Source organism: Rattus norvegicus, chromosome 15 (genome assembly GCF_021556685.1).
Source record: "Rattus norvegicus strain SHRSP/BbbUtx chromosome 15, alternate assembly SHRSP_T2T, whole genome shotgun sequence".
Lineage (NCBI taxonomy): Eukaryota > Metazoa > Chordata > Mammalia > Rodentia > Muridae > Rattus > Rattus norvegicus.
Window position 1 is genome coordinate 7,996,176 of NC_141548.1, and position 72,089 is coordinate 8,068,264.

General features: G+C 42.4%; 2 protein-coding genes across 5 annotated transcripts; both read left to right on the forward strand.

Moving 5' to 3' along the window:
* Positions 1-2,884: 2,884 nt before the first annotated feature.
* LOC148000801 (disks large homolog 5-like) lies at positions 2,885-6,671 on the forward strand. 3 transcript variants are annotated; one of them, XM_087586752.1, is made up of 4 exons: positions 2,885-3,303; positions 4,054-4,213; positions 5,592-5,723; positions 6,166-6,671. In XM_087586752.1, the coding sequence occupies exons 1-4, from the start codon at positions 3,213-3,215 to the stop codon at positions 6,365-6,367; spliced, it is 585 nt and encodes a 194-aa protein (XP_087442878.1). In that variant the 5' UTR covers positions 2,885-3,212; the 3' UTR covers positions 6,368-6,671. The 3 variants fall into 3 exon arrangements, with proteins under 3 accessions (XP_087442878.1, XP_087442880.1, XP_087442879.1); XM_087586754.1 differs by lacking the exon at positions 2,885-3,303 and adding an exon at positions 3,605-3,809; XM_087586753.1 differs by lacking the exon at positions 2,885-3,303 and adding an exon at positions 3,632-3,809 and having other exon boundaries at positions 3,936-4,213.
* Positions 6,672-33,721: 27,050 nt separating this feature from the next.
* On the forward strand, positions 33,722-49,430 carry LOC134482254 (uncharacterized). 2 transcript variants are annotated; one of them, XM_087586770.1, is made up of 6 exons: positions 33,722-33,800; positions 44,787-44,985; positions 46,243-46,335; positions 47,086-47,245; positions 48,630-48,761; positions 49,204-49,430. In XM_087586770.1, exons 5-6 carry the CDS (start codon positions 48,649-48,651, stop codon positions 49,403-49,405), a joined length of 315 nt encoding a protein of 104 aa, XP_087442896.1. In that variant the 5' UTR covers positions 33,722-33,800; positions 44,787-44,985; positions 46,243-46,335; positions 47,086-47,245; positions 48,630-48,648; the 3' UTR covers positions 49,406-49,430. The 2 variants fall into 2 exon arrangements, with proteins under 2 accessions (XP_087442896.1, XP_087442895.1); XM_087586769.1 differs by lacking the exons at positions 33,722-33,800; positions 44,787-44,985 and having other exon boundaries at positions 46,178-46,335.
* The last annotated feature ends 22,659 nt before the right edge of the window (positions 49,431-72,089 follow it).

Sequence of the window (72,089 nt, forward strand, 5' to 3'; positions counted from 1 at the left end):
TCTTTGAGAAAGGTCAGTGAGTTGTTGGGGGAAGTCTCTGTGTGGCATAGGGCCTGGTATGGGTGAAAGAATGGCTGCTTCCCTGAGGGCAAAGGATAGACCTTCTAGGGCTCTGACCTCCTACTTTATATTTTCACCTGGTGGCTTATTATTCATATTTTCTTAATGGGATACGACTATGGTCTTGGTGAGCATCTTGTTTCTCTGATTCTTAATCAGTGCTTTGTTGTCACAACTTTTTGAGCTTACTCCAGCCCCTGGGACTTATTCATACCTCCAAATTTCTCTGACATTTGGGATTCCTAATATTAGTGGCAAACTGAGTGACAAAAGCAATGAATTAGCCTGGTGCCCAGTGCATATGGATCTGTGGGTGTATAGATATCATAAGCCTCTAGGATACACTTTAGGAAAGCAGCAGTGTGCTCTTAGGTCTCCTGTGTGACCTCACTTAGCTTTGCCAATTTGTGGGCTTCTATTCTGCTGCTCTCAGAAATGGAAACTCCTGGAATAGATGTATAGTGTCCCATTACCATTGTCATTGTTAGAATATTAGTGGGGGTAAGTTTGTTGAAATATACTCTCAAGAACATTATCCAAATCAGTGCTTCTTGTGTGCTGTCTATATGAAGTACCAAGTTCACAGACAGATCTGCATGAACTTCCCAAAGCCAGCAAATTGGAGCATGAAGAAAGCCCAAGGCGTCCATTACCAGCATCCTCAGCACCTGCCCCAGGATGGGTAAATTGGCTTTGGTGGAAGAAGGGATCTACTGTGATAGCTGGCCCTCATACACCCAGAGAAGAATATACTAGGAGATTTGTGGAAGGATTGTGGGAGAGAGTAACCGGGTGTCGGGGGGCAGTGTGCAGCATGCAATGTGAATAAGTAAAATATGTATAAATAAAAAATAAAATAAAGTTCTTTAACAAAATGGGACACAGTGTAATGTTGTAGTAACTCTACTATGTTTACACTAGCGAACATTTTAACAACTAGAGTGACTAGACATGATAAAGTAGGATGCCTTTGTCACTTACAAATACTATTTACACAGCAAAGATAAATGCATGACTTGCAGCCCAAAGATCGATTGTTTCCAGCACATCTATGTGACTCTCCTTCCCTTTATCAGGACTCTGGAGGCCTCTGTTCATCCAGGTCTCACGGATCATCCAAAAGGCAGTCCCTTACCAGCTCTGGTCAAGTGCCCTTGTGCTCTTGGCAGACCTCTGCTCAGGCTGCAGAGGCACTGAAGGGCAGCCTTTTCCATGCGTGGGAAGCCATTATTTCAGCCTTTCCAGACTCTCTGCTACTCAACTGGAGACTTCTGCAGAGGCCTGTCAATCTCAAAACCAGAAGCTTGGGTAATCCAAAACCCTAGGATGCCATCCTGCACTCATGATGTGTTGATTACCTGAGACCATACACGTTAACTCTCTTCTTCATGCCTGTTTTCCTTCTTTGAAAGTAAATAATGTGATCATGTGTGGTGTGGGTGGTATGAGCAAAATCTTTACCATGAAGAATAGGGCCATGAAGAGTGTGGACTTAACATTCTAGGTACAGAGCAAATAGAGGGAATTACCAAAGAAAACAACAGGAATTCTAACAACAATTGCAAAAAATGAAGAGAAAAAAGAAAAAAAAACTTTATGGGTGCTGGGATTAAAGGATGTATCAACTCTGACCAGCATTGTAGGTATTTCCAATAAAATATTAAAAAACAAACAACCCAATTATTCTTTTAGCAATTGCAGCAGAGAAGACTGTGAGAGAACATGTGCTGCTACGACCATGCTATGATTCTGTAGCAACAACTTCCTTGGTGATAGGAGCCTGTATGCAGCAGGCCCCTTGGTGGGCCTGTCATCTCAAAAAAAGATGCTTCAGTCATCCAAAAGATTGGACTCCAGTATACTTCAGGCCAGGAAAGAAGCCAGCTACCATGGGTGAAAGAACAAAGGAAAAATTACATTGGAAAAATACGTGCCTTATTTGGAAGAAATGACCCTAAACTTCTGAGGCGTCCATCATCTCCACTCCTCTGTTTTGAGCTTTGTATAGCGATGTTGTCCAACTCCAGGTGGGAGTCAGAGGCAGAGCCCTTCCCAGAAAAGACAGACGTGATTTTCACTCTTACATCTGTGAGGTTAGGAGGCGTCATAGCACAGACTGAGCACACATAGGATAAGAACACAGAAGCCACACATGACAATGCCAAATGGACTTTCCCCTGAACTTATGGACCCACTAAAATTGAGGTTTAACCTGACCTCAGGCCATTCGACTCCCTGCCTGTCCTGCTGATTCTTATGTTTGCTAGGAGTAAAGTATCAAGTGGCAACCCCCGATATCCTCGTGCCTGGACTTGGAAATTAAGGAAGACAGATATTGGAGAAGTGATGGCTGTCGGGCTACAATGTAGGATCACGCAGTCCAGGTTGACCTTTACTCACTGATGACCAATTTAATTGTCTGAGTGTATTTGAGAAAGGAATGATGTCCTACTTAATATGTAAAAGAAGGGACATAAATTTATGATTTTATATTTGCCCTGTAGTTGATCCCCTATATTCCGAAGAAAAGGGAGTTTTTATTGCAAAAAGTAGGATTATTAACATTGACTTTGTGAACTACATGGACGTGTATGTGGAAATAGTCCTGGCTATTAAGGAATGCACAGTAAGCAAATATTATTCAGGTTTTATAAAATTAAAATTATAGGAGAAATATATTGGCCTCTAGGAACCAGGAAAACTTTGGGAATTAGACTGTATGTATGTGCATCGTCTCAGGTGTAGATTTATTATTGATAGAAATCGTCCTCATTTATGGTCCCTAGAGATTTAGATACTAACAAAAATATCTTATGCAATTCAGGGTTGTAACCAACTCTCCCCATCAAAAGCATTGATGACATCCGATGAAGCAGAGAGAAATATCTAACTCTGGAGGAGAAGTTGCCAAAGGATATTCCCTGGGTCACAGGAGAGGCTGCAGAAAAGGGCCCCATAGAAATTGGTTGCTTTTGGGAGAGCTGGGTAGCATGGAGGCCATAGAACTTCCCAGTGACATCATCAGTAACGTCTTCCTTGGACAATCTCTTGTATCTAAGAGAGCACTAGAATCTTCTGTGACGTCACCAGTGTTGTGGTGACACCAACTGCCTGTGGAATTACTTCAGTGCCTTTTGGGTTCACAAACAGGCATGTTTCACCAGCTGCTCAAGCTAGTTCAGAAGGAGAGGGGAGAACAAGGAGAGACCAGACTGAGGCAGAAGAAAGCTGGCCTTCTGTCTTGTAAGTACGGAAGAATGAAATCATTCTGGGGAAGGCACAGTGAGTACTGGGTAGAGTTGGGGAACTTCCTCCAGGAGGTAGGTTTGAGCTGAGCCTTTCAGGAGTCGGCCTTACAAGCAGGAGCCTTGGAATTTGTCAATGGCAGATCAAGAGTCAAGAGTCCTGATGATTAATTTGACAGAGAGCCAGGAATTGGCAGGCCTGCAGTTTCTTTTCTATGAGCTTTTTAATTTCTACTGCCAAGGAATGGCAGGAGGAAGCCCTATGAGGATAACAATGTGCCCATTCATGGTTGGGAGTTGAAGCACTTCATCCTCTAGATTCCTGTAGGTTACTAAGTCTGTGGTGACAACAACAAGGAAGGATGAACCCCCTAGTCATGAATTGAGGTCGCAGATACTTTAAGCTTGAACACACGATTAGGGTTTGATGGTGCTGTGAACTCCAGGATTTACCTGCTCCACGTCTGATATCTGCTGACAATGTCCCAAATCTTTATGTCTGAGGTAGATTCTATCTTTCAGTATGAGGGATCATGTAATAGTGAGTGAGGCTTATGTATGGCAATGGAGGTTGGGAAGAGGGAAATAGCTTAAGAGTCCACATTAAAGATAGCTTTTCTTCTCTTTCAGGGATTCAACAAGTCTCCAGCCTTTCCTCTCCCTCAACCTCCATTTTGAGACTCAGAATGGTCTTTTCTACCCATGGGCTATCCAATATGTACATTCACTTGTGTTTATCTATCTACAGGGTTTATTCAGAAGGCATCATCAGAAAATTTCATCAGTAACCATGAAAAGCGTATAAAGAAATTGGAGGAACTAAAACTTGAAATCCAGAAGTGTAAATTCGAGCGGGATGAACTTTCTCGAATCCTGGACCTTTATGTCAATGATGGTTTGAACTACAGGTAGTCATTATGCCCTGTAACCTATTGACTGTCTTGTGCTCTCTCTGTTAAGCCAAGAGACATCAAGAAAGTGTTTCATCTCTCATCCTGGACTTTAAGGAGCCTTGGCGGGTGCTGGCCTGTGAGATAAGCTAGGTGCTGTGTGTTTAGGGTCAACCTCTCTTGTACTTGACCCTGAGCTCCTTTGAGTTGGATTGGATTTTTTTCAACAGCTGGAAGGACCTGGTCACACTTGCTGCATCTAAGTGTGTGAATGAAATGCCTGAATGTCCACACTCTTACTCTGATTTTGGTTGTTATACACTGATTCTATGGCACCACTATGATAAAGTTGGCATTCTAATTATGTTTGTATATGGGTTGGTATGTATGGATGGATGTGAAAGTATTTGTGTGTGTTTTGCTCAGGATCAGGGAGTCTGGGACCTTTGATTGGGTCTGAGGATTTGTTTGATGAACAGTTTGCAGGTCATGATAGTGATGAGTCCGTGGAGGCCGTCATTGATCAACAGAGCACTTTGCTCCTTCTGTTTACCGTGCTGGCACATAGGACTCTCATGAGGGGAGGAGGTGTTATGAATCCTCTTCCTTGTAAAAAGTAGTTACGGCCTCTGGGAGTCATGTAACAAGGATTGAGAATCCCTGCTTTCAAAACAAGAGAAATGTCATCACATCTTTCTGTTGGACCCAAGGCTATGGCACAGACTGGAGGAATCATCTAATACTTCTTACACAACTATTCAATTCCTTCATGCTTACCTGGCCAGATCTTGAAGGTCAGCTCCCTCCATTTGGTCCCCTGGCTCTGCCGTCCAATGCCCAGGATAATTAGTTTAACCAGCACCATTGGAAGAAGCAAGTTTGTGTTATATAAATGGGCGTAGGTAGTCCAGAGAACACTCTGATTTCACTTATTTATTTATTTATTTATTTATTTATTTATTTATTTATTTATTTATTTTCCTGCTTTGAACTTTCTTTTCTTTTTTTAACTATCCAAGGATGTTTTATTGTGACCTAGAAAAGGTCACTGTGGCAATAAATTCTTGGCACTTGATATTCCCAAACATGCAGCTCTCAGGCTTTCCCCCTCCTATACAGAGGGTTTTTATAGGACCATACCTCACCAGCCTTTTAAGGAGCCCTTATTTCAAAACAAATGTGAGCTGATTTGAAGTGAAATATTTTCTATGGGAGAGTGATGGTTTGAGTCTCACTGTTGTGTTTTTGCTGTGGTCTTTGAGTTTTCCACTTTCTTCCCTAGCCCCCATTCCTTGAATTTGAATTTTTTATTGGCTATTTTTTATTTACACTTCATCTAATTCTGAAATCATGAGTTCAGACAGTTATTTGTTCCTTGGGTCATGTTCTAACACAGGCTGAGTGTTGAATTGCCAATGCTTAAATCCCAACATGAGATGAGAACGATGGATATGCACAAGATGACCAACTGGATAAGTGATGCCATGGAGAAGTACAAGGAGCTCACACAAGAGAACAATTCCTACCGGTGAGTCACTGACAGAAAGGAGACCCCAGCACTAGGCGGGGAATACTTCTGTCCAGCTATGACTTTGAAAAAAGATCTGTGGTCCATGAGAAACACATGGGAAGATTGTATAGCTGCTGGGTCTTCTATCAGCCCTCAGAGGGGATTGGCCCTCTACCTGCCAATGGTTGTAGAATACCATGAACACAGAAGCACCCATATGCACCATTTCCTCTTCTTTGATGTGCACATACCCTCTAGTGTCAGGATTTTCTGAAGTACTTTGATTCCCATGGAGTGCAGACTCGGGATTTGACCTTCCTCTAATTGGTGCTAACACGCAAACTGTGGCTCTAGTCTGGAGATGCCTGGGGATGGGGCCCTTGAAGGGATGATTGTACTTGCAGGAGTGGCAGGCAAATAGAAACTGCCTGGGATTTACCATTATTTGTTTTTGATTCAGCATCAGAAACTTCCACCTCCTGAATGAATGCAATGAATTGAAGAAGAATGTAAGGATTCTGATGAATGAGAACAGAAAACTGCTGGTGGAGCAGACTGAACTGCAAGCATCCTGTGAGGAGGGAAAGAGGTTCTGTGAGGAGGCCAGCAAGACCATCTACACCGCAGATATTGGATCCTTGTGTCCTGTTACTTTTGAGTAAATCGAATGTATCCTTGTGAATCAAACAGTGATCTCGAACTCGTCACTCTTAAGAACCTTCTTTATTGAAGTGTGATGTAACCATCTGAAATCCCACAGCTCTCAGGCAGAGATGGATCTCTGCATTCTCACAGGGATTGGGCATCATAATTACTTCCCAGTCAGACTGAGATACAAAGAAAATTGTACTTTCAGTGTAGATTGTGTGTCCAACTCTGAATACCAACTTCATGATGAAAAAATTATCAATGCTGTATCCTTATCAAATATTTAGCCAACGCTAAAATATACTCTTTTGTGGATGAGAGTGTTGAACATATTAATGGAATATTCATCAGGCTTTCTGTAGTATCTCCCAGGAAGTAAAACAATATTATAGGGAGTATAGAAGGAGTCATGCAACAGAATTGCTTGCTTTTGGTTTCCTTCAAACATGATATCAATTGTAACTGCACAGAAGAGATAATAAATTGCAAGACCTTTCAGGGGATAGGGTTTTCATGGTTGGTTGTTTTCTTGTTCTTGATTAGGATGATGACATTTGTTCTTGACAATGTACTATGTTCCATTTGGGATTTCAAGTCAAGCAGACCACATAGTTTACAATTCAGTTTCTAGATTTCTTTAAAAGCTGGACAAAATATCCAGGCAAAGGTGCCCTATGAGTTTTCTCCTTTGTTTTTCCCTCCTTTGGGTGCTTTTGTTTTTGTTTGTTGTTGTCGTTGATTTATTTTACATTTATGAGTGTTTTGCCTTCTGTAAGTCTGTGCGTGCTATTCCCCAAAGGCCAGAAGAGGTCACTGTGTTTCACCTGGAACTTAAGTGACAGAGGATTGTTAGGTGCCCTGCAGGTCTTTTGAGAAACAAATTCTCAAATGATGAGCCATCTCTCCAGCCCCTACCATGGACGTTTGTCCTTCATCGTGTTCCTTACTAGTTGCAATGGATCATACCTGAACAAAGGGTTTCTTGAGATATGTAGGGACACATTTATGGGGTAAGCTTGCTAATTATCTAAACTTCCAGGCATCTATGTGAAGTTTTAAGTTAGGGTTTCACTGCCGAGAACAGATACCATGACTAAGACAAATGTTATAAAGGACAGCATTTAATTGGAGCTGGCTTAAAGGTTCAGATTTTCAGTTCTTTATCATCAAGATGCCTGGCAGCATCTAAGCAGATATGGTGCCGTAGGAGCTGAGAGTTCTACATCTTCATGTGATGTTTCCTAGCAGAATACTCAGTTTCAGGCAGCTAGGATGAGGGTCTTAAAGCCCAGACCCACAGCGAAACACCTGACCCAACAAGCAAATACCTACTCCAAAGGAGCCGTACCTCATAATAGTACCACTCCCTGGGCCAAGCATATACAAACCTTCTCATTCCACTCTGAGGCTTCCAGAGGCTTCATCAAACCTATGAGACTATGGGGGCCACATCTAAACATAGCACAATGCAAAATCCATTAGGTCAACTTCCAGAATCCCCATAGTTCATAGCAGTCTTAAAAATGTTCAGTGTAAAGTTGAACGTCTCATCTGAGATCGATCCAAGCACTTAGCTGTAACACCCACGCTAGACAGGAACCCAGCTGGGTAAACTTTAAACTCTGCATCTCCATGTCTGATGTCAACGTGGTCTTCATATCTCCAACTCCCTTTTGATCTTTGTTGATTGCAAGAAAAGTTTCCTGCTGTGCTGGTTGCACTCCGTGTTAGCAGCTTTCCTCAGTAGAGAGTCCATGGCTCTGGCGTCTCAAACATCCTTATGTCTCCAAGGCGACTTCAATGTTCCAGCTTCTTCCTTCAATATCTGGGACCCACACATGATCTGGGCTCCTCCGAAGAGTTGGGGTCACATCTCCAGCTCTGCCCTCTGTAGCACTCTAACCTCAGGTTGATCCATACCACTGATGCTTCTGTTCTTGGTGATCATCCAGTGGCACTGGAATTTCCAATGTACTGGGGTCTTTCACTGCAACTAAGCTTCACCAGAGCCTTCCATCGGCTCTTTTCATGGTGCCCAGTCCCAGATTCTTTGCATGACCTCTTAAGTCCTGGGCCATCAAGAAAAATGGAGTCATCACCTTCACTAATGGCCTCCCATGGCATCTCACAGTGTCAAGCCTCACCTCCTCTTCATGACCCTTTCGTGTCTTCAAAACCAGTACCAACTGGGTGACTGTTAGACTTTACCAAGGAGAGCTGTAGCACCAGGTTCAGCCTTGGCTCTTTCTATAACACAGCTTCTTTGTGCTCTCAAAAAGCACTCCCCGTAAGATTTTACCACTTTGATGCTGGTCTCATTTTAATCAGCACTAATTTCTTAGCTCCAGTGAACCAGCACCAATTGTCCAGTAGTCCCTTCTATTCTGTACACTAAAGTCAGGGCTTTGTGGGTAAAGCTGCTGACTTCTGCTGCTCAGAGGTGCTGGAATTGCTCACCTTGTTCTATTCCATTATCACTAGCTTCCTGTTTTCCACTCCTTGCCTGCCTCAGCTTGCCTGTCCTGGATCTTCCTGTGTAGATTGACCTTGAACTCAGATCTTCATGCCTGTCTCAACGCCCTGGCAGTCCCCTACATTGGGTAAATGATCCTTCAGAGGACGGTGAAGTTAGAGTTTTACTGCTGTGAACATATAGCATGACCAGTGAAAGCCTTATAAAGGACAACATTTAATTGTAGCTGGCTTACAGGTTAAGATGTTTAGTCCAATATCTTTAAGGTGGGGGCGTGTCACCCTCTAAGCAAGTATGGTCCAGTAGGACTTGTGAGTTCTATATCTTCATCAGAAGGCTGCTAGCAGAATACTAACATTCAGGCCTTTCTCTAACCGCAGATATCTTAATCAAGCAACTGGCTTTTGAAAATGCTAATACAGTAGAGAAATGCTGTCTCAAAAACCAACCAACCAACCAACCAACCAATCAACCAACCAACCAACCAGACAAAGACATATTAAAAACAGCAACAACAAATGAAAGAAAGAAAACACCAATGCATACTCTTAAGTGACCTTATCACCAAGTTATTTCAGAATTGTAAATAAAAATGCCTATAGTCAAAAGCTGTGCAGAATTAAGACAGGTGTTCCCTGGTGATCCCAGATTTGGGGTGGGAGGAGACCATTACAGACAGGGGTAGAAACAAGAATGTAAACAGAGGAGAAGTCACAATGAGGTAAGAATCTTTAAATAATGGCCATGTGAGTGGGCTAATTGGAGTGAAAAGCAACCTAGACAAAACACATGGCAAATTATACAATGGAATTATTGGAGAAATATGCATAATAGTATAGAGGATAGCTATCTGCCCAGTTCTTGTGCTAATTAAGGATTATCATAAACCTTTTATCCAGAAACTAAATGGACAAAGGATGGGCAGAAATCGATGGTTGGGATCAAATACTTTCCACCACACAAAACCAGATCCAGCACCTAGAATTACAATCTTCCCAAGCCCAGATACCTACAGACCAGCATAGAAACACAACCAGTAACAGCCATGACATCAAAATCTTTATTAGAACCATCAACACTATCACAGAAGGCCCTGAATATGTCAACATGACCGAAGAACAGGAATAAAAAAGACTGTAAAACTGCATTTGCAAATATGAAAGAGGTCTTTAAAGAGAAAAATAAAGAAATGTGTGAAAACACTAACTGTGGAAGGAAATGAATGAAGGAACCCTAAACAGAGAGATGTGGATGAGTAAAATGTAGGAACTCAAATAGTCTCTCAGAGGCAGACCTTAATAACAGACTCCAACAGCTGGAATAGAGAACCTCAGGCATTGAAGAGATGATAGAAGGAATGGATACGTAGATAGAGGGAATCTTAAATCCAAAGGGAGGAAAAGAGTGGAGGGGGGAAAGGAATAAAGGAAAAGTAAAGGAAGAAAGGAAGGAAGGAAGTCAATCCTGGAAGAAAACATCCAAGAAATAGGATTTATCTGCAAAATAACAAATATAATAATAGAATGATGAAGAGAATAAAGTATATAGGACGGATGAAAATACACTCGGGGCAAAGGCAAATAAAACAAAAACAAAACAAAAAAAAAACCATTCTCAACAAAATCATAGAAGAAAATGTCCTTAGCTTAAATGAGAGACTTATCAAAGTAAAAGGAGCACACAGTATGAAATAGACTGTCCAAAAGAATTTCCCCTGGGCATATATTACCTAAGACAGTAAACATGGAGAACAAATAAGTGTAATAAAAGCTGTAAGGGAAAAAGGACTGTTCACATACACAGTCAGTCCTCCTATGAGAATCACACATTACTTCTCGCTAGAGACTCTAAAAGCCAGAAGAGCCTGGATAGATGCACCGAAGACTAAGAGAGCAGACTAATAAAGTTGGATTTTAGTTGACCCAAGTGCCTCTCTTCTTTTATCACATAGGATATTATTAGATACTTCCTAAAATTGCCTTCAGAGCTTCTTTGAGGAAGCCTGAGGAGCTTAAGACCTCTGATAAAGTATTCTGTACAAAAGGACCTGCTTGCTTTTTCCTTATTTCTACTGCAGGATGGAGGCAAAGTTTTTTGCAAACTACTTTTAATAAGTAGCCCACATCATAGTTAATGGAAGAGAAAAGTTATTAGGATGTGGGGAAACGAGCTTGTTTTCCTTTGGCAGCAGTTCAGTACACAGCAAGCAGCAAACATGACTCAGGAGGTGATTTCTCAGGGGAGGAAAGCAGGAGTGTGGTGGAAACATTGTGGCAGCGGCTGTGCAGACTCAGGAGCTCCTGCTCAAGCTGCAACAAAGCACCCTGTGCTCTGAAGCACAGCAGCTTAGCCAGTTAGCTGGAGACCTGGCTCTCCCACTGCCCGCCTTACCTGGAATCCGCACAGGATACAAGAGGACAAACAACTGTGCGCAAGCCGAGCAGGCAGCGCAAAAGCACCTGTGAAGGACCTGCAGACACCGCCTTAGTCAGCTTCATCAGAGCAGAGAGTCTAAAGTCTTTTCCTCCTTCAAGCATGGCACCCCAGCCCATTTTCTTTCATTCCCTGTCTTAATTTTGATGGCTTCTACTTCCCTTCATAAGTTTGTCATTTAGTTTCTTTTCTCTCTTTTTTGTTTCTTTGTTACTTTCTTTCTTTCAACTAATATAAAGGACCAGCAATTTGATATTTCTAACCTAATATTTGTTGTGGTTTATGCCATGCATACTTGCAAATTAAAATTCTTTTTTCTTAAATTTGCCTCACATTAATCGGACTCATTAGCTTTGCTCAATCTCGGTTCTTGGGTTTTCTGAGGTGAGTGAATGTTGGGGTGACCTCATTCCCAACTCCTGATCCTTGTGCCTCTAAAGTCAAATGCTTATGAATTTTCAAAGTTTTCTTTGCCAGTGGATATGTGTGTGTGTGTGTGTCTGTCTGTGTGTGTGTGTCTAATTTTCATATATGCATATACCATATATTGTGCCTATCTCTGCCTCTCAATGCCATTGTCCTTCCTTTCCTCACCTCTTCTATCATTTCTTTTTATCCCTCTGGACAGTTTCTCATTGTTCACATCAGTTTAAAATGTAGGAACACACACACACCGTTTGAAACCAAATTAAAATGAAAAAATAAAAACATGCAGTCTTTTTGATCAGTACTCCTTAGCAATAGCTTTTCTTTGATTTTTTTATACATTTGATATATAATAGTTAATGGGCAATCAGCTTGAAAATTTTCCTTAATGATTATATCCTTGGAATTTTCATAAATGTTTCATAAATGTTATACTATCTGCAGATAAAAATGTCAACCTTTAATTGCTACTAGTGACAGGCCTTAAATTATCACCTTCCTCCATTCTGACCACCGCAGTCTGCTGTCTATAAGGGTGATCACCACTTAGTTCTCAATAAAAGGGGAACAGAAGAGTCGTGTTGTTCTGACCCCTTCTGGCCAATGGCCCTTATGTGTTTGTCCTGAAGACATGAGGATATGGATTGCTAGGTATGGGGTGCCACCTTGTGGAAGTGAGAATTTAGTGCACCTGAGGGATGTCTTCTCCCACAGTTGCCTTGGCTGGAGGATTCCTGAATCATCCCAGTCACAAGCACTCCTCTCTCAAAAGAAACCCAACCTCAGCTTTAAAGGAAACGGACACTTAATTTCCAGTGAGATTTGTGCACATCCCTCATTCTGGCATAAGTCCAAAGGACTTTCAGAAAAATGAAAGGGCACTTAGCGCCATTAGAAAATTCATGCCAGAGTCTTCTGTCTAGTCCAATGGAACAATGCCTCGAAATGGCCAGCTACAAGTTGTTAATCTATACGCCATGCTGTGAACCATCTAAGGTGATAGCATATTCATAATGCCCTAGTAGGCACTTAATTGCTTTTTTGTGGATTTAGGACACAAAGAAGAAAGTGCCTTTCATGGTGGTGGTCCACTGTTAGTTCAAGAGTTCAAGCAGGAGGGCAGAGGCAGGGAGGAGAACATCCTTGTTTACATAGATAGTTCCATGCTAAATACAAACAAAAAGATCTTCGATTACAAAATACAAAACTCAAAATGAACATGTCATTGCAGATGTGTGTCCCTATTGAGCGCATAGGTTAAGATCAAACTTTATCATGCCAAGAGAACATTCATGAGAAAATTACTGGAGACACCAGGCAGATTAGAATAGAAGTAATGGTGCCGGAGAGGTGGTTCCACAGTTAATACTGGCTACTGTTCCAGAGGTCGGAGTTCAATTCCCAGTAACCACACAGTGGCTCACAACCATCTATAGTGAGATTTGGCGCCCTCTTCTGGCCTGCAAGCATGCATGCAGGCAGAATGCTGTATACGTCATAAATCTTAAACAAACTAAAATAAAAGTAAATAGGTTTGGAAAGCTCTGTGTGTTTTAATGTAAAAAGTGCAACTACATCTACTGCTATCCTGCATAGATATCTAGTGGCCTGCGGCGTCCTTCTATTTCTGATCCTTTACTCACCTCTTCAATATCTAAGACCAGTGTCACTTATGAAATACTTCATCTAAGTTATAATGCACCATTGTCATTCAAGCCTGGAAATATTAACCCTTTGAAGGAATGTATAAAGAGTTTTAGTATGTTGCCACGGGATCTGTCAGGGGTTGGAGAGATGGTTCAGGGATTAAGAGTACCAACTGCTCTCTCAGAGATTCTGAGTTCAAATCTCAACAACCACATGGCTACCTACAGCCATCTGCAATGGGACCTGACGCCCTCTTCTGGTGTGTTTGAAGATATCTACAATGTACTCACACAAGTAAAAATTAAATATAAAAAAAAAAAGGAAAAACGGGACCTCTCAGTACAATCTGACAGAACTGAACATAATGGACTTGCTGGGTGAAACAGGGTGGCCTTGATCCTACAGGAATCTACCCACTTCTTTATTCCAAGTATTGAAATTGGCACTTTGAGTCACTATGCCCAGTTGTGAAGAGTCCTTTCAAGGTCATGGTGAGCAACTTTGCTTATCCTTTCCCATCAGCCACTTCTTTCTATGTAAATGAGACCATGTCTGTAGTGTCTGGTTTCAGGTGAATTCTGATTGACTGTGTGATTCTGACATTTTTGTGGCTCCAGTTGACTAAAGAGGAACCCATCCATGGTTTTCTAGGTCTCTGAGTGTTTTACCTCTTTTAAAAATATTAATCAATCATGTTTATTTAAAGTATTAACATCAGAAATTTTTAATGGGAATTAAAAATAATCATTAAACAACCAAATCGATTTTCCTATTCTAGCCATATAAGCCAGCTGGACTTTGTAAGAAAAATGATCTAAAGCATCACTGTCAAGGACTACAGAAAACTGCCACCCACAGGTAAACTGCCACAGTAAAGTGACTACGGCATGGCTCTGTCACTCATACCAGACAACCAGAATAAATACCTTATGAAAAGAATTAAAATCTATCCAAACCACTTAAAATACTTAAATGCAGAAACCTTAAGTTTCCTTCAGTTGGGCCAGAAACCACCACAGACGCTCTGGTCAGGGTTCCAGGGAGAACGAGTGGAAAGTTTAAGCTTAGGCCAACCAACACAGCCCTCGATTTTTCAAAGAAATCATTTACTCGGGTATACTGTAAATAAGGACTGTGGCAACACAGGAAACAAAGGCAGTTGGCAAGTGAAACTTCTAGAAGCTCATGAAAACAATACCATCCAAACTGCAGATGGAAAAGGAGAGACAGGTAGTGCCATGTTCTCTGCAGTCGTTCGGTCGTGCAGGGTGTCAAACAATCGCTGCTTCCCACACCAGGATGTTAGCCCACAGGAGGGGCTGGCGGGACCTGTCCACTGTGAGGACTGGAGGGCTTTCCAGGAAGGCTGAAGCCTCTCAGGTTAGGAGGCCTCAGTAGAAAGAGGAGCACAGCGATCACCATCCAGGCCATCAAGATCACAGTGATGCTGATGCCACTGTCACCGGAGGGCCCTGGCAATTCCCGAAGGCATTCTGTGTTGGTACAATAGGCCCGGGACTGCCGGAGCAGATTGATGAGTCTTCTCATGGCGCGTTCATGAGAGCAAATACATTCACAGGGATCCTTCAACCATGGTTGGTTACCAGCTTGATTTTACTCAACTCTTTAAGGCCGCCCAAACAAGTGGTGGGTGGGGAGGGAGGTGGCCTGGAGTATTCTGGATGCAACTGTTGCTACTGCTGCTGCTGGCCGCCACCCTCCTCCCCTCCGAATTAGATAGACCATGTCACTCTTAGCCGCTAGACCCGGATCTGCGTTTTGCCTTTTGTATGGGTGGGTGGATCACGAGGTTGTCAAGTGTGGGCAGAATCTGGGAGACAGCTTTGCCTATCGAGGTTGGTGTTAGTCTTTGTATGGTTACCAGGGACCAATTCCAGATCCTCTGGAAGAACAGTAAGTGATTTCAACTGCTGTGATATCTTCCCTGCCCCTTCCTCTATACCTTGATCTTTCTTTTTTTTTTTCTTTTCCGGAGCTGGGACCCGAATCCAGGGCCTTGCGGTTTCTAGGCAAGCGTCTACAACTAAGCTAAATCCCCAACCCCATACTTTGATCTTTCTGTAGTCTCTCTGACTCCATCTGCCATAATGAAGACTTCATCTCATAAAACACTGTGGACAATAGCTACTGTGAAAAATACCATAAGTTGACAGAGCCTCCATTTTCACATAAATATATAAACACATAAATACCTAAAGAAACACAGAGACACACATAAACACACGCACAGAACACACAAAGACACACAGAGACACACACAGCCCAAGTCATCATATTCTTTAGTAATTCTGTCCAGAGCCAAGTGGTTATAGGGATAGAAGAAAGTACAATTCCCAGCAATTTCAACTGAATATCATGTAATGCATATTTATGAAATGCATACTTCACAGTATTTTAGGATTCGAGTACATTATACTATCTATCCTTTATTTTCAAAAGTATCGAAAGTTATGAAGAGAATTCCAGCCTAGTTTCAGACTTGTGTCCATCAGAATCAGAACAGTTTGCTGTTTGAAACTTTCTTTTATTACAACTGTATCCTAATGTCACATAGGAAAACCGGCTTCAGCCAGAAATGCCTTTAGCTACCACATGCATCTGAATCTCACCCTGGGAAAACCATGAGAATCCATGAGAGAATGTGTGTGGCTCTTTGATGTCCAGCTTTCCTGTAGGTCTCTTCTGGCTTGCACGGATACCACTCCTTGATTCCTCCCTCTAAATGGCCGTGCAACCTTCTTGCCTTGCTCTGCTGCTGGTCACTGACAACTTGAGGAAGGTAAAAATTGCCTAGTGTGTTAGTGAAGCAGGCCTTTGAATGTCGCTCTGAGGGGTTTTGGGGAGAGAATCGACGTAAAGCTCACTCTGAATGGTGGTAACACCATAACACTCAGGCCAGGTGCCTGCACTGAATGGCACAGAGAGGAAGCTAAGAGCTAGAATTTCCCTATTTCTGCTCCCTGCTCCACCCACATGGAAAGAGTCTCATTCACATCCTGCCAGCCAGTCCACTTCTACCAAATGCACCTCTCACGGCTACACTCACCCCTTATAGGATGGAGTCTGTGCTTCCCGACTCTGAGCCAATGGAACCCTCCTTTCTTAAAATGCTTCTGTGACAGAATGGGAAACACGACCAGTGCAGTCACTGCTTCCTTCTGCCTTTTGCAGTCTCCTCCCGCCTGGTTCCCTCACAGCCTTCGCAGTCCAATGTGTCTATAAGAAAACAGGGTAAAGATGTCACCTTAATTCTCCTTTGACTTGTCTCTGGGAAGAGCCTTTTGCTACATCAGCCCAGATAGAAGAGTGAACGAGGAAAAAGAAAAGAGAAGACAGTAGATGGCCTAGGCAAGGGATAACTGAAGTTCTCCTTGTAACACAAGCTACTTCCCAAGATATTACCACTAATCCAGTTTCTGTGTCAATATGACCCCCAAAACCTAACCACCTATCATTAGAGCACATTTGCTGACAAAATTTTGTTGCAGTTAAATTTCTATTATATGTCTTTCCAAACACATCTAAAAGTGGAGTGGGCTTTTCCAGCTTGATTCATGACCTCCTCTCTCCCACACAGCACCCATACTCAAATCACCTGTGACATCTTGTTTCCTAAACACAGGTATGGCTGTCACTTTTACTTTTCTCCATGGGATAGTTTAGGTAGAGTGACCTGACCACACCTGCCCATCAATGATTGGCCTTCTAGCTTTAATGACTTCGAAAAATTTATGTTTGTTGATAATGGAAATCCTCCCACAGTATAAAGTCATTTGCTCCTGCTCTCAAACAGAGGAAAAGAAAGAGAGAGAAGGTCTGCCTGCTAGGCATAGTCAAGGTAGGGCAAGGCCTGTTGGCAGATTTTTCAGCCTGCTGAGGTATGAAACCTTAAGAGAAGGTGTACTTGAGGCTTAAATTTCTATTGACCTTGGTGGTTAAAAACAGAGTAGTTTGGGGGATGGGAACGAATGCATTGTTTATTTTAACAATTTGTTTCTGTCAGCTTGTGGTTATGCTTCCCACAATGCTATAGTAAAATAGGGCTTTGAGAAATGTGCTTGTTGTTTCCTTGTACCCACCAGCAGCCCCTTCATAGCTGTCTCTTTCCTCTTCTTTTGGCCTTTCCTCATCTGCCCCTCAGAGAACCTTTCCACTTCCTACCAGTCAGTCCACCAAAGTAGGGCCATGCCGTTTCAGGAAACTGGAATTTCTGAAAAGCCCATTGAATATGGAAAGCAATATACCCCATGATATGTCCTGCAGCTCAGAGTAAGATGTTGCAAAAAGAGGATAACTGACTGATCTCCCAATTTGTGCTTTCAAAAAGAACAAATACTTCAAAACCATAGTTTCTTCCGCCTCTCCATTACAGAATCTGATTTCAGCCCTGCACACTGTGCTCTCCTGGATCCATGGATGCTAAGCTGCAGGTTCTGGAGATGCCAACCCCTCAGATGAATTCAATGTCTGCTCAACTCAGTCCATTCATTCACAATTCCTGGAGTCTTTGCGTCCACCGACCCAGACGCCCATCGCCGGTCGAGAGTATTCCACGCAGCGGATCGAGTTCCAGCAAGCAGAAGGATCTTCAGTCACAGAGCACATTGCAGAACTTACCTGACAGGCTGGACAGAACTAAGAGGTTAGTGAGAAACAAGTTTGTGAAAAGGATCCTATGTCGCCATCTTCTGGGCAAATACAGAATTACATCCTATTACCTTACTTTGGAGTCTGAGGCTTCCTTCTAGCCTCGCATGTGCCTCTGTTCAAGACATAGATGCAGATATTCACAGCCAACCATTGGACTAAGCCTGGGGACCACAATGAAAGAGTTAGGGAAAAGCCTGAAGGAGATGAAGGGGATTGGAACCCAATATGAAGAACAACAATATCAATTAACTGGAGCCTTCAGAGTTCCTCGGGACTAAACTACCAACTAAAGAGGATATATGGTCCCGGCTATGGCTCCTGATACATATAGTGTAGAGCATGTGTAGCAACAACTGGCTCATCTGACATCTCTGGGATGGGAGGCAAATGGCCCTGTAGAAACTTGATGTCCCAGAGAAGGGGGATGCTAGAGGGGTGAAGTGGAAGTGGGTGGGTAGATGGAGGAGTGCCCTCTTAGAAACAAAGAGGATTGGGAGGGTATGGGGGTTCAAAGTGGAGAGACCAATGATGGGGATGACATTTGAAATGTAAACAAATAAAATGACTAGTGTATAATAGATGGTAACAGACGTCTCCATAAGGACTAGATATTCATTATCTGTAACAGGTTCATTGAAAGTCAAAATCCATAACTGTTGTGACTTACTTATTATTGAAATTTCACATAGATGAACACAATCAACATTTTAACTTCTCTCCTTGCACCCATAATAAATCATTAGTTACCTTTATAAAACAATTTAAAAAGCAATTAGGGTTTCTACTCTCTTAGGCTTCGATACAGCGCCTCATTTTACTGTCCCTCTCTATGTTCCCTCCATTGCTGCCCTCTCCCTGTCTCTCCACATTTCACATTCCTATCCCTGACAGTGTCCCTCAGCCATCCATGAGTGAACTTGTACTTCCCTAAATGAGGACAGTCTGGCCCACGTCCCTAGACCCTCACACTAAACTGATCATACAGTCACACAGATTGAAGAATCAACAGCTAACACCCACACCCACATTTCAGTGAATATGTATCCCATTTGTCTCTTTCAGTCTGGATTGCCTCATCCAGAATGACTTTTACTAGATCCATTCATTGTCCTGCATAGTGCATGCTTCCTTTTTGCCTTTTGTAATTGTTAAGCAGCAATGCAGTCTGTAAATGCACCACGTTTTCTTTATGCATTCATCCGTTAAGGGACAACTTAAATATTTCCAAATTCTAAGCATTATAAATGAGCTTCACTGAACATGGTTGAGCAAGGGTCTGTATTCTAGGATGAATCAACATCTGGACATGAGACCTGGAGTTGTATCTTAAGGTACAACAATTTTCACCTTCCTGAAGAACCATCATACTGATCTCCGAAGTTGCTATAGAAGTTTGCCTTTCCACCAGGAGAGTATGAATGTTCCCCTTGCTCCATAACCCAGTCAGCTTGAGTTGTCACACGTGTTATTAACCTTAGTCATACTGACAAGTGTGAAAAGTGATCTCAGAGTAATTTTGATTTGCATTTGCGTGATGTGGAAGGATGATGAATATTTCTTATGAATTTCTGTCATTTGAGTTTCTTTTATTATGAATGTTATGCTTAGATATGTAGCACTTTTTAATTATTTTTCTTCATATACAGTGTTTTAGTTTTTCCAATATATATTTATATTAGCCTGTTGGGCCCTACCTTGGAGTGTTTCCCTTCCCCCTCGCTGTGCCTTTCAGCCTACTATGGCCAGAAGTTGTTTACACCCTTGGCAGCTTCTCTAGGTCCCTGATTTGGGGCCAGGACCTTCCATGGCACCCATTCCTCTTGCTGAGCCTTTCAGCTTCTTATTGTTAAGAAGTTGTTTACGCCCCTGTGTTGGGGCCGGGACTTGCCACGATGCAGATTTTTCCTGTTTTCCTATTTTCCTGGTTGGGGTTTTCACCTGCTTTATTGTTTTTCCACGGCTTTTGCCTCTGGTATATAAGGAGATCTCAGTAAAGCGTGGACAGCCTTCTTTTAACACGAATGACCCGAGTGTGTGTTTCTTCTTAACTCTTATAGGCCTATGCCCGGTTCTGAGTGTCCTGATGACACAGGCATCATCAAATGGAGGTCCCACCAAGATTGGAAAAGAGAGGACAACCTGACGAGATGGTCCCAGGAAGCCGGCCAGTGAAGGAGGGACGTATTAGGGAAAATGGGCCAGGAAAGGTCCCAGTAAGCAGGATACAGAAGCACCATGGGCATTGAAAGCACTTGCAAAGAAAAATAAAGATTTGGGGTACTGGTGAGTAAACCTTGTAAAAAGGGACAAGGTAATAATGGTCAAATGTTTTTGTGTGTGTGTTCTTTTAGAGTTATGCTAAAATCTAGAGAAGCAAAGTTAATTCTCATAGATGCTTTTAGTCTTTGGACCCTGATTAGAGACAGTTTACACCCTAGACAAGAGAGAAAATGGTTTGAGAAAAACATTCCTCCCAGACTCTCCACAGATGCTTTGGCAAAAGAAGGAAAGTGAGATTAGGCTTTTTAAGAGCTCTCCTAGGGACATCCTGCCTCCTTGCTGGCTCCTATTGGAGAAGTGCTTATTTCTGGTTCTATGTCCTTTAGGTAGGGTATCTGAGTCCTTTTGGTGGGACACCATCTAGCTCCTTCCCTCTATGTCTATTGTCTGTCCTTGTTGCACCAAGCTGTCCATGGATGTCAATGTATGTCTGGGTTGTGCTTCTTGTTGCTTGAATGTTTTGTGTTTCATGTTTAAAAGAAAAAATGGTGAAAACTTTAAATGCTGGTTGATTCCCCCTTGATTTAGTTTTAAGTCCTTTCAAGAAAGGAACAAATAAATAAAACAGTTTCAATTGACCTTTGGAGCCCAGCATCCTAGATAACTAGTTATCTCTGGTGTTAACTGTCATGTGTGTCTCTGACTGAATCCTGCCTCAATGGAGGAATGTAGCTAGGAGCCTAGGTCTGTCCACTGGGGAAGCTCCCCAGGGGGCTGGCTCAATGTCTATACTAGCTGGCCTTAAAGGTGCCAGCAGCTTCAAAGCTTCTATGGTAATGGAGCTGTTAGCTGTTTCTCTTAGAGAAATCTTTGACTGTGATATTTGGAATCAACAGGTAACAAGGTGCTTCTTTTAAAATGACAGCTAAAGAAGTAAAAATGGTGTTTGATCTAAGTACTAAAGATATGTGTAGTCACTTCATTTTTTTCTGTTTGGTTTTAAATGTATAATAAGCTTTACATGTCTTGGCTATAGGTGACTGGCTTTTAAGTAATTGGGTATGGTTGAAAATTTGTAATATTTGTAATAGAATGTTGGCTTAAAAAAGGAGTCATTCGAGAAAACACGTGGCATGTGCCAACCCAGGGAAACAGGTCTAGATTGGGATAATATTTTAATATAACTCTTATCATGGAAACCGGACTTGTAAAATAATTTAGGGCAATGTCTCTTTGGTGAGGTATTAGAGCCTGCAATATCGATCCTTCATATGCAAGGCTTGGCCGTCATACTTTATAGCATGAGGAATGGACTTGGTGTTTTGGAGAGACTGGATTTTGGAGGATAGTTTGGTGGAGGGTGAGTTTTGCTTTCCAAAGATATGGCTGTGCTCTGATGTTACAAGGGAAACTTAAAGATTGTGGCTAATGATTGCCAGTGTTACATTGACTACAGTTTACAGTCTGATCACAGACAGACCTCGGGATTCTAACTCACACATATTTGTGCTTAAGAAAAAATCAAACAGGTGGAGATTGTCACAAGGGTTGATGAGGCTATGGAACTTATAAGAGCATGACAGCCTGCTTCCTCCAACTGCTATTTCAAGAAATACATATAGAATTATTATAGATTTAAAAGATTGGTCTTTTTTTTCTTTTCTTTTCTTTTCTTTTTTTTTTTTTTTTGGTGCTGGGGACCGACCCGGGGCCTTGCTGCTCTACCACTGAGCTAAATTCCCAACCCCTAAGAGATTGTTTTTATACTGTTTCTTGCACTCTTGGGTTGTTGTGAAATATTTCATTTCTTGTGTTTCCTTGGGTTTTGTTTGACTTGACCATACATTTGTATGCCTTTTTGAAAGAAAAATGTACTAATTTTTATTTATTTTGGTGAATTGTTCTTTGGATGACTTTTGTCTGTGGTTCCTCTGAATGCAGTTCCAACGGTGGCCAGAGAGACACCAGATACTGAGTTATAAATGATGGTTAAGCACCCTGTAGGTCCTCAGAGTGAAGCCAGCAGGTTGCCCAGGTTGAACTCCAATTCTAGCTCCCAGTGCACCATGATGTGCTACAGCTTCTCTGCTTCCTCTTGCTCTTCCTTGGCCAGCAGCACCTCTGCATTCTGCCCCTCCATGGCTCTCGCTTGGGTCTCAGTTCCTCCCTCACTTTTGGGGATTTTAACTTTAAGAATGGACAGAAAGTTTACAATTTGATGTTTGCTCTATACCTGAGAAGCTTTTTTGCCAGGAAAAGGGAGTTTCCATTGCACAAAATGGGATGGTAAGACAGAGATTTCAGGAAAAAACATGGGTGAATATATTGAAACCATGACCCCTCTCAAGGCACACTCCATGAAACAACATACTCCAACTTGCATACATTTAAAGGTGAAGGAAAAAAATATTCGCCTCTGGGGAACAGTAACAACTGTAGAAATTGGACTATATGTCACATGCATGGACACTGGGTTTATACATTTCAGGAAGAAGAATATCCCTCATCCACGGTCTTTAGACCTTCGGCTGTTAACAAAGATGTTCTATCCATTTCAAGGTCTGATACAACTCTCCCTCTCCTCAGCAACTGAGTTGTAATGAAGGAGTGAGAACTCTGAAGCTCTGGAAGGAGAGTGAGCGAATGGGTGTTCCCTGGCTCAAAAGTGAGTCTCTGGAAAAGCCATTGCAGGAACTGGTCAGTCTGGGTGGAGGTAGTTAGCAAGTAAGCTATGGCATTTCCCAGTGACATCGCCGGTAGTGTCTTCCCTGGAAATTCTCTTGTATCCAAGAGACACTAGAATGTTCTGTGATGTCAGCAGTGTTGTGGTGACACCAACTGCCTGAGTGATTTCCCTTCATTTCCTAATGGGTTCCCGAGGAGGCATGTTCTCCAGGATCCTCAGTCTCTTTCGGAGGGACAATCATATCCATGCAGGCACCAGACCAAGGCAGAGGGAGGCCAGCCTTCTATCATGTTGGAGATGACGACGAATGGAAAGGTCCTTGAGGAGGTCAAGTGAGTACTGGGCAGGGCAAGGGGAGCTCCCTGGAGGAGGTTGGCTTGTGTTGGTCCTTCCAGGAGTAGGACATATGATTTAGAGCCTCAGTCTTCCTAATGGCTGACCCAGACACAATAATTTCTGATCATTAGTTTGACAGAAAAACAAGAACTGTTATATGTCAAGGGGCTTTCCTTGGATCTCTTTAGTGTCCTGGGCAGTGTCAAAGAATACCAGGATGAGCCTTTTAAGAATAACAAAGTGTCTCTTCCAGGATCGGCTGTTGAAACACTTCATTCTCAGCAGTGTCCTGTAGATTACTTGGGTAATTGATGCCAAGAGGGATACTCTCCTGGTCATATACCAAGGTCTCAGTTACTTTGTCCTTGAACACACATGATTAGGGATTCAAGACGTTAAGCAGTTTGAACTCAAGGACTTACCTGCCTCACATCAGACATTAGCTGAGAAGGTCCTCCAATTCTTCTTGTTTAGGCCAGCTTTAGAATTTCAGTGACAGAGGAATGGATTTAGGAGGTGTGGTCTATATCTATGGTGGCATATGTCATCATATGGCTATGATGGTGGGAACAGGGAACTAGCTGAGTTCAGCTTAAAGATAGCTTTCTTGCTCTGTCAGGGATTCACTGTATCTGTAGAACTGTTCATCCTCAGACTTCTGTTTAGAGTAAGCATAGTTTTCCTTGACACTGTGTCCACATATATGCCTGTTTACTGGTGTTTATCTACCTACAGAGTTTGATCAGAAGGCATCGTCCCAACCCTCCACGACACCTGTTGAAGAGGAGAGAATGAAGCGTTTGGAGAACATCAAAATTGCTCTCCAGAAGATGCAGAAGGAGAGAGATGAACTCAGGAGTATCCTGGCCGATTACCCGGGAAAGAATTTAAATGACAGGTAGTCACAATGCAAGTTCTGTTAAATCCACATTTCCTCACATCACAGTAGGCTACAACTCCAGGGTGTCCTCATGGTCAAAATCACTTTCCTGATTGCATCAGAATGTGAAGTTCAGATGGGAATGGGATGGTGGCACAGGCTATTTTAATTCCTACAAACGGAAATCATAGCCTGTGGCCTGATTGAATCACAGTCTGGGAGTGAGGGTAGTAGTGTGTGAGCTCTCATTGTGTGGTTTAAGGAGACTGGACAGGTGTTGGCTTGTGGGAATTTCTAGGTGCTCTGATTATGACCAATCATTGTTGTAATTGACGTGGAGGTGCTTTGGGTTCAATAGGTCCTGTGAAGAGCTGGAGGGACCCAATCCCACTTGCTGCCTCACAGTGTGTGACTGGACTGACAACAGGGGATCATTGGTTTTCTCTGATTTTATTCATTGTATTTGGAGATAATGCCACATCCTTATATTTAATTGGCATTCTAATTGTATTTGAGAGAGAGAGAGAGAGAGAGAGAGAGAGAGAGAGTGTGTTTTGTGTGAGTTTGTGTGTGTGTATGCATGTGTGAGTGTGTTTGTGTGTATCACTTAAGATCTGGGTATTCTATGTACTGATTTGGCCTGAGAATTATCCTGTGTCAATTTCCATGGCATGATAATGATGAGGGTGAGAGCCTCACTGTGAGCAGTAGAACATTTCACATCTGCTCAGGTGGACGCACATGGGAATCTCCTGGTGCGTGTTATGAATTCTTTTCCCTGTAAATACTGTTCATGTTCCTTTGGGTTTTCATGTAGCAATAGATTCTATGATTGAGAATTGTTACCTAAGAACAGGAGAATAGTCTTCATGGGCTTACGTTGGAGCCTGGATTGTGACACAGGGTCCTCGAATGTTCTTGGCAAGCTAGTCTATTCCTTCAAACCCCCTCAGGGAGCTCAAGGAAATCAGCTCCCTCCTTCTGTTTCCTGGCACTGCTGTCTCCGTGTTCACAATAATAAACTTAATAAATATCAAATGACCCAGTACCAAGAAGCAAGGGCGTGGCATGTCCTAGGCTGGGATAGTTCAGGATTCAGTCTGAATTCATGTAATTCTTGAATCCTTCATTCATAATGTTATTTCATCCTTGGACCATGCCTTACCACAGGAACAACTTTGAGTCTGAGATGCTCACGATGCAGCACCAGGAAGTGATGACCGACATGAAGAAAATGAGCGAGCAGGTCAATAGAGCTTTGGTCAAATGTACACACCTCACACTGGAAAATGACTGGTACTGGTGAGTAACTTACAAGGTTGTGACCCCAGCACTAGGCACAGCATGTGTCAGCCCATTCTTATCTTTGAAGTAAAGTGAGGATCAGGCTTTTTAGTGTTTGAAGCAGACCAGGAAGCCTGTGTCTAAGGAAGGCTCTAGGACACACAGGACACAGAAAGATTGGCCTCCAAGCGACATTCTAATAAAATGGACAAATAAGCACACATGGGGATTAAGTCCTCTTCTGGGAAAAACTTGAATCAATGGTGTCAGGTTTTTGAGAAGTGCCCTGAGTCTTCTGGAATGTGGCTCTTTTCTCCATTTGACCTGTCTCTAGGTCATGCTCCATGGCTACTGTGGACTTGGACTATAATCTTTGACTCTCTTTAGATCAGGACCCTAGAAGGAGTAATGGACTTGGAGATGTGGGAGGAAGTTGGAGACTGGCTGGGATTCACCATTTTTTCTTTGTGTCTCAGACGCAGCTTCTGCCCCCTCCTAACTGAGTTGTTTGAGCTGAAGAACAATGCCCAGAGAGCACGGCATGAGAACAGGGAGCTTTTATGGGAACAGATTGCACTGGAAGAGTCTATTAAGGAAACAACAAGGTTCTGTGGGGAAGCCAGTATGAAAATCCGTGTAACAAGCAGCCTCAGGTAGGATGAATTATGCATCAAGGGCAGGTTTTCCTGATATCTAAGCATAAACCAAGTCAAACCAGTTTAACCTTTCTCCACCTTATCCAGACACTCTCCTAGGTCTCATCCAGTTGTTCATCTCTTTGAACATTTACAAAACTTTCTGTGATGTTAGCTTCATGCAAGAAACTGGAGGATTGACAACCAAATCCTCCTGCTCAACTAGAAAATGCATTTCCTTAAGGGGGATCTGTTGATCACACACTGCACACTTACATGCCATTATGCTAGAGGGATGCCATGAGGTAGCCGTCTTTGTAGTGCACAGAACTGATTAGAGTTCAGTTCAATTGCCAAAAGAATGGCTCTCATTGTCAATTATGATGGGGCTTGTGGACTTTCTCTTCTTTTCCCCATACATTGAAAATGGTCCCTTCTGCCTGTCCAAATCGTGGTTTCTAGTGACAGAGCTTGAGAAGCAGTTTGTCCGTCCTGTTTTATGTCAGTGTTTTAGTGTTTTTTCCTGTGGCTTATGTCCTGGAGCTGACTTGATGAACAGGGATGTAGGAAAGACTTCTCTCAGGGTGAGGGTTTGTGTGAGATATGTGAGGATTAGAGGGATATTTTTGTCCAGCTCTCTCAACCTAGTGTGCCCAAGAAGTGCATTCTCTACACAGGTTTACTCTATAAGGGAGGGATAGCAGTGTCTAAGCTCTCACTTGACACATTTCCTTTGCCTAATCTGTATTCAACAACTGTTCTTCCAGCCTGATGGCCTCCCCATTCTTTTCTGCTTCTCACTTATGATTTCTGTTCTCTCTCTCTCTCTCTCTCTCTCTCTCTCTCTCTCTCTCTCTCTCTCTCTCTCTCTCTCTCCCCCTTCCCCTCTCCATCTCTCTCTGACTCTGTGTGTGTGGGGGGGTGTTTTTTTGTGTGTTTGTGTCTGTGGGCACATACATGTGTGATCATGTTTATGGCTATGATGCATATTGTACTTTGGAAGTTGTTTGTTTTAATTGTTTGTGATATGGGTGTCTTATATATAGAAGTGTGTGTATATGTGTGTTTTTTCGCATGTGTGTGTGTGAACTCATCAAGTTTCTGAACACAGACACATATACATGTATTTATATATATTGTATAAGTCTATATGTGCATATTTAGAAACATGTAAAAGTATACACACACACACACACACACACACACACACACAAACACTCAGAGAGAGAGAAGAAGAGAAAACCTAATCTTTCCAATTACATTTTAAACTGTTCTTAATGGGGTCTTGATCACTATTCAAACTATTTAAACTGGGAAAACTATTCATCAACATTGACATTACTTGGAGAAAAACTCAGGAATAGGGTACAGGGATGTGAGGAGAGGCTGCTGTGTGAAATCCATGTACCTGAGTGTGGAAACTGATGACTGAGGGCTCTTCTGCCTTCTTTGCTCTCGGTGTATAGTAACACTGGAAGGTCATGTGGCTTGTTGTGTCTTCTCAACATCCTGGTTATGTTAATCATTTCCTGCCACCACTTTCTTTACAGATTGGCCTAAACTTGGTTGAATATACCTTGGCTTTGGAGTTTGGCCTGGAATTTGTTATTTGAAAGATTAATTTGCTTAGAGTTGAATCTGCAAGCAGAAGATGTCCAGGAGTTATGCTGAGGTGGAATCACATCTTTGCCTCAGACAGAAACTTAGGCTCAAAATAGTCCATAGCACTCACCCTGTGCTGTGTTGTGGCACTCTTAAACATTGTTATTCAAAATCATTTGATCTGAGTGAAAATCATCTGTAAGGAGGGTTTAGAACAGTGAGACCCTCAGACATTGCTGGAGGTGTCAAATGGGTAGCCCTGTGAGACACCATGTACAACTCTTGTGAAAGTTCAACCTTTTGACACAGCGATTCCAGAAGAAGAAGTAGGTGTGAGCAGAGAAACTGGGGCACATTAGTGTTGTAGGGGTTCACCTCAGAGCAGCCATGAAGTAAAATTATCCAGATGTCCACCAGTCAGAAAGTGAAAAGGTACAATGTTGTCCAGCCCTTCCATGGACTGTGGCTGAGTTTGATTATACCTGCCAGCATTTGGCTTTGAATTAGCCTTCTCTTACTCGAATTATATCTGATAGCATCCCAGTACAAGTTTTACCTTGGATTGTGGTTATGGAGATTTCCTAGCTGTTTGTGCTGGTAGTTTGGCTCCCCTGTCAGGTACTGTATGGTAAAGGGACCTCATATTGGAAAATGCAGCTCACTTTGCATGCACTGGGAAACAGTGAGCAGAGGACTGAAGAGGCTCACCTGCCCCCACCCAGTGCTCTGTTGCCTGAAATCAGCCTCCTGTGCACAGCCATGTGACCTTGCTAAGGAGGCTTGGCTAACAGGCCTAGATGTCACATTTCTAATTTCTGATTTTCATGGGAATACACTTTATTGGCTGAGCTGTCTTTAGGCTATGCTCACTGTGTACTTACCCCATTCCAGGTTTTTTTTTTTCTTATGCCACAATAGTAGACTGGGTGATCTCTTCTATTACCATTAACTGGGAAACTAACCACATTCTGCAAAATACTCTGCTTGTATGTGTGAACAAATATAATTGGGTGAGTTCAAAAGTGTGTATGTCTGGGTATCTGTCTGTCTGTGTCTGTATACATGCATGCCTCCATGGGCAATATAATCTTCTAATGACCAGGATGAGGAGAGCATGGAGGAAAGTCTGCAGGAGCCCCTGAATCAGCAAAAACTGGTCACTGAGCAAAAGGCCTTGTCTGAGAAGATGCAGCATCATTTCGGTGTCACTGAGATGATTTGAAAGCACAGGATGAGAGGACCCAAGTAGATTCCCTGTACTTATAAACTGTCTTATTGGGTGTGTGACTTTCTCCATAGTTCTCAGCATCTGTCAGCTAGGAGCAGATCAGAATATTATTCTTGTCCATTTTAAAAGACATTCCGTCCATGAAGTGTATGTGATCCATAGAGATTCTGGCTAGTGTGTACTGATCCCTCCAGTCTGAGCTCTCTAGTATTATCTGAGCCCAGTGCCTTTAAGTCTCCCCACAAATAGTTTTACGATACCCATAAACAAAGGAGTGGTATAGTTTATTGTCTGCATGAATATGTGCTTTAGAGTTCAATGCCTACCCTCGGCAAGATTTCCATGTCGCATATTCTTGCCAAATATAATATCACTTCAGTGTGCTTGTACTTCTTGCGATATTGTTTCTCTGGGTCTTTGCTGATATTGAGGTTGTCAAGTGGACCCCAGGCATATTCCTGCACTGGAGGAATAATAATAGTCTTCATTTCAGAGATGGCCGGGTTTCCAAGGCCTTCCTATTGTTTTCTAGTTTGTTCATATCTCTCCTCAACTGACATTTAGCCATTGCTACATGATATTAAAATATAATGTATATGTATGATTGGATTTATCTGCTCTCCACTGTTCAATTTTTAGCAGTTTTAAAAGCTGAGAAAATATGCAGGCCTGTGGGATCTCTTCCCCTTCTCTCTTGGGCATGAGAGAATGACCTCAGATGAAAGATCATCCTGGATTATCCTGCTGAATTGTGCTGCTGTGTATGGGATAAGTGACATGGCAGGTCCTCACCAGGTCTTTTCCACCCCTAGGTCTGAACACTGCAGCAGAAGGTTTCCCAGGGCACAGAGCAGGACTACAGCTCTCAGAGACAGAACTGTCCACCAGGAGCACTGAGGGTGCAAAGATTGACACCACCTCCCCCATCTCAGTCCTTGTAACCATAGCAATCTTGGGCTGCATTTGAAAGACCTTGAGATGTGGCCTGGAACACGCCTCACGTTTAACCTCTTGACGACTTGTCCATCAACAACCAACCACCCGGAATGAGGCGTCTACATTCATCTTGAGGAGATTTTTACCATCTTACCTGCCGTTCTGCTGTGTTTGCAAGGCCAGCAACAGGCTGGAGTTATATGTTGAAAACTGTGTAGCAATTGAATGCTGACTAATTTACTTGTTATATTTGATATTTAGTTTGAAGTTTGGTTTTATGCATTTGGTTTTATTTGTTTAAGTTTGAAGTTTTGTTATTTATTTGTTAACTTTAGTTTTTTAATTAATATGCTATATTCCTAATGCTATATACATTGAACTCATTGACTCCCCACTTTAAAATGTTCTTGAATAAATTAATGCTTGCCTATAAATAAAAATGTGACCTTTAACCCTTCACTCACAAGACCGTCCTGAGTCGTCTGTGGTTCTTCCTCCTGTAACAGCACAAGTGTAAGGCAACAGTGGTGTTCTGCAAGTCTCATGCAGCTTAGGCTTCATCATCAGTTCACAGCCAGCCAGAGCTGCACAGGAACCTGTGCTCTTGATGTAGACAGTTTGTCATGCTCTGTGGAACCCACTTTCATGATGAAAAATATCCTTGCTTTATCCTTGTGCTCACAAATTTAGCTTCCTTTATAATGACAAACAAAGGAGAAACACAGAAGTATTTCTCTAATACCTTAGAGGAAATAAAATCATTCCGTATGGGAATATAGAAAGCGATCAGGACACATGGAGCTGTATGCCTCTGCATTCCTTTTTATACAGCATCGGTTATGACTGCAGATTTATTGAATTCCAGCAAATTTGGAGGAACGATACTTTTAAAATTTTTATTAGACACAGTTCTTTATTACATTTTAAACATTATTCCCCTCCCTTGTTTCCTTCCTTAAGCCCCCATTCCCTTCCCTCTCCCTACCCCATATGTGTATCCCCTATACATCCCCCTTATTGTTCACCACTATTCCCCTGCACTGCCCCTGGAACATTTTCTATATTGTTTTGTTGGTTTGTTTGTTGTTATTCTTTTTCTCCCATTTTTATTAAATTGGGCATTTCTTATTTACATTTCAAATGTTATTCCTTTTCCCAGTTTCCTGTCCATCAGCCCCTTAGCCCCTCCCCTTCCCGTTCTAAATGGGTGTACCCTCCCCGTCCAACCCCCATTACTGCCCTCTCCAACATTCCCTACACTGGAGGTTCAACCTTGGTAGTACCAAGGGCTTCCCCTTCCACTGCTGCCCCAACAATGCTATTTACTGCTACCTACGCAGGGTCAGTCCATGTGTAGTCTTTGGGTAGTGGTTTGGTCCCTGGAAGCTCTGGTTGGTTCTTATGGGGTTGCAAGCCCCTTCAGCTCCTTCAGTCCTTTCCCTACTTCCTCCAATGGGTGTCCCGTTCTCAGTTCAGTGGTTTCCTTCTGGCATTTGTCTCTGTATTTGACATGTTCTGGCTGTGTCTTTCAGGAGAGATCTATATCCGGTTCATGTCAGCATGCACTTCTTAGCTTCATCCATCTTATCAAGTTTTGGTGGAGATATAGATATAGATATAGATAAAGATATAGATATAGATATAGATATAGATAGATAGATATTGATAGATATAGATAGATATAGATAGATATAGATAGATATAGATATAGTAGATATATACATAGATAGATATGGACCACCTGTGGGGCAGGCTCTGAATGGCGTTCCTTCATTCTCTGCTCTAAAATTTGCTCCCTATCCCCTCCTATGGATATGTTGTTCCCCCTTTAAAGAAGGAGTGAAGCATCCACATTTTCATCATCCTGCTTGAGTTTCATGTGGTTTGTGCCTTAGATCTTGTGTATTTCGAGTATAACCAAGAGGCGAGGATGCAAAAGAATCAAATGGATAGCTTGACGCCAGAGGTTGGTGGTGAACACCAGAGGGAAAGATCATTCTTCCAGAAACAATTGGCAGGTTTCTGGTAACTCAGCTTTACCAGACTACTTGTTTCGGTCCACAGAACTCTCTCAGTTGCCATCAGCAAGGTATGTTATACCCACATACACTGGACAGTGTAGAAGGAGATGTCAAAGCCAGATGTCACATTTACACCTATGTAAATAAAAAACAGAGATCATTTACCCAGAAGGATTGCATACAGGTAGCCAATGCTCTGATAAATTATGGGAACCTGAATTAACTGACACATGGCCTCCTAGAGTAAGATAAAAGTACCTGCTTGTTTTATTGATACCTTTTCTGGGTGAGTAGAAACTCACTACATCAGACTGAAACTGATCATAGAGCAACTAGAAAGCTCTGCTAGGAACTTTCCCGCTAATTTTGCCACTCACTAGGAATGCTGCCATATAATAGCCCAGCTCTCACGGCCAAAGCCTGTAAAGAACAGTCAAAGATTTATGCATAGTTTGGAGTCTTTGTTGTGCAGAATTCTGGGCAGGTGGAAATAATGAACAAGATGTTAAAGGAAACACTATGGAAACTTTCATTAGAGTCCAGGAAAGGTGGAAAGGCTCTTTTCTTATTTTGGGCCTGCTGTACTCCATACAAGGAGGGATTGAACCATAGAATATTATGTTTAGAATACACCCCCCATTGCTTCTAAGTCTTAGAGATCAGCACTTGGCAGAATTCTTCAACTATTTTATTCTTGAAATCCTGTCCGTCCAGTTCTCTGTAAAGTCTATTACTTTGACTATCAGAGAGACCCAGTAAACCTCTAAATCTATCAACAACATCCCCTAATTTGGACCTAGTGGTAGTGAACCTGCATGAGCCAACTGGGCATCAAAAAGGACAATGAAAGCAATTTGCAAAGGACCTACGTGGCGATGTTTTACACTCTTACAGCTATGAGGTTAGGTGGAATTTTAACATGGATTCCTCACAACTAGGTCAAGAATATAGAAGCCACAGATGACAAGGCCAAATAGACTCCCTCCAGAACTTCTGGACCTATTAAAGTTGAGCTTTCACCTGACCTCAAGCCCTTCCACTCCCTGCCCAACCTCCTGGATCTTACATTTGGCATGAATACAGGATCATGGTCCAAACTCTAACACCCTCAGGCCTGGCCCTGGGACCTCAGGAAGGTGGACACTAGAGAAGAGACGTCTAATGGAACTGCAGAGGACCAATCTCCGTCCACGTTGTCCTTTGCTCACTGATATCTGGTTATTTTTTGGAGAAAGGATTTGGAAGTTTATCATCTGAAGTAGGTGCACAACATTTAAAGTTTTATATTCACTGTGTAACTGGGTTCACTATGTTACCAAGATCATTGCAACAGAGGGATGCGAAACAGAGACTTTGTGAGTACACATCCATGAATATGTGTAAAGAAAGACACCTTGGAAGGAATGCACAATAAGAAAATGAAATCCAATATCCAATAAATTAAAGGTCTGGAGGGAAATACTGACTTTTGGGAAACAGGAAAACCTAGGAAATTGGAATGTATGTCACAGGAATGGATCTGGGAATAAAATTATTATGGAGAAGACTCTTCCACCCCATGTCCCGTGATGTTTTCTCCCCATGCCAAGCCCCTGACGAAATCTGCCCTTTCAGAGCAGGTAACTACTAATGGAGCAAAGAGAAATCTCTAGCTTTAGAGGGAGGAGATATGGAAAGGGTTCCAGTGTGTCACTGGAGAGCCTCCTGGAGATGGCACCTCAGAATCTGGTCACCATAAGGAAAGCTGGTTAGCAGGAGGCCCTGGCAGTTCCCAGTGACGTCGTCAGTAGACCCTTCCCTGAACAATCTCTTGTATCCAGGAGAGCCCTAGCATCTTCTATGATGCCACAAGTGTTGTGGTGGCACCAACTGCCTGTGGGATATTTCTTCAATGCCTCCAGATTTCACTAATCAACCTGTTGTCCAGGCTAAGCAGCCGTTTGGGAGAAAGAGCAAAGAGCATGAATCGGTGAGAGTTGGGGAGAAGGAAGCTGGCCTTCTGTCTTGTTGTAAAAAAGGAAGAAATAAATGGTCCTTGGGAAAGCTCAGTGAGCTCTGGGCAAAGGGTGAGGAGGTTCCTTGAGGAGATGGCCTTGAGCTGAGCCTTCCAGGTATGGAAACCCAGAGCCGGGAGCCTATAAGAAGCAGCTGGACTTCCCTGCTTGTTATGGTTCCTGGAAGTCAGAGACTTTACATCATTAATTTCTCTGTTTCAGAAGCCAGTTGTTGGGAAGGGCACCACTGTTTTCCTGAGAAATTAGGGCTTTTACTCCTTTTACTTAGAAGACAAAGGTCCTTAGGAAGAAGGGAGAGACTAGTGTCGTATCCTTGGCTCAGGGCTGACTGTTCCCCTTTTGGATTGGTTCAGTTTGTGTCTGACACTAATATCTGGGAGAGAGAAGAACTTCTAGATGAGACCTCATCATCTCAGGCTTTCCACTCGAGTTATTCTGACTGCCATTCCCTGATAGTGGTCCCCTTAGATTTCTGAGTCAACATGTGTGAGTGTCATGCAGTTTTCTAGTGCAGTGAAGAACTGTTAGTCAGTGAACCAGAACTAGGACTGGCTCCTTCCTGACTTCTCTAGGTGTCCTGAGCAGTAAGTAGGGGAACTAAACGACCACGTTCTACCAATACAAGGCATCTATTACTACAGTCCTGGGATCTAGAGAGATCTATCCATGATTCTGGGCATCTCCATAGCAACTGAGTGCTGATGGAGTTTTCATCCTGGCTTCTATACCTCAGACTAGGGTGTTCTGAAGTCAAGTTCCATCCTGTGCAGCTGTGAATATGCCTGAGGAGGCTGTCTCCTTGGTTTTCTGAAGCATTGCTAAGGGAGCCAGAGGAAATCAGCACCCGCTGCTCAACAGAGCTCTGGAGATGTTGACATTCTCAACGTCAGCTACATGTTAAACTGGGTCAAAAGATCACCTGTCAGGTCCATTCTTAAATATCCTACAGGGTGCTAGGGGTGGACTATAATGAAGTAGTATGCAGGAGAGGCGCTGGCCCTCAGCTGCTACATATCAGTGTGTGTGGGAAACACCTGAACTCTTCTATTACAGATCAGAGAGATGAGCTGCAATCTCATTCAATAGACTGTGTGCATTCCTGGGGTTTGGCTTTGACCATGCAGGTCTGTTGTCTCATACTTCATTGTTCATGTGGCCACGTTCTGGGAAAGCACCACTCACAATTGTTTCCCATCCTCCGTCCTAGGGTCTTAGATTTTAGCACAACACTTCACATCTTACCTTCTAGATCCAGTCCTAACTTTACTTCAACATGCGCGTCTCCATTATCCTTGCACCGGGTGTGTGTGTGCGTGTGTGCGTGTGTGTGTGTGTGTGTGTGTGTGTGTGTGTGTGTGTGGTTAGTTTGCATACAACTTTAGGGAAACTTGCCACTGAAATCCTCTAGGAGTCTATGTAAGTAATCTGTAAACTGTGGATGGGGCAAAATCCAAATGCTCTCCCGAAACGTGGCCTTCTAGAAAGAGTAGCATAAACTGCAATAAAAAGATACACTTGAAAGTAAAACTTGGAGGAAATGCCCTGGCTTATCTACATTATCACTGTGAACTGTGACATGGCTCTCTTGGCTTCTGTGCCCAGACATGAGGGCTCTGAAGCTATGCTGCCTCCTGTGAACTGTGAATGAGCTTGTGTCACACGAAGCATATGAATGGAGTGAGAAGACAGTAGGAGGACATTGTGACACTGCCCTCCCAATGGAGACATGGAAGTGTTGACAATCACAGTGGGTGAGTCTCATGCTGCACTTTGAGACCCAGCCACGCTACGTTTCACCTGTCAGCTCACTTCCTGCACATCCACCACAGGCCAAGGGCAGGCTCAGATGAAGCTCTGTTGATGACAGGCGCTGTCCCTTGTGAGCTGCATCTCAGGGTATGCGGAAGACCATTCAGCCTCCTGTGATATGGGAGAGCAGAGTAGTAAGAGGCAGGCAAAGGGGACAGTTCTGTGTTTGCTTTTCTTGGCTACCATAACTACATCTTCCAGGCTAAGGGTTTGGTCATGGAAGTCTGCTGTGTCACTTTTGTAAAGGCCAAGCTGTCTGAAGTCTCAGTAACACAACTGGCTCCAGGCTGCTTTCTCAGTTACTGGGATTTACACGCAGTCCTTCGTACCTTGTCTTCTAGAACCACAAATTCTTGTCTGGCCTCATATGGACAAGGCATATTTTCTCACTGTCTCTTTCTAGGGACCAGTAGGAACACACATATTGGATAGCCATGCTTATTGTCTAAACTGGCAGGTGTCCATGTAGGGCATTAGTGGATACAGCATCATATCTCAGCATCTCTTACTGTACGGGTTGGAACAGAACTCCCCCATCTCATCCTGGGTGATGATGTAGATTAGACCCATCAGATTAAGTAAAGAATTGAAAAATATTTCCTGGGGGGGGAGTGAAGTGGTAAGGAAATCATGTTGCCGTCCCATAAATGCACTGCTATGAACAAGCTTCAGACAGCCTGGGAGGATGCAGCCTGCAGCAGAGACCACAGGCCTTTGGTGGAGAATGATTCAGTTCAACACTGGGAAGGGAGAAGGATGGTTGATATTGTTCCAGAAGATCTCACTGCCTATAAAAAGAGTTTCTTCCAGATCAGTGAATGATTCTTGTAAAGCAGCTCCTGGACTGGACTACTGAGACCAACCATGAGCCCTCCAGACTGGTGCTTTCCAACCAACAAACAAAAGTATCCACTCTACGAATGATACATAGATATATACACAGAATACGAGATGGATACAGAGTTTCTTCAGTTCCATGAATGAGGGATTCAGCAGGTGAGATGGCTCAACAGATAAAGGTAATTGTTGCCAACTCCCTACACCTGAGCTCCTTCCTAGGACCTACATGATTGAAGGAAAGAACAAACGTCTCACAACTTGTCCTCAGATTTTTATGTAGTTGGGTTTTTCCGGTCTTGGTCCACAGAAGCAAAGACATCAGGTTTTCCAATCACATTTGACACGGGACCAGTACCCTCAACCGAATGTTCCTTCCTGGAAAGCTGCAGCCTGTCAGCGTGGCTCAGTGGTTTGTGAACTGCAAGTTCCCATCTGGGAAGGTGGTCGTGTTCATCCAGCCCACCTGCCCCTATTGCAGAAAGACCCAAGAAATCCTCAGTCAACTGCCTTTCAGTCCTGGTCTTCTGGAGTCTGTGAACATCACAGCCACTAACAACACCAATGAGATTCAAGATTAATTACAACAGCTCACTGGATGGAGAACAGTTCCTCAGGTCTTCATAGGTAAAGAAAGACTGCATAGGCAGACGCAGCGATCTGATCTCCATGCCACAGAATGGAGAGCTGATGACCCGGCTGAAGCAGATTTGAGATCTTCAGTTAGGAAAGGGGTGCAGGCAGAGCCCATGCCGAGAGCCATCATCCAGCCATTCCGACGGCCAGTGCCCCTGAGAGATGATGTGCATCACAGAGGATCTCACTACTTTTTGGTGATGGGGATTTTCAACAAATTGGCTTTTATTTCTTCTTTTCCTCAGTGCTAAAACCTGTTGCTATTTGCCTCTAACCATGGGGCTGAGAAGCTTAACAGACCACACTGGCTTTTCCACTCTTCATGTGCTGACACGTCTCTGCCTCTAAGCCCATGTTTCCCATCCAGTTGATCTAAATCCCCATTGAATCTGTTTCTGGTTTCCTGCCATGCTGGTCAGCTCAAGTCATTTTGCAGAAGTCCACTTCCTGAATGGTCATTAAGTCAATGGATATTGTGAATTTGTTCATGAGCCACATTCAGGCCTTTCCCTCCCTCCTGCATGCATCGTCCCACTTCTCCATTCACAGCCCTCAGCCAGTGTTCTCAACCTTGCCCTCCCACAACCCACAGAGGTTCACACCTGTATGAGCACGCTGTTTGAAAAATCAGATGAAGAACTTTAGCATACTTGGTCCTCACTGTAGCCATAATAACATAGATGACAGAGCTGATGGTTCATTCATCTCTATTCATAAAGGAGATTAAGAAAATCCCAAGAAGTTTTATGTTGATCCCAGTCAGAGTACCAGCAAAGTCAAATATGAAATGCAAAATTGCAGAGCTCTCCTTCCAAGAATATCTGTATCAAAACTTGTTTGCAAAACACTGTCCTAAATAATTTCCTCCATTCACACTTTGACATTTTGTTTTGATGTCTTGCTATGACATTTAAGTATCATGGAACTGTAGGTCTCTTCTCTGGTCTCCAGTGAGAAGGACACATTCCTAATAATGATGTATCTGTAGATGACTAAAAAAGAAAAAAGAAGATCAGGATTAAAGTTCTGGGTTAAAGGTGTGACTTCCTACCTCAAATATCCAGATTAGAAGTAAATTTGAATTTACATTAAACGGAAATCCCTCACAGATTTCCCCTCTACTTTTGTGGTTTGGTTAGTCTCAGATGAAGACAATTCAACAACCAAGAATAACCTTTAGAGTCAAATTCTCCTTCTCACTAATATTCTTGAAGAAATGGCACACTAAAAGATCAAAAGGAAGGGATGGTTATAGTGAAAAGCTACATCTGGGTCAGCTCTAACTCTCTTAGTCAAGGTGACTTTGGATTCCCTCCTTAATGCCCATGGATTGCTCACATAGGACTCTGTAGAGTGTTGTTTCTACTGCCTCACTTTAAGCTCTCGGCAGACCAAGCTATCAACCCTGCCCAGGTTTCTTTGGATTGCACATAAAAGACACATACATTAAGATACTTTTGATGAGACGGCTCAGTGGCCAGGTTCTTCTAAGCCTCCTCCAAATAGGATGCCCTCCTTTTTACTCCCAGCTCAGCACCTCTAAATCTGCCCTCAGCTCAGTTGCTAAGTTGCCTTTGGTCATAGCTCAGCACCCAAATCTGCTCTTAACTTTATTGTGTTTATAACCTCCTGGCCGCTACACCAAGCCCAGTCTGGGAGACCATCAAAGGCCACTCAACCCTAGATATCAAATGGCTGGTAGCTCTTACTCCCTCTGAAGTATTAAATCCCTTCTCCTCTCCTGTGTCTCCTAGCCTGCCTGGAGGAAAACTAGAAGACCTGCCTATGCCACCCAGCTGGTTGGCCAACAGCATCATTATTGAACTATCAAGAATCAGCGTTCAAAGGAAGATTCCTGATCTAAGCATCAAAACCACACCCTACAGGACTCAACGCCTGTCTCTGGTTTGTAGTGGGAGATAGAGTAGTTAGAATTGGATAATTGAATTTCAAATAATTATGATAGATATGTTACTAATTACGCCTGGATAAAAGGCTCCAAGAGAGTGGTAATGAGTAACATGTAAGGCAAAAGGGAAAAAGCCCTAATGCAGCAAACACAGTGGACCTGCCAGAAAGACTGGGGTCTTTCTGCACATCGGAGTTTGTACTTGAACTTCTTCTGACCATTTCATGATCACTCTAAGAAGATCCTAAGAAGAATAGAACAAAAAGAAAAACAAAACAAAAGAAAAACAAAAAACCTAAAACAGGAGGACTGAGGGAAGATTGCTTGAGGTCTTCATTGTTAACTACAACTACAATGGCTTTCAATGCAAAAATTATTTATTATTTTACTTGAAGCTTCTGTCTGGGTCAAAGAAACAATATTTGGAAGCAGCACCACCAGGAAACTGGAACAAATAATACTATAGAGCTCACCACTGATTATTACCATGGTGACTGAGGGGACAGCAGAGAATACTGGTGTTAGACAATGGGTCTTTTGGTGTTCTAGATGCTTGCAATATCTATGACTCTGAAATGAGTTAGAGCCATCCTGAAATCATGACTAAATGGACTCTTCCATTTCTTTGGAGCACAAGATCTGTCATCCAATTGACTGACTATGATTAGTACTTGGGACCTGGCCTCTGTACTAAGGCTAAGGCTTCTGATGGAAAATCCTTCACCAAAACAGTGAATGGGCCATGGTGGTGCCAGCCAACAACCATGCCCTGCGTCCACCCTGCAGCCTCCAGAAGAGGTTTGAAGAGGTCAAAGTTACCAACATTTTATCTGTGGCTTTGACTTGTTGTCACTTTTTACTTTAAATAAAGTTCGATTTCTGTCATAATTCCTTCTAATTTCTTCCTCACATGAAACTTCACTTGTGACCTCAAATTCTATTCATGAAGTGTTACTTTTCTCTGGAATAGGCTAAGGTTTGTATTTTCCTTTTATACCTTGCTGTGATGGCTAAGTGTAGCTGTCTAAATGGTGCATTCTTGAGCAATTGACGCCATCAGAATGGCTGGCAGGCTGTGTCTTTGGCATTTTCTTGATGGCAATTGATGTATGGGGACTTAGCCCACTGTGGGTGGTACCAGCCCTAGTAAGGGGAGGAGAGGTCATAGAGAAAGGTAGCTGAGCAGATGAATAATCAGAGTTCCTATCTGTTGTCAAGCTGCTGCCTTGTGTTCTTATCTCGTATTCCATTGATGATGAACTGTAATTTATGGGGTGAATAAAACCTTCACTTTCCCACATTGGCATTTTTATGTTTCCTATAACAATAGGAAACTAATTTGAACATTCAGAATTTTCTTGAGATCTGCTCTGATAATCCCTCCTCCTGAAGGTTTTTAAATCAATAAACACAGTTCCTGGACACTCTAATCTGTTGAAATATTCACTCTGCCAACCGCATGACACTGCTTAAGTATCTATCACATTTTTTTCTCATGACAATTTTTCCTTCCTCTTTTTTTCTCTTTAAAATTATATTTCTAAACATGTTAGCTCTTTGTACTTTAAAAGTTGTCCTTTTTCCCATAGTAGAATATTTATATTCAAATTCATGCGTTTCATAAAAGTGGGTGATTTATTGTAGTAAAATTTTCTAATCACTATTTATTGTATTAATTTTATTAATTCATCAAAAACTGACCTTATTATATTATCTACTTATCCATAAAGATATAAAAGCTTTGATTTATTCAAGTCTTTAAGGTCTTTCAGAACATCAGTTGGAAAGTTCTTATATGTATTCAGGATGGATCATGGGTACTTCCTATGTCTTCTTACTAATAGTATGCTTTATAAGTGTGCTTATCCAGGGTGTTTTGTTATATATTTTAAGAGTATTTTGAGTAGAATATTTCCCTAATTTCTTTCCCATGGTTTGTTTTTGGTATACAGGAAAGATAATGAGTTTTGTGTGTTATTTTGCATTCTACTACTTTAATGAATGTATTTTCAGCTATAAGAAACTTAATTTTTTAGAGACAACTTGTCTGTTTAGCATCACCTCTAGCTAGTTCATAGTTGTCTTTGCATTAAATATTTTAATCCACATCATTTTATTTTATATTTTCAAATTATTATGAGGGGAATTTTTCCCAGATTTTCTCATGGTATGAATTGGATTGGCATAAAGGAAGGCTAAGAAATTTTGTGTGTTCACATTGTATTGTGCTTTTATGAATGTATTTATCAGTCTTAAAAGACTGTGATACATTTTTAGAGTTTTTAAAATAGAATCAGGTCATCTGTAAATGAGGACATTTTGACTTCTTCATTTTTCATTTGGGTTACCCAAGTTCACCACCCACCACTGATGCTTATTGTCATTGATTCCACTTTTCCTCTGGGTTTCTCTCTTGTCTCTTTTCATTGTTGCTACTCCCCCCGCCCCTTGTCCATCCTTCCCTGCCTCTACCTAGGTCCCTCCATCCCTCTGCCTCCCATGATTATGTTCTTCCCCTTCTAAGTGGGTTTCAAGCATCCACAATTTGGCCTTCTGACATGTTACCCTTCATGTGATCAATGATTTGTATAGTGGGTCTTCTGAACTTTTGGGCTAACAGCCATTTGTCACTAAATACATCCCATGTTATGTCCTTTTCGATCTCTGCTACTTCACTGTTTTCCAGTTCCATCCCTTTGCCTACAAAGGTCCTGCTGTATTCATCTTTGATACCCGAGTACTGTTCCTCTGTTTAAATAGAGCGCACTTTCTACATTCATTCCTCAGTTGAGCTGAGGTCTATCGTGGTTCTTTCCAGCATTTGACTAATATAAGTAAGGCTGCTATGAACATATTCAACCACACGTCCTTGTCATATGTGGATCAGGTTTGAGTATATGCGCTGAAGTGAGTGGTAAAGCTGGGTCTTCAGGTAAATCTATTTGCATTGTTCCCATTATCCTCCACATTGATATCCAGAGTGGCTATACAGCTAGTAATCACACTAACAATGGAGGAGTGTTCCACTTTCTCTACATCCCAGCCCAATCTGCTGCTGCCTCAGTTTTCTATCTTAGCCATTCTGATTGGTGTAATGAAGGATCTCAGGTTCGTTTTGATTTGCCTTTTTCTGATAACTAAGGATGTTGAACATTTCTTGATGAGTTTCTTAGGCACTGAGATCCTCAGTTGAGAATTCCTGGTTTAGCTCTCTGACCCAGTGTAAAAGTCGGGTTATTTGTTAGTCTGGGAGTTTACCTTTTTGAGTATTTTGTTTATTTTGAATGTTGGCACTCTCTCAGATGTAGGGTTGGTAAAACTCTTCTACGAATCTGTAGCTTGCTGTTTTGTCCTACTGGCAGTGTCCTTTGCTTTAAAGAAAGTTTTCAGATTGTTGAGATTTCATACATTTACTGTTGATCTTAGAGCCTGACTCTTTGGTATTCTGTTCTGAAAACTTTCTCCTGTGCAAATGTGTTCTAGAAACTTTGTGACATTTTTCCCTTCTATTAGCTTCTGCATGTTTGGTTTTATGTGGATTTCCTTGATTCACTTGGACTTGAACTTTGTAGAAAGAGATAGAAATGGATCCATTGGCACTCAACTACATGCAGACCACCAGTTAGGGTAGCATCATTTCTTAAAATGCTTTCTGTTACGTTCAAAATCCTCAGTCATCAGGGAAATGCAAATCAAAACAACCCTGAGATTCTACCTCACACCAGTCAGAATGGCTAAGATCAAAAACTCAGGTGTCAGCAGATGCTGGCGAGAATGCGGAGAAAGAGGAACACTCCTCCACTGTTGGTAGGATTGCAAACTGGATAACCTCTCTGGAAATCAGTCTAGAGTTTCCTCAGAAAATTAGACATTGAACTGCCTGAGGACCCAGCTATACCTCTCCTGGGCATATACCCAAAAGATGCTCCAACATACAACAAAGACACATGCTCCACTATGTTCATAGCAGCCGTATTCCTAAGAGCCAGAAGCTGGGAAAATACAGATGCCCTTCAACAGAGGAATGGATACAGAAAATGTGGTACATTTACACAGTGAATACTACTCAGCTATCAAGAACAATGACTTCATGGAAATCTTACGGCAATGGAAGGAACTAGAAAATATCATCCTGAGTGAGGAAACCCAATCACAAGAAAAGACACATGGTATGCACTCAGTGATAAGTGGATATTAGCCCAAAATCTCAGATTACCCAAGATGCAATCCACAGACCACATGAAGGTGAAGAAGGATGACCAAAGTGTGGAAGCTTCAGTCCTTCTCAGAAGGGGGAACAAAAATACTCACAGGAGGAAGTGTGGAGATGAAGTCTGGAGCAGAGACTGAGGAAAGGCTACCCAGGGACTGCCCTAACTGGGGATCCAGTCTATATACATCCACCAACCTCAGACAATATTGGTGATACCAAGAAGTGCGAGCTGACAGGAGCCTGATATAGCTGTCTTCTGAAGGCACTGCCAGAGCATGACAAATACAGAGTTGGATGTTTGGAGTCAACCATTGAACTGAGAACAATGGAGAAGGCAGAGAAAGGATTGAAGGAGCTGAAGGGGTTTGCAACCCCATAACAACAATAATACCAACCAACTACAGCTCCAAGAGACTAAACCACCATTCAAATGGTACACATGGACAGACCCAGGGCTCCAGCAGCATGTGTAGAAAAAGATTGGCTTGTTGGGCATCAATGAGAGAAGAAGCCCTTGGTCCTGCGAAGGCTCTATGCCCCAGTGTAGGAGAATGTCAGGGCAGGGTGGCAGGAAGGGTTGGGTGGGGGGGAGAACACCCTCAGAGAAACAGGGTGAGGGGGATGGGGTAGGGGGATATGGGTGTGAAACAGAGAAAGGCTGTAACATTTGAATGTAACTAAAAACATATAAAGAATAAAAAAATTTAAAAGGCATAACAAATGCAAAAGGTTGGGTTGCCATTCCATAGTCGTGATGTGTTTCTTCTGTGAGAGCATACTGGTTAACTCACTTCTCTATGACGGTCTTCTTATTTGAAAGTAAATAATGGGATCATCTGTGGAGTGGTTGGTAAAAATAAAAGCATTGCCTAACATGAATAGGTTCCTCCAGAGCATGTGTTTAACATTCTAGGTATAGAGCAATTAGCTTGGGGGATTAAAAACAAAAACCAAACAAAAAACAACATCAACGATTAAAATAAATTTTGAATGCTGGGATTAAGGTGTGTGCCAACTGTGATAGGCTTTGTAGATATTTCTAATAAACAAACACAGGTCCTGTCACAATTCTAGCAGTCGCTAGCAGAGAGAGCTGTGAGGTAGTGTGTGCTTCTTCCTTCCAAGATACCCCATGGACTCAGGCCTGCATCCAGTGAGCTGGAACGAAGAGCAGCCTAGTTGAAACTGCTGATGTGTTGATTACCTGAGACCATATGAGTTAACTCTTTTTCATGCCTGTTTTGCTTATTTGAAAGTAAATAATGTGATCATGTGCGGTGTGGGTGGTAAGAATAAAATCTTTAACATGAAGAATAGGGCCATGAAGAGTGTGGGTAACATTCTAGGTACAGAATAAATAGAGGGAATTACCAAAGAAAACAATGGGAATTCTAACAACAATTGCAAAAAAAGAAGAGAAAAAAGGAGAAAAAAACTTTATGGGTGCTGGGATTAAAGGCATGTATCAACACTGACCAGCATTGTAGGTATTTCCAATAAAATATTAACAAACAAACAACCCTATTACTCTTTTAGCAATTGCAGCAGAGAAGACTGAGAGATCGTGTGCTGCTGCCGCCATGCCAAGATTCTGTAGCAACAACTTCCTTGGTGATAGGAGCCTGTATGCAGCAGGCCCCTTGGTGGGCCTGTCATCTCACAAAAAGATGCTTCAGTAATCCAAAAGATTGGACTCCAGTATACTTCAGGCCAGGAATGAAGCCAGCTACCATGGGTAAAGAACAAGGGAAAAATTACATTGGAAAAATATGTGCCTTATTTGGAAGAAATGACCCTAAACTTCTAAGGCGTCCACCATCTCCACCCCTCTGTTTTGAGCTTTGCATAGCGATGATGTCCAACTCCAGGTGGGAGTCAGAGGCAGAGCCCTTCCCAGAGAAGCCATACATGTTTTTGTCTCTAACATCTGTGAGGTTAGGAGGCGTCATAGCACAGACTGAGCACACCTACGATAAGAACACAGAAGCCACAGATGACAATGTCAAATGGACTTTCCCCTGAACTTAGGGACCCACTAAAATTGAGGTTTAACCTGACCTCAGGCCATTCGACTCCCTGCCCATCCTGCTGATTCTTATGTTTGTTAGGAATAAAGTATCAAGGGGCAATCCCCGATATCCTCATGACTGGACTTGGAAATTAAGGAAGACAGATATTGGAGAAGTGATGGCTATCTGGCTACAATGGAGGACCACGAGGTCCAGGTTGACCTTTACTCACTGATGACCAATTTAATTGTCTGAGTGTATTTGAGAAAGGGAGGATGTCCAACTTAATATGTAAAAGAAGGGACAGAAATTTATGATTTTATATTTGCCCTGTATCTGATCCCCTATATTCCCAAGAAAAGGGAGTTTTTATTGCAAGAAGTAGGATTATTAACCGTTGACTTTGTGAAATACGTGGACGTGTATGTGGAAATAGTCCTGGCTATCAAGGAATGCACAATAAGCAAATATTATTCAGGTTTTATAAAATTAAAAGTATAGGAGAAATATATTGGCCTCTAGGAAACAGGGAAACTTTGGGAATTGGACTGTATGTATGTGCATTGTCTCAGGTGTAGACTTATTATTGAGAGAAATCTCCCTCATTTATGGTCCCTAGAGATTTGGATACTAACAAAAATCTCTTATCCAATTAAGGGTTGTAACCAACTCTCCCCATCAAAAGCATTGATGACATCCGATGAAGCAGACAGAAATATCTAACTTTGGAGGAGAAGTTGTCAAAGGATATTCCCTGGGTCACAGGAGAGGCTGCAGAAAAGGGCCCCATAGAAATTGGTTGCTTTTGGGAGAGCTGGGTAGCAGGTAGGCCATAGAATTTCCCAGTGATGTCATCAGTAATGTCTTCCTTGGACAATCTCTTGTATCTAAGAGAGCACTAGAATCTTCTGTGACGTCACCAGTGTTGTGGTGACACCAACTGCCTGTGGGATTCCTTCAGTGCCTTTTGGGTTCACAAACAGGCATGTTTCACCGGCTGTTCAAGCTCGTTCAGAAGGAGAGGGGAGACCAAGGAGAGAACAGACCGAGGCAGAAGAAAGCTGGCCTTCTGTCTTGTAAGTACGGAAGAATGAAATCATTCTGGGGAAGGCATAGTGAGTACTGGGTAGAGTTGGGGAACTTCCTCCAGGAGGCAGGTTTCAGCTGTGCCTTTCAGGAGTAGTCCTTACAGGCAGGAGCTTTGGAATTTGTCAATTGCAGACCAAGAGTCAAGAGTCCTGGTGATTAATTTGACAGAGAGCCAGGAATTGGCAGGCCTGCAGCTTCTTTTCTATGAGCTTTTTAATTTCTACTGCCAAGGAATGCCAGGAGGAAGCCCTATGAGGATAACAATGTGCCCATTCATGGTTGGGTGCTGAAGCACTTCATCCTCTAGATTCCTGTAGGTTACTAAGTCTGTGATGACAAGAACAAGGAAGGATGCATCCCCTAGTCATGAATTGAGGTCGCAGACACTTTAAGCTTGAACACACGATTAGGGTTTGATGGTGCTGTGAACTCCAGGATTTACCTGCTCCACAACTGATATCTGCTGACAATGTCCCAAATCTTTATGTCTGAGGTAGATTCTATCTTTCAGTATGAGGGATCATGTAATAGTGAGTGAGGCTTATGTATGGCAATGGAGGTTGGGAAGAGGGAAATAGCTTAAGAGTCCACATTAGAGATAGCTTTTCTTCTCTTTCAGGGATTCAACAAGTCTCCAGCCTTTCCTCTTCCTCAACCTCCTTTTTGAGATTCAGAATGGTCTTTTCTGCCCATGGGCTATCAAATATGTACATTCACTTGTGTTTATCTATCTACAGGGTTTATTCGGAAGGCATAATCAGAAAATTTCATCAGTAACCATGAAAAACGTATAAAGAAATTGGAGGAACTACAATCTGAAATCCAGAAGTGTAAAATCGAGCGGGATGAACTTTCTCGAATCCTGGACCTTTATGTCAATGATGGTTTGAACTACAGGTAGTCATTATGCCCTGTAACCTATTGAGTGTCTGTGCTCTCTCTGCTAAGCCAAGATTTCCTCACATCCAGAAAGTGTTTCACCTCTCATCCTGGACTTTAAGGAGCCTTGGCGGGTGCTGGCCTGTGAGAGAAGCTAGGTGCTGTGTGTTTAGGGTCAACCTCTCTTGTACTTGACCCTGAGCTCCTTGGAGTTGGATTGGATTTTTTCAACAGCTGGAAGGACCTGCTCACACTTGCTGCATCTAAGTGTGTGAATGAAATGCCTGAATGTCCTCACTCTTACTCTGATTTTGGTCGTTATACACTGATTCTATGGCACCTCTATGATAAAGTTGGCATTCTAATTATGTTTATATATGGGTTGGTATGTATGGGTGGATGTGAAAGTATTTGTGTGTGTTTTGCTCAGGATCAGGGAGTCTGGGACCTTTGATTGGGTCTGAGGATTTGTTTGATGAACAGTTTGCAGGTCATGATAGTGATGAGTCCATGGAGGCCGTCATTGATCAACAGAGCACTTTGCTCCTTCTGTTTACCTTGCTGGCACATAGGGCTCTCCTGAGGGGAGGAGGTGTTATGAATCCTCTTCCCTGTAAAAAGTAGTTACGGCCTCTGGGAGTCATGTAACAAGGATTGAGAATCTCTGCATTCAAAACAAGAGAAATGTCATCACATCTTTCTGTTGGACCCAAGGCTATGGCACAGACTGGAGGAAACATCTTATACTTCTTACACAACTATTCAATTACTTCATGCTTACCTGGCCAGATCTTGAAGGTCAGCTCCCTCCATTTGGTCCCCTGGCTCTGCCGTCCAATGCCCAGGATAATGAGTTTAACCAGCACCAATAGGAAGGAGCAAGTTTGTGTTATATAAATTGGCTTAGGTAGTCCAGAGAACACTCTGATTTCACTTATTTATTTATTTATTTATTTATTTATTTATTTATTTATTTATTTATTTTCCTGCTTTGAATTTTCTTTTCTTTTTTTAACTATCCAAGGATGGTTTATTGTGACCTAGAAAAGGTCACTGTGGGAATAAATTCTTGGCACTTGTTATTCCCAAACATGCAGCTCTCAGACTTTCCCCCCTCCTATACAGAGGGTCTTTGTAGGACGGTATCTCACTAGCCTTTTAAGGAGCCCTTATTTCAAAACAAATGTGTGCTGATTTGCAGAGAAATATTTTCTATGGGAGAGTGATGGTTTGAGTCTCACTGTTGTGTTTTTGCTGTGGTCTTTGAGTTTTCCACTTTCTTCCCTAGCCCCCATTCCTTGAATTTGAATTTTTTATTGGGTACTTTTTATTTACACTTCATATAATTCTGAAATCATGAGTTCAGACAGTTATTTGTTCCTTGGGTCATGTTCTAACACAGGCTGAGTGTTGAATTGCCAATGCTTAAATCCCAACATGAGATGAGAACGATGGATATGCATAAGATGACCAACTGGATAAGTGATGCCATGGAGAAGTACAAGGAGCTCACACAAGAGAACAATTCCTACGGGTGAGTCACTGACAGAAAGGAGACCCCAGCACTAGGCAGGGAATACTTCTGTCCAGCTATGACTTTGAAAAAAGATCTGGGATCCATGAGAAACACATGGGAAGATTGTATAGCTGCTGGGTCTTCTATCATCCTTCAGAGGGGATTGGCCCTCTACCTGCCAATGGCTTTAGAATACCATGAACACATAAGCACCCATATGCACCATTTCCTCTGCTTTGATGTATATATACCCTCTAGTGTCAGGATTTTCTGATGTACTTTGATTCCCGTGGACTGCGGACTCGGGATTTGACCTGCCTCTAATTGGTGCTAAAATGCAAACTGTGGCTGTAGTCTGGAGATGCCTGGGGATGGGGCCCTTGAAGGGATGATTGTACTTGCAGGAGTGGCAGGCAAATAGAAACTGCCTGGGATTTACCATTATTTGTTTTTGATTCAGCATCAGAAACTTCCACCTCCTGAATGAATGCAGTGAATTGAAGAAGAATGTAAGGATTTTGATGAATGAGAACAGAAAACTGCTGGTGGAGCAGACTGAACTGCAAGCATCCTGTGAGGAGGGAAAGAGGTTCTGTGAGGAGGCCAGCAAGACCATGTACACCGCAGATACTGAATCCTTGTGTCCTGTTACTTTTGAGTAAATCAAATGTATCCTTGTGAATCAAACAGTGATCTCGAACTCGTCACTCTTAAGAACCTTCTTTATTGAAGTGTGATGTAACCTTCTGAAATCCCACAGCTCTCAGGCAGATATGGATCTCTGCATTCTCACAGGGATTGGGAATCATAATGACTTCCCAGTCAGACTGAGATACAAAAAAAATTGTACTTTCAGTGTAGATTGTGTGTCCAACTCTGAATATCAACTTCATGATGAAAAAAAATCAATGCAGTATCCTTATCAAATATTTAGTGACCACTAAAATATACTCTTTTGTGGAAGAGAGTGTTGAACATATTAATGGAATATTCATCAGGTGTTCTGTAGTATCTCCCAGGAAATAAAACAATATTATAGGGAGTATAGAAGCAGTCATGAAACAGAATTGCTTGCTTTTGGTTTCCTTCAAACATGATATCAATTGTAACTGCACAGAAGAGATAATAAATTGCAAGAGCTGTTAGGGGATAGGGTTTTTATGGTTGGTTGTTTTCTTGTTCTTCTTGATTAGGATGATGACTTTTGTTCTTGATAATGTACTGTGTTCCATTTGGGATTTCAACTCAAGCAGACCACATAGTTTACAATTCAGTTTCTAGATTTCTTTAAAAGCTGGACAAAATATCCAGGCAAAGGTGCCCTATGAGTTTTCTCCTTTGATTTTCCCTCCTTTGGGTGCTTTTGTTTTTGTTTGTTGTTGTCGTTGATTTATTTTATATTTATGAGTGTTTTGCCTTCTATAGGTCTGTGCATGCTGTTCCCCAAAGGCCAGAAGAGGTCACTGTGTTTCACCTGGAACTTAAGTGACAGAGGATTTTTAGGTGCCCTGCAGGTCTTTTGAGAAACAAATTCTCAAATGATGAGCCATCTCTCCAGCCCCTACCATGGACGTTTGTCCTTCATCGCGTTCCTTACTAGTTGCAATGGATCATACCTGAACAAAGTGTTTCTTCAGATATGTAGGGACACATTTATGGGGTCTGCATGCTAATTATCTAGACTTCCAGGCATCTATGTGAAGTTTTTATTTAGGGTTTCACTGCTCTGAACAGATACCATGACTAAGACAAATGCTATAAAGGACAGCATTTAATTGGAGCTGGCTTAAAGGTTCAGATCTTCAGTTCTTTATCATCAAGGTGGGAGCCTGGCAGCATCTAAGCAGATATGGTGCTGTAGGAGCTGAGAGTTCTACATCTTCATCTGATGTTTGCTAGCAGAATATTCAGTCTCAGGCAGCTAGGATGAGGGTCTTAAAGCCCAGACCCACAGCGAAACACCTGACCCAACAAGGAAATACCTACTCCAAAGAGCCGTACCGTATAATAGTACCGCTCCCTGGGCCAAGCATATACAAACCTGCACATTCCACTCTGAGGCTTCCAGAGGCTTCTTCAAACATATGAGACGATGGGGGCCACATAGTGGTGTTTCTGAGACTTCCTTTTTCAATCCAATTTATCTGATTCTCTTAATCTAGGTCTCACGCAGACTCTTCAGACAAGTGCAAAAGGTAGCCACATTCTTTACCATAAAACCTCCCCAAAGAGTCTCTACGCAAATATTGAAATTCTTCACAGAAGGCTTGGGACAGATTCACACAATCTAAACCACTTTTAGTAACAAAGTCTTCCATATTTGTTCTAGGAGAGCCCATTAAGCCCTATTTAAAGCATTTCCACAGCTTTCCAGATCCAAAGTCCCCATGAAAGAGCCCGAGTTGGAACAAATCTGAGGCCAGTGGGAAAATTCCACCACAAACCTCTGAGCACAGAAGGACCCCTCCCTTCCAGGAGGAGTAGAGCTAGTGTAGTTCCTGCAACAGCTGCAAACCAGACTGTTGAAAAAGCCTCCTGTGACTCCCCATCCGACACCCTCAGAAAGTCCCAGAACAGCCCACTGACTGCCAGTCTATTTGGAGGTTGCCTCTCCCCCCTGATTGTACCCTATCTAGTTACCTTTGTACAAATTCTGCCCCAATTGTTTGAATTCTACCTTAATTGTAAGTATATAACTCCCTGGTAGACTCTGCTCAGGGACTTCTCTCTTTGAAATGGGATGACCCCGATATTTTGGAATGACTAAACTCTTGCCTTTACATAGATTTCCTCCTCTGTGAGTGACATTTCAGGAGGTTCAGGTAGTGGTTCAATTTGTACCTCATATTTTGTGTATTGGCCAGTAAACTCCCCTCTTGGAGGAGACCCACAGGAGAGTGGTGAATCGGGGAAGTGACAGCTTGAGCAATGTACCACAGTTGTCTACGTCTCCTCTATCTAGCTTCCATGTGTTCTGCTTTTGGTTAGATTCATATGTGCAAGCTTAAGGAGGGCTCGGACAGCCTCAGTAACAGGACTTTGATCTGGCCAGTGGCTGGAGCAGAAGGCCTGAGTTATCCTGTCCGTGGCATGGACAGGCTGGTCTGTGTACTTCAGCTGCGAAAGAGGGCACTTTGTGTTAGTTGTTCTTTTGTTTTCTGTGTTCTTGGACTTGGACTGATGAAATTTTTTGACATGGGACAGGTTGTTAGGACTAATGACCACTTAATGTAACTTAGAGTGGCCTGCTTTTGATGTTAAATGGCCACAGGACCCCCCCCCCAAGGTGTCAGCAGTAGAGGATATAGTGTTTCAGAAGTTTTCCCTCCTCCTTCCTGCTAACACTTCTTTGTCAACGGGAACAAAATCTGAGTCCAGCCTAGCGGTTAGCTCCATCCGTGTTGACAGTGTTAGCTTTGGGGCTGGAGAGATGGCTCGGTGGTTAAGAACACTGACTGCTCCTCCAGATGTCCTGAGTTCAATTCTCAGCAGTCATTTGTTGAGTTTCTTTTTCCCTCAGGACCAGCTCCAGGTTTTACATTTCTCACCGGTTTATCCCCTCTTCCCCTCTCCTTCTGCCTAGGGCAGACACCGTGCAGTCTGGCATCCAGGGTCCATGACAGGAGAGGCCCCAAGTGGTCATATGTATCCATTAACAGAGTTTGCAACTGACTCCTGCTCACATCTTTTGTTCAGTAAATGAATATCCTTCTTGCCAAGAGAAATGCATGCTCCCTGTCCGAGTAAATGTGGTCTCTGAGTTTTTAAGATGAAAAAGATTTATTTTATATAAAGAAAGGGGATGCCTCTGGTAGGCTCATGTTGAGGCATCTCTTCCCCTGAGGGACCAGCCACCGGATGGCATAATGTAGAATAAACTGTATTCAGGACATGACACCAACTCCCCCGAAAAGTTCTTACAGGTTCTCTTCACCACAGACATAGGCCAAGAAACTGGCCCTTGGGCCCACAGGGAACCCACCCAGATTGGTTATTTAATGGGTGTAAGGGTTAGGGATCTCCTCCAGATTTGCCACCAGGCTCTGTAAGCAGGTTTAAACAATAATTGGCCAGTGTTTAGATATGATATTAAATAAGAGAAAACAGAGAACTCTAGTACAGGGCTTTCTTCAATTAATTAGTGCCAAATATTAGATAAAAGTTACAGATACAAGCTAATAAAAGTTGCAAAGATTATAGAAGAGTGCAGATTAGACAAGAAGAATGAATTAGAGCCCCTCTAGCCAACAAAGCCCTGGATCCAGGAGAAAAGACTACCATAGAAATGGCCAATGGCTTATTTATCATAGAAACTGGACTCAGTGACAGCAGGATTGCCTGCTTATTATTGTTGCCACAGCACTGTTGGATAAAGATGCAGATAAGTTAACTTTGCGACTCATCACACACACACACACACACACACACACACACACACACACACACACACACACACTTCTGATTGTTGTTTAGTAATGCCTACAGGCTTCATTTTCAGACTTTCTCAATTTACCATGGCTTACATATTTTCCAGCCACCTGTTTCCCCGAACCGTGTATTTCTGCTGCCCGACCCTGACTTGGACTGTCCACTCCATCAAAGTGATTCTCCTCTGCCAGAGACAGAACAGATCTGGTTTATTAACAAAAGCAGCTTTACCCATGAGGGTCAGAGGAGAGCAGGGGCAGTGGTGACACTGGAAATGGAGGTAGTCTGGACTCAGTCTGTTCCTCCAGACACTTCAATTCAAAGGGCCAAGCTAATAACATTAACACAAGCCCTCATCATGGAAAAAGAAACCAATGGCTAGAGATAACACTTGGGCTAACAAGGCCACTAAGGACATAGTCTTAAAGAAAACAGCATCTCTAGATTGGATACTGTTCTATCTGAACCACCTAGATCAACTGATATATGGAGAAAAAGAAATTAAATGGGATGGTGATGATCGACTGAATGTAAGCTAATATTATCCATCTCTTTAACAAGAACTCTTCTCAGAAAGATCCACAGAGTCACTCACTTTGGAGTAAAACGAATGACAAACTTTAAAGCTTATCAGCTGAGCAACACTCCCAGTCACCCCAAATATCCAAACTCCTGACTGAGAGGTAAGAGCCTGGAGGCCTCTACTGGGAAAATTGATTTTATAGAGATTAAGGAAGAAAGACATGGCTCAAAATACCTGCTGGTTTTTGTGGACATTTCCTCCTGGATAGACGGATAGAGATACTAGAAGAGATTTTCCCAGATTTGAAGCACCTAAAGTAATAGGACCAGATAATGGGCCTGCCTTCATATTTCAGAAATGTCAGTGACTAACTAAGATCTTGGGGACAAATTGGAAGCTTCATAATGCATATCATCCCCACAGTTAAGGGCAGGTAGAAAGGATAAATAGAACTCTAAATTAGACCTTAACTAAATTAGCCTTAGAGACTGCTGGGACTGGATGATGCTCCTTCCCTTTGCCCTATACTAGATGTATATGGCATTCTAGCCCCCGTTGTATCCAGCCTGCAGTTGGCAGCTATTACAGAACTGAAAATGATAATTTAATACTTAAGGTCAGCGCTACTCAATAGGCTCATGACTATGTTTGCCCTAAATTATGTGCCCTCAACACCCTGGCAGTCCCCTACATTGGGGAAATTATCCTTCACAGGACCATGAACTTAGGGTTTTACTGCTGAGAACATATAGCATGACCAAAGTAAGTCTTATAAAGGACAACATTTAATTGGGGCTGGCTTATAGGTTCAGATGTTTAGTTCAATATCTTTAAGGTGGGGACGTGTCACCCTCTAAGCAGGTGTGGTGCTGTAGGAGTTGTGAGTTCTCCATCAGAAGGCTGCTAGCAGAATACTAACACTCAGGCCTTTCTCTGACCCCAGATATCTTAATCAAGCAACTGGCTTTTGAAAATGCTAGTACAGTAGAAAAACCCTGTCTCAAAAACCAACCAACCAACCAACCAAACCAACAAAGACAAATTAAAAACAGCAGCAATGGGGTTGGGGATTTAGCTCAGTGGTAGAGCACTTGCCTAACAAGCGTAAGGCCCTGGATATGGTTCTCAGCTCTGAAAAAAAAAAAAGACAAAATAAAAACAGGAGCAGCAGCAACAATAACAACAACAAACGAAAGAAAGAAAACACCAATGCATACTCTTATGTGACCTTACCTCCAAGTTATTTCTGAATTGTAAATAAAAATGCCTATAGTCAAAAGCTGTGCAGAATTAAGATAGGTGTTCCCTGGTGGTTCCAATTGGGGGTGGGAGACCATGACAGACGGGGTAGAAAGAAGAACATAAATAGAGGAGAAGCCACCATGAGGTAAGAATCTTTAAATAATGGACATGTGAGTGGGCTAATTGGAGTGAAAAGCATCCCAGACAAAACCATGGCAAATTATATAACAGAATTATTGGAAAAATATGCATAATAGTATAGAGGATAGCTATCTGCCCAGTTTTTGTGCTAATTAAGGATTATCATAGATATACAGCTAGTGTGAATCTTTTATCCAGAAACTAACTGGGCAAAGGATGGGCAGAAATCCATGGTTGGGATCAAATACTTTCTACACACAAAACCAGATTCAGCACCTAGAATTACAATCTTCCCAACCCCAGATAACTACAGACCTGCATAGAAACACAACCAGTAACAGCCAGGGCATTCAAATCTCTATTAGAGCCCATCAACACTATGACAGAAGGCCCTGAATATGTCAACATGATTGAAGAACAAGAATAAAACAGACTGTAAAACAGCATTTGCACATATGGGAGAGGCCTTTAAAGAGAAAGTAAAGAAATGTGTGAAAACACTAACTGTGGAAGGAAATGAATGAAGGAAACCTAAACAGAGAGATGTGGATGAGTAAAATGTAGGAACTCAAATAGTCTCTCAGAGGCAGACCTTAATAACAGACTCCAACAGATGGAATAGAGAACCTCAGGCATTGAAGAGATGATAGAAGGAATGGATACGTAGATAGAGGAAATCTTAAATCCAAAGGGAGGAAAAGAGTGGAGGGGGAAAGGAATAAAGGAAAAGCAAAGGAAGAAAGGAAGGAAGGAAGTCAATCCTGGAAGAAAACATCCAAGAAATAGACAGGATTTTTCTGCAAAATAACAAATATAATAATGATAAAGACAATAAAGTATATAGGAAGGATGAAAATAAACTTGGGTCAAAGGCAAATAAAACAAAAAACAAAAACAAAAACCAACAAACAAACAAACAAACAAACAAACAAAAATTCTCAACAAAATCATAGAAGAAAATGTCCTTAACTTAAACAAGAGACTCATCAAAGTAAAAGGAGCACACAGTATGAAATAGACTGGAGTCGAAAAGAAATTCCCCTGGGCATATATTTCCTAAGACAGTGAAGATGGAGAACAAACAAGTGTAATAAAAGCTGCAAGGGAAAAAGTACTGGTAACATACAAAGTCAGTCCTCCTATGAGAATCACACATTACTTCTCCCAGAGACTCTAAAAGCCAGAAGAGCCTGGATAGATTCACCGAAGACTAAGAGACCAGACTAATAAAGTTGGATTTTAGTTGACCCAAGGGCCTCCCTTCTTTTATCACATACGATATTTAGATACTTCCTAAAATTGCCTTCAGAGCTTCTTTGAGGAAGCCTGAGGAGCTTAAGACCTCTGATAAAGTATTTTGTACAAAAGGACCAGCTTCCTTTTTCCTTATTTCTACTACAGCAGGATGGAGGCAAAGTTTTTTGCAAACTACTTTTAATAAGTAGCCCACATCATAGGTAATGGAAGAGAAAAGTTATTAGGATGTGGGGAAGAGGACCTGTTCAGCAATAGTTCTTCAGGAACGAGCTTGTTTTTCTTTGGCAGCAGTTCAGTACAACAGCAAGCAGCAAACCTGACTCTGGAGGGGATTTCTCAGGGGAGGAAAGCAGGAGTGAGGTGGAAACATTGTGGCAGCGGCTGTGCAGACTCAGGAGCTCCTGCTCAAGCTGCAACAGAGCACCCTGTGCTCTGAAGCACAGCAGCTTAGCCAGTTAGCTGGAGACCTGGCTCTCCCACTGCCCGCCTGACCTGGAATCTGCACAGAATACAAGAGGACAAACAACTGTGCCCAAGCCGAGCAGGCAGCGCAAAAGCACCTGTGAAGGACCCGCAGACACCACCTTAGTCAGCTTCATCAGAGCAGAGAGTCTAAAGTCTTTTCCTCCTTCAAGCATGGCACCCCAGCCCATTTTCTTTCATTCCCTGCCTTTATTTTGATGGCTTCTACTTCCCTTCATAAGTTTGTCGTTTAGTTTCTTTTCTCTCTTTTTTGTTTCTTTGTTACTTTCTTTCTATCAACTAATATAAAGGACCAGCAATTTGATGTTTCTAACCTAATATTTGTTGTGGTTTATGCCGTACATATTTGCACATTAAAACTCTTTTTTCTTGCATTTGCCACACTTTAATCGGACTCATTAGCTTAGCTCAATTTCAGTTCTTGGGTTTTCTGAGGTAAGTGAATGTTGGGGTGACCTCATTCCCAACTCCTGATCCTTGTGCCTCTAAAGTCAAATGCTTATGAATTTTCAAAGTTTTCTTTGCCAGTGGATATGTGTGTGTGTGTGCACATATGTGCCACAATATTCAGTCCATGTTTGTACCATGGGTCCCAGGTATTGAACTCAGATAATCATACTAGTGTAGCAAGTTCTTTTACCTGCTAAGGACCTTGCTGCTATTGCACAAGTGTGTGTGTGTGTGTGTGTGTGTGTGTGTGTGTGTGTCTGTGTGTCTGTGTGTTTGTGTGTGTGTCTAATTTTCATATATGTATACACCATATATTGCGCCAATCTCTGCCTCTCAATACCATTGTCCTTCCTTTCCTCACCTCTCCTATCATTTCTTTTTATCCCTCTGGACAGTTTCTCGTTGTTGACATCAATTTAAAATGTAGGAACACACACACGCCATTTGAAACTAAGTTAAAATGAAAAAATAAAAATATGCAGTCTTTTTGATCAGTACTCCTTAGCAATAGCTTTTCTTTGATTTTTTTATACAATTGATATATAATAATTAATGGGCAATCAGCTTGCAAATTTTCCTTAATGATTATATCCTTGGAATTTTCATAAATGTTAGTATACTATCTGTGGATAAAAATGTCAACTTTTAATTCCTACTAGTGACGGGCCTTAAATTATCACCTTCCTCCATTCTGACCACAGCAGTCTGCTGTCTATAAGGGTGATCACCACTTAATAAATAAAAGGGAAACAGAAGAGTGGTCTTGTTCTGACCCCTTCTACCCAAATGGTGTTACATGTTTGTCCTGAAGAAATGAGGATATGTTTTGCCAGGTATGGGGTGCCACCTTGTGGAAGTGAGAATTTAGTGCACCTGAGTGATGTCTTCTCCCACAGTTGCCTTGGCTGGAGGAGACCTGAATCATCCCAGTCACAAGCACTCCTCTCTCGAAAGAAACCCAACCTCAGCTTTAAAGGAAATGGACACTTAATATCCAGTGAGATTCGTGCACATCCCTCACTCTGGCATAAGTCCAAAAGACTTTCAGAAAAATCAAAGGGCACTTAGCGCCATTAGAAAATTCATGCCAGAGTCTTCTGTCTAGTCCAATGGAACAATGCCTCGAAATACCCAGCTACAAGTTGTTAATCTATACGCCATGCCGTGAATCATCTAAGGTGATAGTATATTTCATAACGCCCTAGTAGGTACTTAATTGCTTTTTTGTGGATTTTTTGTGATTTTTCATGGTGGTGGTCCACTGTTACTTCAAGAGTTCAAGCAGGAGGGCAGAGGCAGGGAGTAGAACATCCTTGTTTACATAGATAGTTCCATGCTAAATACAAATAAAAAGATCTTGGATTACAAATACAAAACCCCAAATGAACATGTCATTGCAGATGTGTGTCCCTTCTGAGCGCACAGGTTAAAATCAAACTTTATCATGCCAAGAGAACATCCACAAGAAAATTGCTGGAGACACCAGGCAGATTAGAATAGAAGTAATGGTGCCGGAGAGGTAGTTCCACAGTTAATACTGGCTACTCTTCCAGAGGTCGGAGTTCAATTCCCAGCAACCACATAGTGGCTCACAACCATCTACAGTGAGATCTGGCGCCCTCTTCTGGTCTGCAAGCATGCATGCAGGCAGAATGCTCTATACGTCATAAATCTTAAACAAACTAAAATAAAAATAAATAGGTTTGGAAAGCTATGTGTATTATATATAAAAAGTGCAATTACATCTACTGCTATCCTGCATAGATATACAGGGGCCTGCAGCATCCTTCTATTTCTGATAGTTCACCCACCACTTCAATATCTGAGACCAGTGTCACTTATGAAATACTTCATTTAAGTTATAAATGTACCATTGTCATTCAAGCCTGGAAATATTAACTCTTTGAATGAATGTACAGAGAATTTTAGTCAGTATGTTGCCACAGGATCTGTCAGGGGTTGGAGAGATGCTTCACGGATTAAGAGTACCAATTGCTCTCCCAGAGATCCTGAGTTCAAATCACAACAACCACATGGGTACTTACAGAACTCTGCAATGTGATCTGATACACTCTTCTGGTGTGTTTGAAGATAACTACAATGTACTCACAAGTAGATATTATATACTAAAAAAAAGGAAAAATAGGACTTCTCACTTTAATCTGGCAGACGTAAATGTCATGGACTTACTGGATGGAGGAGGGTGGGCTTGATCCTGTAGGAATGTACCCAAGCACTGAAATTGGCACTTTGAGTCACTATGCCCAGTTGTGAAGAGTCCTTTCATGGTTGTGGTGAGCAACTTTGCTTATCCTTTCCTATCAGCCAATTCTTTCTATATAAATGAGATCATTTCTGTAGTGTCTGGTTTCAGGTGAATTCTGATTGGCTCTGTGATTCTGACATTTTTGTGGCTTCAGTTGACTAAAGAGGAAGCCATCCATGGTTTTCTAGGTCTCTGAGTGTTTTACCTCTTTTAAAAATATTAATCAATCATGTTTATTTAAAGTATTAACATCAGAAATTTTTAATGCGAATTATTTTAAAAAATCATTAAACAACCAAATCGATTTTCCTATTCTAGCCATATAAGCCAGCTGGACTTTGTAAGGAAAATTATCTAAAGCATCAGTGTCAAGGACTACAGAAAACTGCCACCCACAGGTAAACTGCCACAGTAAAGTGACTACAGCATGGTTCTGTCATTCATACCAGACAACCCAGAATAAATACCTTATAAAAAGAATTAAAATCTATCCAAACCACTTAAAATACTTAAATGCAGAAACCTTAATTTTCCTTCAGTTGGGCCAGAAACCACCACAGTCGCTATGGTCAGTGTTCCAGGGAGAACGAGTGGAATGTTTAAGCTTAGGCCAACCAACATAGCCCTCGACTTTTCAAAGAAATCGTTTACTCAGGTATACTGTAAACAAGGACTGTGGCAACACAGGAAACAAAGGCAGTTGGCAAGTGAAACTTCTAGAAGCTCATGAAAACAATACCATCCAAACTGCAGATGGAAAAGGAGAGACAGGTAGTGCCAGGTTCTCTGCAGTCGTTCGGTCGTGCAGGGTGTCAAACAATCGCTGCTTCCCACACCAGGATGTTAGCCCACAGGAGGGGCTGGCGGGACCTGTCCACTGTGAGGACTGGAGGGCTTTCCAGGAAGGCTGAAGCCTCTCAGGTTAGGAGGCCTCAGTAGAAAGAGGAGCACAGCGATCACCATCCAGGCCATCAAGATCACAGTGATGCTGATGCCACTGTCACCGGAGGGCCCTGGCAATTCCCGAAGGCATTCTGTGTTGGTACAATAGGCCCGGGACTGCCGGAGCAGATTGATGAGTCTTCTCATGGCGCGTTCATGAGAGCAAATACATTCACAGGGATCCTTCAACCATGGTTGGTTACCAGCTTGATTTTACTCAACTCTTTAAGGCCGCCCAAACAAGTGGTGGGTGGGGAGGGAGGTGGCCTGGAGTGTTCTGGATGCCCCTGTCGCTGCCCTGCTGCTGGCCGCCACCCTCCTCCCCTCCCGATTAGATAGTCAATGTCACTCTTAGCCGCTAGACCCGGATCTGTGTTTTGCCTTTTGTATGGGTGGGTGGATCACGAGGTTGTCAAGTGTGGGCAGAATCTGGGAGACAGCTTTGCCTATCAAGGTTGGTGTTAGTCTTTGTATGGTTACCAGGGACCAATTCCAGATCCTCTGGAAGAACAGTAAGTGATTTCAACTGCTGTGATATCTTCCCTGCCCCTTCCTCTATACTTTGATCTTTCTTTCTTTTTTTTTTTCTTTTCCGGAGCTGGGGACCCGAATCCAGGGCCTTGCGGTTTCTACGCAAGCGTCTACAACTGAGCTAAATCCCCAACCCCATACTTTGATCTTTCTGTAGTCTCTCTGACTCCATCTGCCATAATGAAGACTTCATCTCATAAAACACTGTGGACAATAGCTACTGTGAAAAATACCATAAGTTGACAGAGCCTCCATTTTCACATAAATATATAAACACATACATACCTAAAGAAACACAGAGACACACATAAACACACGCACAGAACACACAAAGACACACAGAGACACACACAGCCCAAGTCATCATATTCTTTAGTAATTCTGTCCAGAGCCAAGTGGTTATAGGGATAGAAGAAAGTACTATTCCCAGCAATTTCAACTGAATATCATGTAATGCATATTTATGAAATGCATACTTCACAGTATTTTAGGATTCGAGTACATTATACTATCTATCCTTTATTTTCAAAAGTATCGAAAGTTATGAAGAGAATTCCAGCCTAGTATCAGACTTGTGTCCATCAGAATCAGAACAGTTTGCTGTTTGAAACTTTCTTTTATTACAACTGTTTCCTAATGTCACATAGGAAAACCGGCTTCAGCCAGAAATGCCTTTAGCTACCACATGCATCTGAATCTCGCCCTGGGAAAACCATGAGAATCCATGAGAGAATGTGTGTGGCTCTTTGATGTCCAGCTTTCCTGTAGGTCTCTTCTGGCTTGCACGGATACCACTCCTTGATTCCTCCCTCTAAATGGCCGTGCAACCTTCTTGCCTTGCTCTGCTGCTGGTCACTGACAACTTGAGGAAGGTAAAAATTGCCTAGTGTGTTAGTGAAGCAGGCCTTTGAATGTCGCTCTGAGGGGTTTTGGGGAGAGAATCGACGTAAAGCTCACTCTGAATGGTGGTAACACCATAACTCTCAGGCCAGGTGCCTTCACTGAATGGCACAGAGAGGAAGCTAAGAGCTAGAATTTCCCTATTTCTGCTCCCTGCTCCACCCACATGGTAAGAGTCTCATTCGCATCCTGCCAGCCAGTCCACTTCTACCAACTGCACCTCTCACGGCTACACTTACCCCTTCTAGGATGGAGTCTGTGCTTCCCGACTCTGAGCCAATGGAACCCTCCTTTCTTAAAATGCTTCTGTGACAGAATGGGAAACACGACCAGTGCAGTCACTGCTTCCTTCTGCCTTTTGCAGTCTCCTCCCGCCTGGTTCCCTCACAGCCTTCGCAGTCCAATGTGTCTATAAGAAAACAGGCTAAAGATGTCACCTTAATTCTCCTTTGACTTGTCTCTGGGAAGAGCCTTTTGCTACATCAGCCCAGATAGAAGAGTGAACGAGGAAAAAGAGTAGAGAAGACAGTAGATGGCCTAGGCAAGGGATAACTGAAGTTCTCCTTGTAACACAAGCTACTTCCCAAGATATTACCACTAATCCAGTTTCTGTGTCAATATGACCCCCAAAACCTAACCACCTATCATTAGAGCACATTTGCTGACAAAATTTTGTTGCAGTTAAATTTCTATTATATGTCTTTCAAAACACATCTAAAAGTGGGGTGGGCTTTTCCAGCTAGATTCATGACCTCCTCTCTCCCACACAGCACCCATACTCAAATCACCTGTGACATCTTGTTTCCTAAACACAGGTATGGCTGTCACTTTTACTTTTCTCCATGGGATAGTTTAGGTAGAGTGACCTGACCACACCTGCCCATCAATGATTGGCCTTCTAGCTTTAATGACTTCGAAAAATTTATGTTTGTTGATAATGGAAATCCTCCCACAGTATAAAGTCATTTGCTCCGGCTCTCAAACAGAGGAAAAGAGAGAGAGAGAAGGTCTGCCTGCTAGGCATAGTCAAGGTAGGTCAAGGCCTGTTGGCAGATTTTTCAGCCTGCTGAGGTATGGAACCTTAAGAGAAGGTGTACTTGAGGCTTAAATTTCTATTGACCTTGGTGGTTAAAAACGGAGTAGTTTGGAGGATGGGAACGAATGCATTGTTTATTTTAACAATTTGTTTCTGTCAGCTTGTGGTTATGCTTCCCACAGTGCTATAGTAAAATAGGGCTTTGAGAAATGTGCTGTTGTTTCCTTTCATAGCTGTCTCTTTCCTCTTCTTTTGGTCTTTCCTCATCTGCCCCTCAGAGAACCTTTCCACTTCCTACCAGTCAGTCCAACAAAGTAGGGCCATGCCGTTTCAGGAAACTGGAATTTCTGAAAAGCCCATTGAATATGGAAAGCAATATACCCCAGGATATGTCCTGCAGCTCAGAGTAAGATGTTGCAAAAAGAGGAAAACTGACTGATCTCCCACTTTGTGCTTTCAAAAAGAACAAATACTTCAAAAACTTAGTTTCTCCCTCCTCCCCATTACAGAATCTGATTTCAGCCCTGCACACTGGGCTCTCCTGGATCCATGGATGCTAAGCTGCAGGTTCTGGAGGTGCCAACCCCTCAGATGAATTCAATGTCTGCTCAACTCAGTCCATTCATTCACAGTTCATGGAGTCTTTGCGTCCACCGACCCAGACGTCCATCGCCGATCGAGAGTATTCCACGCAGCGGATCGAGTTCCAGCAAGCAGAAGGATCTTCAGTCACAGAGCACATTGCGGAACTTTCCTGACATGCTGGACAGAACTAAGAGGTTAGTGAGAAACAAGTTTGTGAAAAGGATCCTATGTCGCCATCTTCTGGGCAAATACAGAATTACATCCTATTACCTTACTTTGGAGTCTGAGGCTTCCTTCTAGCCTCGCATGTGCCTCTGTTCAAGACATAGATGCAGATATTCACAGCCAACCATTGGACTAAGCCTGGGACCACAATGAAAGAATTAGGGAAAAGCCTGAAGGAGATGAAGGGGTTTGGAACCCAATATGAAGAACAACAATATCAATTAACTGGAGCCTTCAGAGTTCCTCGGGACTAAACTACCAACTAAAGAGGATATATGGTCCCGGCTATGGCTCCTGATACATATAGTGTAGAGCATGTGTAGCAACAACTGGCTCATCTGACATCTCTGGGATGGGAGGCAACTGGCCCTGTAGAAACTTGATGTCCCAGAGAAGGGGGATGCTAGAGGGGTGAAGTGGAAGTGGGTGGGTAGATGGAGGAGTGCCCTCTTAGAAACAAAGAGGATTGGGAGGGTATGGGGGTTCAAGTGGAGAGACCAATGATGGGGATGACATTTGAAATGTAAACAAATAAAATGACTAGTGTATAATAGATGGTGACAGATGTCTCCATAAGGACTAGATATTCATTATCTGTAACAGGTTCATTGAAAGTCAAAATCCATAACTGTTGTGACTTACTTATTATTGAAATTTCACATAGATGAACACAATCAACATTTTAACTTCTCTCCTTGCACCCATAATAAATCATTAGTTACCTTTATAAAACAATTAAAAAAGCAATTAGGGTTTCTACTCTCTTAGGCTTCGATACAGCGCCTCATTTTACTGTCCCTCTCTATGTTCCCTCCATTGCTGCCCTCTCCCTGTCTCTTCACATTTCACATTCCTATCCCTGACAGTGTCCCTCAGCCATCCATGAGTGAACTTGTACTTCCCTAAATGAGGACAGTCTGGCCCACGTCCCTAGACCCTCACACTAAACTGATCATACAGTCACACAGATTGAAGAATCAACAGCTAACACCCACACCCACATTTCAGTGAATATGTATCCCATTTGTCTCTTTCAGTCTGGATTGCCTCATCCAGAATGACTTTTACTAGATCCATTCATTGTCCTGCATAGTGCATGCTTCCTTTTTGCCTTTTGTAATTGTTAAGCAGCAATGCAGTCTGTAAATGCACCACGTTTTCTTTTTGCATTCATCCGTTAAGGGACAACTTAAATATTTCCAAATTCTAAGCATTATAAATGAGCTTCACTGAACATGGTTGAGCAAGGGTCTGTATTCTAGGATGAATCAACATCTGGACATGAGACCTGGAGTTGTATCTTAAGGTACAACAATTTCCACCTTCCTGAAGAACCATCATACTGATCTCCGAAGTTGCTGTAGAAGTTTGCCTTTCCACCAGGAGAGTATGAATGCTCCCCTTGCTCCATAACCCAGTCAGCTTGAGTTGTCACATGTGTTATTATCCTTAGTCATACTGACAAGTGTGAAAAGTGATTCAGAGTAATTTTGATTTGCATTTGTGTGATGTAGAAGGATGATGAATATTTCTTATGAATTTCTGTCATTTGAGTTTCTTTTATTATGAATGTTATGCTTAGATATGTAGCACTTTTTAATTATTTTTCTTCATATACAGTGTTTTAGTTTTTCCAATATATATTTATATTAGCCTGTTGGGCCCTACCTTGGAGTGTTTCCCTTCCCCCTCGCTGTGCCTTTCAGCCTACTATGGCCAGAAGTTGTTTACACCCTTGTCAGCTTCTCTCGGTCCCTGATTTGGGGCCAGGACCTTCCATGGCACCCATTCCTCTTGCTGAGCCTTTCAGCTTCTTATTGTTAAGAAGTTGTTTACACCCCTGTGTTGGGGCCGGGACTTGCCACGATGCAGATTTTTCCTGTTTTCCTATTTTCCTGGTTGGGGTTTTCACCTGCTTTATTGTTTTTCCACGGCTTTTGCCTCTGGTATATAAGGAGATCTCAGTAAAGTGTTCTTTTAACACAAATGACCCGAGTGTGTGTTTCTTCTTAACTCTTATAGGCCTATGCCCGGTTCTGAGTGTCCTGATGACACAGGCATCATCAAATGGAGGTCCCACCAAGATTGGAAAAGAGAGGACAACCTGACGAGATGGTCCCAGGAAGCCGGCCAGTGAAGGAGGAACGTATTGGGGAAAATGGGCCAGGAAAGGTCCCAGTAAGCAGGATACAGAAGCACCGTGGGCATTGAAAGCACGTGCAAAGAAAAATAAAGATTTGGGGTACTGGTGAGTAAACCTTGTAAAAAGGGACAAGGTAATAATGGTCAAATGTTTTTGTGTGTGTGTTCTTTTAGAGTTATGCTAAAATCTAGAGAAGCAAAGTTAATTCTCATCGATGCTTTTAGTCTTTGGACCCTGATTAGAGACAGTTTACACCCTAGACAAGAGAGAAAATGGTTTGAGAAAAACATTCCTCCCAGACTCTCCACAGATGCTTTGGCAAAAGAAGGAAAGTGAGATTAAGCTTTTTAAGAGCTCTCCTAGGGACATCCTGCCTCCTTGCTGGCTCCTATTGGAGAAGTGCTTATTTCTGGTTCTGTGTCCTTTAGGTAGGGTATCTGAGTCCTTTTGGAGGGACACCATCTAGCTCCTTCCCTCTATGTCTATTGTCTGTCCTTGTTGCACCAAGCTGTCCATGGATGTCAATATATGTCTGGGTTGTGCTTCTTGTTGCTTGAATGTTTTGTGTTTCATGTTTAAAAGAAAAAATGGTGAAAACTTTAAATGCTGGTTGATTCCCCCTTGATTTAGTTTTAAGTCCTTTCAAGAAAGGAACAAATAAATAAAACAGTTTCAATTGACCTTTGGAGCCCAGCATCCTAGATAACTGGTTATCTCTGGTGTTAACTGTCATGTGTGTCTCTGACAGAATCCTGCCTCAATGGAGGAATGTAGCTAGGAGCCTAGGTCTGTCCACTGGGGAAGCTCCCCAGGGGGCTGGCTCAATGTCTACACTAGCTGGCCTTAAAGGTGCCAGCAGCTTCAAAGCTCCTATGGTAATGGAGCTGTTAGCTGTTTCTCTTAGAGAAATCTTTGACTGTGATATTTGGAATCAACAGGTAACAAGGTGCTTCTTTTAAAATGACAGCTAAAGAAGTAAAAATGGTGTTTGATCTAAGTACTAAAGATATGTGTAGTCACTTCATTTTTTTCTGTTTGGTTTTAAATGTATAATAAGCTTTACATGTCTTGGCTATAGGTGACTGGCTTTTAAGTTATTGGGTATGGTTGAAAATTTGTAATATTTGTAATAGAATGTTGGCTTAAAAAAGGAGTCATTCGAGAAAACACGTGGCATGTGCCAACCCAGGGAAACAGGTCTAGATTGGGATAATATTTTAATATAACTCTTATCATGGAAACCGGACTTGTAAAAGAATTTAGGGCAATGTCTCTTTGGTGAGGTATTAGAGCCTGCAATATCGATCCTTCATATGCAAGGCTTGGCCGTCATACTTTATAGCATGAGGAATGGACTTGGTGTTTTGGAGAGACTGGATTTTGGAGGATAGTTTGGTGGAGGGTGAGTTTTGCTTTCCAAAGATATGGCTGTGCTCTGATGTTACAAGGGAAACTTAAAGATTGTGGCTAATGATTGCCAGTGTTACATTGACTACAGTTTACAGTCTGATCACAGACAGACTCTGGATTCTAACTCACACATATCTGTGCTTAAGAAAAAATCAAACAGGTGGAGATTGTCACAAGGGTTGATGAGGCTATGGAACTTATAAGAGCATGACAGCCTGCTTCCTCCAACTGCTATTTCAAGAAATACATATAGAATTATTATAGATTTAAAAGATTGGTCTTTTCTTCCTTTTCTTTTCTTTTCTTTTTTTTTTTTTTTTTTTTTTTTTTTTTTTTTTTTGGTGCTGGGTCCGACCCAGGGCCTTGCTCTACCACTGAGCTAAATTCCCAACCCCTAAGAGATTGTTTTTATACTGTTTCTTTCACTCTTGGGTTGTTGTGAAATATTTCATTTCTTGTGTTTCCTTGGGTTTTGTTTGACTTGACCATACATTTGTATGCCTTTTTGAAAGAAAAATGTACTAATTTTTATTTATTTTGGTGAATTGTTCTTTGGATGACTTTTGTCTGTGGTTCCTCTGAATGCAGTTCCAACGGTGGCCAGAGAGACACCAGATACTGAGTTATAAATGATGGTTAAGCACCCTGTAGGTCCTCAGAGTGAAGCCAGCAGGTTGCCCAGGTTGAACTCCAATTCTAGCTCCCAGTGCACCATGATGTGCTACAGCTTCTCTGCTTCCTCCTGCTCTTCCTTGGCCAGCAGCACCTCTGCATTCTGCCCCTCCATGGCTCTCGCTTGGGTCTCAGTTCCTCCCTCACTTTTGGGGATTTTAACTTTAAGAATGGACAGAAAGTTTACAATTTGATGTTTGCTCTATACCTGAGAAGCTTTTTTGCCAGGAAAAGGGAGTTTCCATTGCACAAAATGAGATGGTGAGACAGAGATTTCAGGAAAAAACATGGGTGAATATATTGAAACCATGACCCCTCTCAAGGCACAATCCATGAAACAACAGGTCCAGCTTGCATACATTTAAAGGTGTAGGAAAAAAATATTGGCCTCTAGGGAACAGTAAAAACTGTAGAAATTGGACTATATGTCACATGCATGGACACTGGGTTTATACATTTCAGGAAGAAGAATATCCCTCATCCACGGTCTTTAGACCTTTGGCTGTTAACAAAGATGTTCTATCCATTTCAAGGCCTGATACAACTCTCCCTCTCCTCAGCAACTGAGTTGTAATGAAGGAGTGAGAACTCTGAAGCTCTGGAAGGAGAGTGAGCGAATGGGTGTTCCCTGGCTCAAATGTGAGTCTCTGGAAAAGCCACTGCAGAAACTGGTCAGTCTGGGTGGAGGTAGTTAGCAAGTAAGCTATGGCATTTCCCAGTGACATCACCGGTAGTGTCTTCCTTGGAAATTCTCTTGTATCCAGGAGACACTAGAATGTTCTGTGATGTCAGCAGTGTTGTGGTGACACCAACTGCCTGAGCGATTTCCCTTCATTTCCTAATGGGTTCCCGAGGAGGCATGTTCTCCAGGATCCTCAGTCTCTTTCGGAGGGACAATCATATCCATGCAGGCACCAGACCAAGGCAGAGGGAGACCAGCCTTCTATCATGTTGGAGAAGAAGACGAATGGAAAGGTCCTTGAGGAGGTCAAGTGAGTACTGGGCAGGGCAAGGGGAGCTCCCTGGAGGAGGTTGGCTTGTGTTGGTCCTTCCAGGAGTAGGATGTATGATTTAGAGCCTCAGTCTTCCTAATGGCTTACCCAGACACAACAATTTCTGATCATTAGTTTGACAGAAAACCAAGAACTGTTATATGTCAAGGGGCTTTCCTTGGATCTCTTTAGTGTCCTGGGCAGTGTCAAAGAGTACCAGGATGAACCTTTATAAGAATAACAAAGTGTCTCTTCCAGGATCGGCTGTTGAAACACTTCATTCTCAGCAGTGTCCTGTAGATTACTTGGGTAATTGATGCCAAGAGGGATACTCTCCTGGTCATATATCAAGGTCTCAGTTACTTTGTCCTTGAACACACATGATTAGGGATTCAAGACGTTAAGCAGTTTGAACTCAAGGACTTACCTGCCTCACATCAGACATTAGCTGAGAAGGTCCTCCAATTCTTCTTGTTTAGGCCAGCTTTAGAATTTCAGTGACAGAGGAATGAATTTAGGAGGTGTGGTCTATATCTATGATGGCATATGTCATCATATGGCTATGATGGTGGGAACAAGGACCTAGCTGAGTTCAGCTTAAAGATAGCTTTCTTGCTCTGTCAGGGATTCACTGTATCTGTAGAACTGTTCATCCTCAGACTTCTGTTTAGACTAAGCATAGTTTTCCTTGACACTGTGTCCACATATATGCCTGTTTACTGGTGTTTATCTACCTACAGAGTTTGATCAGAAGGCATTGTCCCAACCCTCCACGACACCTGTTGAAGAGGAGAGAATGAAGCGTTTGGAGAACATCAAAATTGCTCTCCAGAAGATGCAGAAGGAGAGAGATGAACTCAGGAGTATCCTGGCCGATTACCCGGGAAAGAATTTAAATGACAGGTAGTCACAATGCAAGTTCTGTTAAATCCACATTTCCTCACATCACAGTAGGCTACAACTCCAGGGTGTCCTCATGGTCAAAATCACTTTCCTGATTGCATCAGAATGTGAATTTCAGATGGGAATGGGATGGTGGCACAGGCTATTTTAATTCCTACAAACGTAAATCATAGCCTGTGGCCTGATTGAATCACAGTCTGGGAGTGAGGGTACTAGTGTGTGAGCTCTCATTGTGTGGTTTAAGGAGACTGGACAGGTGTTGGCTTGTGGGAATTTCTAGGTGCTCTGATTATGACCAATCATTGTTGTAATTGACGTGGAGGTGCTTTGGGTTCAATAGGTCCTGTGAAGAGCTGGAGGGACCCAATCCCACTTGCTGCCTCACAGTGTGTGACTGGACTGACAACAGGGGATCATTGGTTTTCTCTGATTTTATTCATTGTATTTGGAGATAATGCCACATCCTTATATTTAATTGGCATTCTAATTGTATTTGAGAGAGAGAGAGAGAGAGAGAGAGAGAGAGAGAGTGTGTTTTGTGTGAGTTTGTGTGTGTGTATGCATGTGTGAGTGTGTTTGTGTGTATCACTTAAGATCTGGGTATTCTATGTACTGATTTGGCCTGAGAATTATCCTGTGTCAATTTCCATGGCATGATAATGATGAGGGTGAGAGCCTCACTGTGAGCAGTAGAACATTTCACATCTGCTCAGGTGGACGCACATGGGAATCTCCTGGTGCGTGTTATGAATTCTTTTCCCTGTAAATACTGTTCATGTTCCTTTGGGTTTTCATGTAGCAATAGATTCTATGATTGAGAATTGTTACCTAAGAACAGGAGAATAGTCTTCATGGGCTTACGTTGGAGCCTGGATTGTGACACAGGGTCCTCGAATGTTCTTGGCAAGCTAGTCTATTCCTTCAAACCCCCTCAGGGAGCTCAAGGAAATCAGCTCCCTCCTTCTGTTTCCTGGCACTGCTGTCTCCGTGTTCACAATAATAAACTTAATAAATATCAAATGACCCAGTACCAAGAAGCAAGGGCGTGGCATGTCCTAGGCTGGGATAGTTCAGGATTCAGTCTGAATTCATGTAATTCTTGAATCCTTCATTCATAATGTTATTTCATCCTTGGACCATGCCTTACCACAGGAACAACTTTGAGTCTGAGATGCTCACGATGCAGCACCAGGAAGTGATGACCGACATGAAGAAAATGAGCGAGCAGGTCAATAGAGCTTTGGTCAAATGTACACACCTCACACTGGAAAATGACTGGTACTGGTGAGTAACTTACAAGGTTGTGACCCCAGCACTAGGCACAGCATGTGTCAGCCCATTCTTATCTTTGAAGTAAAGTGAGGATCAGGCTTTTTAGTGTTTGAAGCAGACCAGGAAGCCTGTGTCTAAGGAAGGCTCTAGGACACACAGGACACAGAAAGATTGGCCTCCAAGCGACATTCTAATAAAATGGACAAATAAGCACACATGGGGATTAAGTCCTCTTCTGGGAAAAACTTGAATCAATGGTGTCAGGTTTTTGAGAAGTGCCCTGAGTCTTCTGGAATGTGGCTCTTTTCTCCATTTGACCTGTCTCTAGGTCATGCTCCATGGCTACTGTGGACTTGGACTATAATCTTTGACTCTCTTTAGATCAGGACCCTAGAAGGAGTAATGGACTTGGAGATGTGGGAGGAAGTTGGAGACCGGCTGGGATTCACCATTTTTTCTTTGTGTCTCAGACGCAGCTTCTGCCCCCTCCTAACTGAGTTGTTTGAGCTGAAGAACAATGCCCAGAGAGCACGGCATGAGAACAGGGAGCTTCTATGGGAACAGATTGCACTGGAAGAGTCCATTAAGGAAACAACAAGGTTCTGTGGGGAAGCCAGTATGAAAATCCGTGTAACAAGCAGCCTCAGGTAGGATGAATGACGCATCAAGGGCAGGTTTTCCTGATATCTAAGCATAAACCAAGTCAAACCAGTTTAACCTTTCTCCACCTTATCCAGACACTCTCCTAGGTCTCATCCAGTTGTTCATCTCTTTGAACATTTACAAAACTTTCTGTGATGTTAACTTCATGCAAGAAACTGGAGGATTGACAACCAAATCCTCCTGCTCAACTAGAAAATGCATTTCCTTAAGGGGGATCTGTGGATCATACACTGCACACTTACATGCCATTATGCTAGCGGGATGCCATGTGGTAGCCGTCTT

Bases quoted from the DNA above. Each gene is read 5' to 3' on its own strand.
- LOC148000801 (XM_087586752.1), top strand. From the start codon at position 3,213: ATGTTTCACCAGCTGCTCAAGCTAGTTCAGAAGGAGAGGGGAGAACAA. The intron at 3,304-4,053 runs GTAAGTACGGAA...ATCTATCTACAG, and splicing joins GAAAGCTGGCCTTCTGTCTT to GGTTTATTCAGAAGGCATCA. The intron at 4,214-5,591 runs GTAGTCATTATG...GTTCTAACACAG, and splicing joins AATGATGGTTTGAACTACAG to GCTGAGTGTTGAATTGCCAA.
- LOC134482254 (XM_087586770.1), top strand. From the start codon at position 48,649: ATGCTTAAATCCCAACATGAGATGAGAACGATGGATATGCATAAGATG. The intron at 48,762-49,203 runs GTGAGTCACTGA...TTTTTGATTCAG, and splicing joins CAAGAGAACAATTCCTACGG to CATCAGAAACTTCCACCTCC.